Source organism: Calidris pugnax, unplaced genomic scaffold, assembly GCF_001431845.1.
Source record: "Calidris pugnax isolate Ruff unplaced genomic scaffold, ASM143184v1 scaffold13, whole genome shotgun sequence".
Classification (NCBI taxonomy): Eukaryota; Metazoa; Chordata; class Aves; order Charadriiformes; family Scolopacidae; genus Calidris; species Calidris pugnax.
The window spans coordinates 21,289,284-21,351,830 of NW_015090810.1; the positions used below are offsets into that span (position 1 = coordinate 21,289,284).

A 62,547-nucleotide genomic window follows, 5' to 3' on the forward strand; every position below is an offset into this window, starting at 1 on the left:
CCGCGGGGCAGCCCCGGCCTGCGAGCTCCCCGGCCGCCCGCCGCTGCCATGTTGGGACGCCGTCCGAGGAGACGGAAGCCGCTCCACAGCGATGGCGGCAACGGCCAACAGCGGGACCTACTCGCCGGGCCCGCGAGCTCCCCCGCCCGGCGCGGCCCGGCCCGGCCCGCGCGCTGAAGCCTCCAGCCGGGGAAGGAGGCGGGGCCAGGAGGACGGTGGGGCGGAGGCCCGGAAGTGGGGACGGGGCGGAGGGTGGGGGGGCCGTTCCGCCGCCTCGGGGCGGGGAGCAGCGGGGAAACGAAAGTGCGCCTGAGAGCCGGAACCGCGGGAGGGAGTTGGTGTTCTTCGCCCTCCGTCACTTCCGCCGCTGCTGGGTGGGGCCGAGCTCGGGAGCGCTGAGGCGGAGGCGCGGCGGGGCGGCGAGCCTCGGGTGGTGGGCAGGCCCGGCCGGTGTCTCCTGCGATCGACAGCCCCAGCCCGCTACCGGCAGCGGTGCCCGGCAGCGCCTCGGGCGGGCCCTGCGGGTGGCGTGTGCCCGTCGGTCGGAGAGGGCTCGTCCACGGGGCCGGTGCGGCAGAGCAATTAAAAACTTGATTAGAGTTGTTTTTTATATATGCAAATCCCTAATGACTTCTGTCATTGCGCCGTTATAGAAGAATAGGAGGCTAGGATAGGAAGCGTAGCTGCAAAACCGCATGTGAAATAAAATAATTCAATAAATAAGTACAGCCTTCAGCGCCTTCAAGGAACTAGGGAAACATACTTGTCAGGAAACTGTCAGGATCCTTTGATTTGTCATTCACTGTAGGGTGGACCTAACAGCTTTCCCTCCTGTCATAAACAGTAGGGATGTAGTTGGGATACACTTAAGAAATGAGCTTAGAGAAAGAAATTCAATAATAATCACAGTTTATGCATTTGCAGCAGGTGCAGCTTATGCTTCCCATGGGGTTAACTCAGGGAAACGGAATGTGTTCTGCATTTTGCTCAAATGCTCTAGTGGGAGGTGTCCCTGCCCATGGCAGAGGGGTTGGAACTAGATGATCTTTGAGGTCCCTTCCAACCCAAACCATTCTATGATTCTATGATTTGTGTGTTCTCCTTGTACTGGCAGTTAATTCCTTCATGCTGCGTGGTGTTCATGCATTCTGAGTTCATGCGTAGCCTTTCAGTACTTTGAATTGAACCTAACACTTTAAAGACTTTCCTCATTATTTGCTGTCATTTCTGAGAGAGGTCTCTTGCCCAAGAATACATAAACATTGTAAGTGGAAACATTTTTATCTGTAGACTTTAATTTGCGGGTGACATTTTCATTGTTTGACACAACTGCTTGTACAGATTGGGATCTAGAAGACACGCACGGGTTGGAACTCGATGATCTTTAAGGTGTTTCCAACCCAAACCATTCTATGATCCTATGATGCTTGGGAATGGGGTTTTTATGTGTGTGAGAGAATGTATTTGTCATTATGTCCTCCCTGTATCTAGTTTTTTAGCAATAAATTAAGTATTTGCTTTCTTTGTATTGAGGGAGAATATGAAATAAGTTCCAGCACTGGCTGTTTTTCGATAGGAAGTATTTCATATACATGTACTGAAAATTGCTGTCTTCACTAGACTAAGCACACAGCCCCTCTGGTAGGGCTTGTTGCAGCAGGGATACTGGATGCTGCTGCTTACAGATGCTCTGTAGGTATGAAACTACAAATTCCACACAGTCTGTTGAGGGATACTGGATGCTGCTGCTTACGTATGCTCTGTAGGTATGAAACTACAAATTCCAAATTAACTAACAAAAAGCACTGCTTTTTCTTAAAGCGACAAAGGTTTTACCTTTAAAAAGAGCAGCCTGCGGCATCTTGGATTTAGAACTCCATAGACCTTTGATTCGACCCAATTACAAAAAATACCTTAGTGGGACCCCCTGAGGTGTGAAACACAGCAGCATCATCACTTCAACCGCTGAGGTACAAAACCGCATCATCACTGCTTGGAAAACCATCCGAGAGAGACCAAAGAACAGAAATGAACAGTGAATTGTCATTATAACACGCAGGCTAAGGTAGATGTGGAGTAGTGGGCTCCTAAAGTGCTATTTTGCCGTGGTTTATCCCCAGGTGGCACCTAAGCCCCACGCGGCTGCTCGCTCATTCCCCCTGGTGGGATGGGGAGAGACTTGGAACAGCAAAAGTGAGAAAACTCCAAACCCAGGGGTTGAGATAAACACAGTTTAATCAGTAAAGCAAAAGCAAAGGAATTCAGTCACCACTTCCCATGGGCGGGCAGGTGCTCAGCCATCTCCGGGAAAGCAGGGCTCCATCACACATAATAGAATCGTAGAATCACCTAGGTTGGAAGGGACCTTCAGGATCATCTAGTCCAACCATCAACCTGACAAAAAAAACCCCCACCATCATTAAGCCATGCCCGCCAGCACCATGTCAGCCCTCCTTTGAACACCTCCAGGGATGGTGCCTCAACCACTTCCCTGGGCAGCCCATTCCAATGCTGGATAACCCTTTCAGTGTGAAAATTTTTCCTGATATCCAACCTGAACCTCCCCTGGTGCAACTTGAGGCCGTAAATACTTACTTATAAAATAGTTACTTGTGAAGACAAATGCCATTGCTCCAAGCTTCCCCCATGCTTTCTTCTTCTTCTTAGAGCTTTATATCATAGAATCATAGAATGGTTTGGGTTGGAAGGGACCTCAAAGATCATCTAGTTCCAACCCCCTGCCATGGGCAGGGACACCTCCCACCAGACCAGGTTGCTCAAAGCCACATCCAGCCTGGCCTTGAACACTTCCAGGGATGGGGCATCCACAGCTTCCCTGGGCAACCTGTTCCAGTGTCTCACCACCCTCATAGTAAAAAATTTCTTCCTGAGATCTAATCTGAATCTTTTTTCTTCCAATTTAAAACCATTTCCCCTTGTCCTATCATTACCCTTCCTGGCAAAGAGCCCCTCCCCAGCTCTTCTATAGGCTCCCTTCAGATATTGAAAGGCCACTATAAGGTCTCCCCAGAGCCTCCTCTTCTCCAGGCTGAACAACCCCAGCTCCCTCAGCCTGTCTTCATAGGAGAGGTGCTCCATCCCTCTGATCATCTTCGTGACCCTCCGCTGCACCTGTTCCAGCTGGTCCATGTCCTTCCTGTGTTGAGGACTCCAAAGCTGGACACAGTACTCCAGGTGGGGTCTCACAAGCATGATGTCACATGGTGTGGAGCGTCCCTTTGATGAGCTGGGGACACTGTCCTGGCTGTGTCCCCTCCCGGCTGTTTGTGCGCCCCCAGCCAACCCACTGGTGGGGCGGCGCGAGGAGGAGCAGAAAAGGAGCCTTAACTCCACGTAAGCGCTGCTCAGCAGTAACGAAAACATCCATTATCAACACTGTTCTCAGCACAAATCTGAAACAGCCCCATATTAGCAACTATGAAGAAAATTAACGCTAATAATTTTCATTAAAAAAACTGCCGCCACGAGCCTGCGCCGGCTGCCTTTAAATCCCCGCGGGCCTCCTAGACACGCCCCCTCCGCGCCTGATTGGTTGTCGCGGGCTTCCGGTTTCCGGCTGGGCCTGTGTCGCTGAGGTGGGAGATCCCTCCGTGCGGCGCCATCCGCGCCTCTCCCCGGGCTCCCCTCGGGGCTCCTCGCCGCTGCCGCCGCCCCCTCGCCCACCGTTTGCTTTTTTTTTTTAAAATGGGGGTTATGTTTCCTCTTTTCTAGTCTGTGGGAACTTCACCGGATCTGCCACGACTTCTCAAATACGATGGATAGGGGCTTAGCAACTTCATCTGCCGTTTCCCTCAGGGCCTGCAGATGAATCTCATCAGGTGCATGTGGGCTTGTGCACCTTCCGGGTCCTTAGGTGGTCTCAAACTTGGTCTTCTCCTACAGGGAGTGGTGGTTCCTCATTCTCCCAGTCCCTGCCTTGACCTTTGAAAATCGTGCAGTGTCACTAGAGCACTTGCCGGTGAAGACCGAGGGGAAAAAAGTCATTGAGTAGCTCAGCCTTCTCCATATTTCGGGTGACTAGGTCTCCCTTTTTCTTCTGGAGAGGGCCCACATTTTCCCTAGTCTTCCTTTTGTCACCAACAGGAAGCTTTTCTTGTTGCCCTTGGTGTCCCTGGCCAAATTTAATTCTGTTAGGGCTTTAGCTTTCTTAACCTGATCCCTGGCTGCTTTGACAATTTATCTGTATTACTCCCAGCTACGTTGCTTCCACCCTCTGTAGGTTTCCTTTTTGTGTTTGAGGTTACGCAGGAGCTTATTGTTATCCATGCAGGCCTCCTGGCATTTTTGCCTGTCTTCCTCTTTGTTGGGATGCATCGCTCCTGAGCTTGGAGCAGGTGATCCTTGAGTATTAACCAGCTTTCTTGGAAACCGTCTTCCCTCCAGGGCTTTATCCCATGGTAGTCTACCAACCAGATCCCCAAAGAGGCTAAAGTCTGCTGTCCTGAAGTCCAGTGCAGCGAGCTTACTGTGCACCCTCCTCACCACCCTAAGGCTTTTGAACTCCATCGTCTCATGGTTACTGCAGCCAAGGCTGCCCCAGAGCTTCACATTTCCCACCACACCATCCTTGTTGGTTAGAACAAGGTCCAGCATCAGCAGCACGTCACCTCTCCTTGTCTCCTCTATCACTTGGAGAAGGAAGTTGTCATCGATGCATTCGAGGAACCTCCTGGATTGCTTATACCCTGCTTTGTTGTCCCTCCAACAGATACTGGGGTAGTTGAAGTTCCCCATAAGGACCAGGGCTTGTGAATGTGAGGCTGCTCCTATCAGGAGACATATAAATCATACACTTTGGCCTTAGGATACAATATCCAAATATTACTAAGTACGAAGAGTGCAAGTTGGAAGGCAAGTCATTCCATATCTGATTGTTGTAGAGTGTTCTTTGCACCATTTTCCAAAGCTGTATTTGGAAGGAGGACACCAGACTAGATGGATACTTGTAGGATTTAGTCTGTCAGCTGCCCTAAGATTGTCATGGAACATTTGGACGGAAACTGGCAATACCAGAGAACCTTACCGTTCACCTGCCAGGGACAAATGACTGCAGCCAAAAACGCAGTGGTCAGGAACTAAGTTTGGTAGCAATCCACTGCATCTTGTGAGTACCAGAGTTGCTCCTCTCATGGGAAATGAATGAGGACGGAGCAAACCTTAAAAACTTTCTTCCTCTGTGAGACAAAGAAACATAAATGATTCTTGAAGAAGTATATGAAAACATGTATCTAACAAAGACACAACAGGAGAAAACACATTTTTTAATGTGTGGAAAGGTTGCTGGGGTATAAGATTAATGTCTTCATTAATATTTCAATAGAACACTGTTGCCGTTATGCTTGCTTTTCTTAAAGGCTGTGTTTAAAGAAGTCCCTCCAACCACACTCTTAAAAGTTATAAAGACTGGGATCAAATACGTCATTGCCTCCTGTATAACATGTAAGAAATAGGAAAACATACATACTTTGTCACAGAAAAGGTCCTGCTACATGTGTGGGGCATTATGCTTTTCAATTTAAGTTGATATTGCTGCTACAGGTTCTTATGGAGTATCTTTCAGCCTTTTTGTAGCTGAGCATCACTGCTACTTGCTTTTTCTCTGGAAGGCTGCTTCCTCCTTTTACTCTTCCTATCACCTTGGCTTTTGGCACCATTTTCTCACTCTTCCCTTTACCCTGGACTAATGGCTGCTTTCTCCTGAACCATCAAAGAGCGCCTTCATCACCAGCTCTGGTAGCAGTGGCACCACGGAGTCCAAGCCAATAGAGCAGGCTAGACTGGTTGACTGCTTTAGTCATTTAAATGCCTCTGCATGGCATTGCCCCATGCTCTGGATTTTGGGATGGTGGCACAGTAACCACTGCCCTTTCTTTCTCACTGTGGGTATCTTTTGCTGTGCACATAAGCATGAATCACGGAGGTTTTGTTGTAGCACACGCCAAACACAGCTAGGATTTGAGGAGCTTCTAGGGCTAAGCATTTGCATGCTCAGCACCCACAATGAAACACCTGAGGAATTTCTTCTGAGTAATCAGTCAGATGGGAGGGGTTGATCTTTGCTGGTTGCTGGAAGAGATCCTCAGTGATGCTGAATTGCCATTCTCTGATTTCTTGTTTATTCCTTAAGAATTTTGTATATTTCAAGTTGGTGGTTTTCCTCTTAAAAAACCTACGTTTGTCCAAACAGTGCAACCTCTGGCTGTAGTTTTCCCTTCCTTATCTTGCGTGACTTCACTCTGCTGCTTTCCTCATGGCTTTCTTACAACTGATTGCCAGACCCTTGGAAGGGAACAGGACAGTAACTCACTAAACAGTATTAGTCAAGCAGAGCTCATTGCTTTGGTGTCCTTTCTGCACTTTGAGTTTGTTGTATTGACCCTTGCTAGTTAAGATCAGCCAGATAATTAGGACTGGTAACTCCAGATCCTTTTTTCCAGAGAGAATAGCAGGGGACTTTCCTTTCAGCAGTGTTCAGTGTTCTCAGAAGGGCCATCTGATACTGACAGAAAGGCATTCATTATATAGATCATGGTATGAAAAGTGAAACTAAATTCCATGCATCTTGCTTGTTTCAAAATATTTATACACGTTCCATCACCACCTGTCTTTCTTTCTACTTTGGAGTCTTGCCAAACCGGTGAATATTTCAGTGAGGTGAAATTGGAGTAACAGACAATTTCACCTGCCTTTTAAAACTTAAGCTTGGGCAAAGTGTTCTTAAGGCTAAACTGCTGATAAGACACTGCCAACTGAAGTTGTGATCTCATGCATAAGGTGCTAGGGAAAACACCGTAAAGACGACACATCGCAAACACTCCTTGTTATCACAAAGCTGTTGATAAAGATTTCTGGAATGGAGGGACCAGCACACTCAGTAATCCTCTAGACAGACCTGTGATCCTGTCTACTCTGAGCCAATGCTGGAACTGGGAGACCCTTATGAACTGGGGTTCACAAAAGGTCCTCTCTTCAGGAGGGAGCAGACCACAACAGCCCTGGCATCGGTAACGTTTTATGTAATACTTATGGTCAGGCCAGGGACATGGCCAGTCTCAAGCACGAGCAATGATCTAGAGCATTTTCTCTGCTTGGCAATCATTACTGATGCCCGACCTGTGGTAAGTAACTATTCCTCTAATAAATTTTTAATCTCCAAATCTGAAAAACAGACCACAAAAGGGCAGGTAGATGCTCTTCTACCAGATATTGCTGTTGTGCTGTTACAAACTGACATCTGCTAGAAAAATCCTGTAAACAAATCAAGTTCTATAGAAAAAGCCTACAAAATTATTTAAGAGTTTTCTCAGGCTGACTGAGCAGTCTCTCTCAACCTCCTGATACAGGACTGAAGACATCAATACACTTCCCTGAGATATGACATTGGCTACAACAGTCCCTCATCCAGTGAGGAGACTAAGGGCTCTATGAGTGTTCTGTGCTCCTTCCATTCCTTAAAAACTAATGGATACCATCAAAAACTTTCCACAAGCACCCAAAATCTAGAACTCCAATGAAGATACCATAGTCTCTATGGTGGAGATCTTTCCAAGGGAAAAAACCTGCCATGATGAAATCATGTGTTGTTGAGGATTCTTTCACAGCCAAAAATCTGGAGGGAGCAAGCATTGCAAAACCAGGTCAATTCTCTGTTCTATATTACTGCCAAAAGGGGAAGGTTAACTGGAAAGGAGACATTAAGGTTTCCAGTATTAAAACAGAACAGTGCTCTCTGAAAAAGAGTCAAAAGATAATACATTTAGTCTCTGCAGACTCTTTGCAGAGCTGAAAATACTTACATACCAAATAATCTATAGAGTAGACATAGGCAAGTAGTAGTACCCTTGTCTACAAAATCTCCGTTGTTTTGCGTAGAGTCACTTGGCATGAAAGACCATAGACCATAGACTTCCTTTTTGGCCATAGAGCATTGCTGCAGGGAGTTTCCCCTCTTCTGATTGAAAAGGCAATTTCTTCAGCTGTTGCTCTTTTTTTTTTTTTTGAACTATTTTCAGAAATCAGAGGATAAAAGTATATACATGTTTTTTTAATTCTACCACAAAAGGTGGAGAAGGGACGAGGATTCCCATTAAAGGCCAAAGTACACAAAATATTAGAAGTATCACAGAACTAACAGAGAACAACATATCGTTATCCAGGTTGGAACTAAAGACTTGCGTAGACTTGCGCTACTGCACATTGGCAGAGCCAGCGAGAAGGGTCCGAGTAGCCTCATTCATGTGAGCTGAAAGAACACTGCAAAGGTAAAAAAGCCTTGAGTAGCGCATGATGCATTCAAGAAATACTCTGTAAAGAACTACCCAGTTCTTGACAGCGCGTTGAGTTTCTGACAACCAAATTTGAAAAATAACATACTCCAGGGAAAAGAACAAAGCTATACACAGTATTCTACCATGCTTCTGCAGCATCAAGTGGTTTTTATTTTTTTTTTATACCTAGTTATAAAAAAAAACCAAAATCAGATGGAAGAATGGTCATGTAAAGGAAAGACTCCTTTAATACTTAAGGCAGTGTGGGAAATAAGCTAAGTTTTGCTTCAAAAGAACACTGCAAAGGTAAAAAAGCCTTATCACGCTCATGATGCATTCAAGAAATACTCTGTAAAGAACTACCCAGTTCTTGACAGCGCGTTGAGTTTCTGACAACCAAATTTGAAAAATAACATACTCCAGGGAAAAGAACAAAGCTATACACAGTATTCTACCATGCTTCTGCAGCATCAAGTGGTTTTTATTTTTTTTTTATACCTAGTTATAAAAAAAAACCAAAATCAGATGGAAGAATGGTCATGTAAAGGAAAGACTCCTTTAATACTTAAGGCAGTGTGGGAAATAAGCTAAGTTTTGCTTCAGCTAATCGATGTATCATTGTTAGTGTGACAGTACTAACAAAGAAGCCTTAGTAATGATAGAGTCTAATAAATTGTATCCAATTAATCCCCAGAAATGCCCTTGGTCTGTCAAGGGATCCTTGTTTGCAGAGCGTTATCTAGGTGAAGAGAAACAAATTGGAACATGGCCTTCAACACAAAAACCCAAAGGGTAGGGGAGTATCAATAAGGCCAAAGAAATCAGTCTGGTAAATATGCCAAGTAGATGGTAGCAAAGACTCTGAAATAACGTGTAGCTTAATCAACTAATCAAAGGTGTGTTTAGGATAATAATGTCGTAGAATAGGTGTGTGTGTGCCTTATATGGGAAAAAGTGCAAAATAAACCTGTAATAGGCCAAGCGGTCGGGAAGAATGTGAGCTCCAACTTCTCAGCCAATGAGAAGGGAGACGGAAACTCAAGCGGCCGGGATAAAGATGTAAAATACCTGAAAGCTAAAAGATCATCGTGCATCCATTTTTGGTGCACCCGATTCAGCGCTGTTTCATATTAATAAATTATTATTTTAACCTTTGCTTCGGTGGCTTTGTCCTCTTTAAATTCTAAGATGTGAGTCGGTGTTTCTCACAGCAGCAAAAGGTTGGTTGGGAAGATTAATGGCAAAGGGATACCTGTGTGCATAAATCAGTTCTTAAAGTAGCATTCCTTAGAGTTTTTAAAAAGCCATTTATTTCTAAAAAAGTTAAGACAATTTTTATTCCTTTGCAATTTATAGGAAACAGATGTTTTTCCTTTACACAATGCACATTTAACAGCAAGGACAGTCATGGAATTAGTATCTGTTGCTAAGATAATTACCTAGTTCCTCCAGGAAAATCAAATTAATTGTGCTTTTTATGTCATGTTTCTATGCTTGCAGTAAGAATCTATCCTTCAAAGAAACAGATTTAAGAAATTTTATTGAGTATAAAAATACATAAACTTAAGGCATATTAACTAAACTGTACAAAAGATACATTAGCAATAAATGAGGGAACTGTATCCACACAAAAGCAAAAAAAAAATTTACAAATGACTCATGCTACTGAAATGTGCAGGTGCCAGTGGTACTTTCTGATTAAGACTTTACAGTCTGGTAATAAAGAAACAAAACCAAAATAAAGAGCACTAATTATGTTTGAATGTCTATTGTCTAACTTCAGTTATTTCAGTTATTTTTATTCCAGAATACAAATAAAAAAAAAATAACTGACCACTTGACTTGAAATATCACACAGGAGCCATGTTCAAGCAGCACTGAAAAATTATCTCCATTTTAAGATAGGAAGACATATTACCTAGTAAACATTGGCTGATATTCATCTATTGTTATATTACAACATGCAAATCCCCATAGCGTTTTACAGAACCTAGGTCAAAGCCTGGGCTGGTTGTAATGTCAATTCAGTCTAACTGGCATACAGACCCAATAACTTGTTGCCAACATTACAAATGTGGAGTTTTTACTACTCAAGCTACTTTAATTTCAGAATAATACCATAATGCCAGTACATGGAGGAAAGTCATTGTGACCTTGTTTCTTTAACCCAGTATCATTGTGTTAATATTAGTCCTTGGAAGTGACATTTATTTTGCTTGCATTGACTCAGCTGACTAGTCCACATGGCAAAGAACCTGCAGATACTAATGAGCACAGGTCAGTTACAGAAGCAGAGACAAACAGGTATCAGGCAGCCAAGAGAGAGCACAACCCCTAAATAAGCATGTATTTTAAAGGAACCTGATTATTCTGTATGATGCACAGTTTTGCTTTATTAGAAGAATATTGCTTTATGTAACAGAAATACTAGAAAGATCACAAAGAAAAAGAGTTTCTAGAGAGAAGGGACTGAGATTTGATACGGATTAGGCGTAAAAATACAGGAAATAAAAGAGTTTGCAAAGGTATAATGAAAGAGGACAACAGAAGAAAGCATAAATACTACCTACTTGTCGGAAAACTTTTATAGCTGTCAAATTAAACTTCTGGAGGACAACAAAAGAACAAAAAGTTATAAGCTTAAATAACACCATCATTATCATAATATTTGAAACAAAATACTCATACCAGAGCCAGAAGATTCACACACTACATTAAGGACAACTGAGTTTTATCTACGCACTGCAAAAATAGCCTAGAATTAAAGACGATTCAGTTTTTATTTGCAGTCTGTGTTCAGATGGTCAAATTTAAGTTTTGCTGGATATCCTAGGGATTTATGTTTCATTCAAGAATTGTGTGTAATTATAGAATTAAGGAGCAACTTCATTTAGCCATCACCTGCTAAAAGCTTTTGAACAAATTGCAAAAGTTGTTTTTATCATTGTATATTTGAATCAGTGATATTTATCACTGAACTCTCAAAAACACGCAAATACTTCCAATACTTTTCTTAGGAAATACCAACATAAGCTATTCAAGACATAAATGCTGATTTTTATTTTTTTTTAAACACAGAAGTATATACAGAGTAGATAAGACGACACTACTTCTACATAGCACTGAACAAAGAGATGTTACATTTTCTTCGATGTATTTGGACTGGATCTCCCCATACAATAATTTTACTGCTACTTTCCTGAGGAAGAAAAGAATCAAATCGAGTCTGTCCTACTGGTCTAACAAGAATAATGCAGACTCGTTTTAGACCACTTTGATATATCCAACATTAGCCAAATCTACAACTCTTTAGCTATATTGCCAGAATTCATATGTTGTCCTACTTGGAGCTCTCTCTGGTACACATATTCAAGAAGTACAGTGAGGTTTCATCTGGGACTATGAGCAATTAAGGGACAGAACTTTATTTTCAAACTGACTATCATTATTTCTCTAGATTATTTACAAGACTACTGTATAACTTCTACTGACTACTGATCTTTTCAAAGAGGTTTTTTGTTAAAAAAAAATATAAAAATCTTACTTATAGAAGAGGAGTCTCCGGGCAGTTTGGTAGATAACAAAACAAGCAGGAGACTGAAAGACGTTTACAGTTGGCTTGCTACTAAAAGAAAGGCTTGAGGAAGAGTGTGCAGTCATGCATGTGTGCTAAATACATAATATATATTATGAAATGCACAAACAATACTCCAGGAAAGGAAAGCGTAACTCTTTTCTCAGTTAGCAATCTTACAAGTTTGCAAAAATCACTAGTTATTTTTAAGTATTTCATGTTGTCAGCACCCTCTGCTTTTGTGCTGTCACTTGCGGTTTCATCTTTAAGTCCACTCTGACTTGTTATTTTAACAGGTTTAACTGTACTCTTGTCTACTAATGTTCCTAGAAGAGCACAAATGATTTAATTATAGAGAAAAAAAATGAAATGAAGTTGCTCCGAAGTTGTCTTGTTTGTAATCATGCATAATAAATTGCAAGGAAGAAGTGTAAGCAAAGCCTTTTTTAAGAAAATTAAAATATATTGTTTAGTTTTTTAATGTATTTGTATCAATAGAAGAGGTTCATAAGCATTTCCTTACACTTAAAACCAGTTTCAGTGATAAACACAGGAATTACCCATTCTTTTAGAAGGCACCATACCAGAGCTTCAGAAAGGCAAAATTTTCAACGTCACCTTTTTGGTAACTACAGACTTTCAGCCTTCTTTTCATAACTGTCTAGAATTCCGGTCAAGATTGACAATAGGTCTTCAGACATTAATTCTTCATAGTCTCTGTCAATTTTCACATTCTGTTCATCAAGATATTTCTGGAAAAAAGTTATAGCAAGTTTATTAGAACCATCATGGTCTCTGTTGTCCTGGTTCTGCTAAAGCATTTGAAGCAGTCATTGCACAGGTTAAACAATTTCAGTTAAACACTTCTCTGAAAGACATCTACCAGAAGCAGATTAAACCTGACAGGATTCTATTGCTGAAATTTAATAAATTCTGATTATTTATACCAAAGGATTTGTCAATAAATTTATTTTACTAGGATCTGTAGAGTCAGTGCAGCAACCCTACCAATACTTTATTGGAAAGAGTAGTTCTAATTTCCATTTCCAGTGTTTAACTGCAGTTGCAAATGTCTCTAGAAAGATTTAATTTTGAATATCAAATTTTAGTTTACCTCTATAGATACTACATGAGTAGCAATCACTTCTAAAAGACGATTCAAGTTAACACCAGCTTTCCTGCTCTTCTCTGTTGTTGTTTGCATAACAATTTGGTATCTAAAAAATAAAGACACTCAGAAAGTCACATCCATAATTATAAAATTCCTGACATCTAAAACAATCACTTTACCAAGTCTGATATGTCATCATGTCTAGCCATAATTTTTTCTATTAATATTAACTTGAACCACTTTAGATTTCTATATTAATACTCAACTTCAAAGAAAAAAAGGACAATATTATGCTAACCGGTAAGAAACAAAGTACCTTAGAGTCAGACTAGTCTTTCCAGACTTTAGAAAATGTAGTTGTCACATAAGTTTGGAAACAAACTAATTTCCTTACTAAAACCATATATAAAGAAATTACATGGAAAACAGGAATTCTGATACAGTAGAGAAATATTCTAGCAAAATATTAAGTGTCGAGGAGAAACATTTTTCAATTGTGAATTTGTGGAATTAATATACTGAGATGGATACTTGCTCACCAAGGAACTTTACATTAGGATTCACGAAAATGTCTTTATCCTTAAAACACAGAAAAACCAAAATAAACTATAGAAAGAACTTGAAATTATGGGCCTTACTGTCGTTCAAGATCATGTAATTCATTTGTGGCTTCACTGAGACCTTCATTGAGACCACTGGCAAGTAATTGTTTATGCTTCTCTAACAATTCTAGTTCATTTGCAGATTTTTGCTCTTCCTCTTCTGCCTCCTGTAAACATAAGGAAAGAGGAAAAAATAAATAAATTGCATAGGTCAGGAATAATAAGGATTTTTTTTTCTCCTTTATATTACCTGATTACACCCTGATACTTGAATTCAGAATTCACATAAGTAACTCCAAACTCAAAACTAAAACCGCCAAGGACATCCTCCTAATGTTTCAGGTATTTTCTGTATTGTCTTCCACCCAAAACCAACCTAACCTTCCTTTTATTGCTCTAACAGTATTTCAAGGTCTGAACTTTGAAGGAAAAACACATCTCAAAAAGTGTTATTTACATATGTACTCAAAATAGCTTAGAAATGGAACATCATGAACAACTGTTTCTACGTTAAAAATAATAGTCACATTTGAGTAAGAAAACTGCTTTTCCCTTTTGTGTCTGAAAGATGAGTACAAAATGTAAACAATCTCTCTCCAATGGCACTGTTGACACTATACTCAGCATGATTAAATGCACAAAACCAAACTAAATTCCACCATCAGCTAAATATGCAATTTTGGTGAATTACAGAAACTTCATCCTTCAAAAATAATTTTAATACTTACTAATTTAAGTGTTGTGGATAGCATTTTAAAAATTACACAAGGAATTACACAAATATTTCTTATCATAACCACCCAGTTGCAACTGACTATTTTATAAGCTCACTTTAAGAAACAAGCATGTGCAACAGCATAGATCAAAAGCTGGATTTCAGGTGTTTTTGAAAGCAATAAACTAAATTCATTGCCTTCAGCCACCTAAGCAGGTATTAGCAATGAAATAACCCAGTTTTGTGGTTATAGCGTAGAAATTTGGATTTGAAAGAGCAAGTATGTTAAATACTAGCTCAGTTCAAAAAGCATTTTTCTCCTGGGCACCGTAGCCCCACCAAAGCCATGCTGTTGGGAGGTACTGAAGCAGCCACTTAGTTGTTAACTGAGAGGGCTCTGTTTTGTTGCTAAACTAGAAGCGAGGAAAAGGATGGAGATTGCTCTCCCACTGGGGAAGAATAACAAAGAAACAATTTCATATCACTCAAACATTCAATGTGCTTTTAGTCAACTAATGTGTTCCTTAGTTTTTAATGTGATTTACTAAAAACTGTAAGTGCATTTATTATATACAAACTGAATAGACAAGGCAGATACTGTTAACTCTGCTTTTATTCCTGGATGTAGTAGCTTGTGATTTACAGGATCTGCCTAATGAGAAAGTGAAAACTGACTCACTTAAGGTAGCACTCAAATATTTCTGAAAAGAATGAGAGAATCCTGCAACAGGAATGGAAGGAGGCCAGGGCAGAGGTCCAAACAAACAAAAATACAAACCAAAAACTTAGGTATAAATACATGGATTAAGTATAAGGATATCATTAAGGATAACCTATAAGATATTCTACCTTAAGTTTCTGGTGATAAAGATCATCCAACTTTTCAGCTTCTTCTTCCAGTGTTTTCACACTGCTTTTGTTGTCCACTACCATTACATTAACCTAGAATGAAAACATGACCAAGAAAATATAATTCAAAAAGAATTCCAACATATAAATCCATGCCATCGCAAACAACGTATGGTAGTCCAGAAATATTTAAATTGGGCCAGGTTGGGATGGTGTTAACTTTCTTCATAGCAGCCTGTATGGTGCTTTGTCTTGGATAAGTAGCTAAAACCGTGTTGGTAACACACCGATGTTTTGGCTATTGCTGAATAGAGCTTGCACAGCATAAAGGCTTTCCCTCTCTCCTGTGGCCTCTCACTGAGTAGGGCAAGAGGTTGGGAAGCTGACCAGGAAAGCTGACCAAAATTAGCCAAAAGGATATTCCATACCATATAGTGTTACACTTAGCAATAAGAACTGAGGTAGGGGAAGAAGAATGGGGAAATAAAATTCTCCTTTCAATCCATCCAGAGCCCAATATTGCTAAAAATCTTCCTGATGACAACTGGTCAGTGAGAGTAAGCCACACAACAGACTGGAACAGGCAACTTATTAAAACCAAATCTTTCCAATGTTCATGGTCAAATGTATGTCAGCTGCATAATCTTCAATGCAGCAAATACACATAACTTCAACCAACAGAAGGAGACCCTAACTCTCACAATAAAAAAACCCAAACAACAAAATCAACCCAAAAAAACCCTAACCCACCACACCACACTTCAAATGAGACCAGCAGATAACATTCTTAGAGCTAATCTTCATTAATCAACACACCTGTTCCAAAGTTTCTTCTAAAGTCATTTTCCGTTGAGTAGCATTCCTGATTTCTTCATCAGTCTGGTTTATGATCTCCATAAGGGGAGCCTGTAAAACACGTACAAGAAGATCTGGCTAATGCAATTTCAGAGACTGAACCAAGATGTACCACAGTACATCTTCTCCCTCTCCCATTTATATTTAGGCTGCTGTACTCTCCAATACCAAATTTCCTTCCTGTACTATAATGTAGTTAGAGCAATACATTCCACAAGCTTTTCAATGAAGTTTCATGGAGAGGTTAAGAGAGAGCTTTTCAACATTACCAAAGAAACACTTTTTTTTTTTTTTTTTTTTTGAGTAGTAACAGAAAAATTCAGTATTGACTACTTACCTTGATCTGAGTTCTGTATTTGACTAGGCAATTTGGTCCTGCCTCAGGATTAAACTGAATCTCAAAGTCGTGGCCTTTGGAATTCTCAGCACTTACTGGAATTAATTTCAGCTTTCGAGCCAGTTTATGATACTCTGCCAGTTGCATTTCGATCTGATCAGAGGAGAAAAGGGAAAAAATTGTAGAAGAAATACAAGTGAAAATCTTGGCAAAAAGTATTCATATAGTACTTTAAACAGATTTCTGAGTTGCTCTGTACAAACACAATTCCAAGTCATGCCACAGAATGCAAGAGCTGTATGTATTGGCAGTCCAGCAGTTTGCACTGTTTGGATTAAGTGCTGTTTTATGATTCTTTCCGAATTTGCTCTGCAAGGTTTCTCAGTGTGTAGGACTGGGACAGAAGGGTTTCACCTGTGGTTTTCCCTACACATCTACCATATTTTTTCCTGCCTCAATTTTTTGAGGATTATTTGATAGGGAAAGAAAAACATGCTCAGAAATATTACAAATAACTAACACAGTGATCAGTCATCATGTTGATATGCCTTCTTTCATTGGTTTTGACATGAGATGCCATATAGCCACACATCCTAATATCAAACTTTAACTTGAGTATACCCCTAGACAAAGCTTATTAAATGCTCTGTTTTCTGATTGAGTGCCATTTATATGTAAACAACATAAGTGTTTTTTCCAGTTTTATTTGCTTCATACTTGCACAGTATGAGGAATTTAATACCAAGTGCTTGATAAAGTGTAACTCTGCAAAATGCAAAACATATTTGAAACTTTCTTTTTTTAGTTCTCCATCTAGGAAAACTTTTAAAGCCCACTACTTGCAGGCTACATTTTTTCATTCAGTTTGAGGGAGAGAATTGAATTTCGCCCTTAAAATCTATTAGAACTTCCACATAAGGGACCAATCTGGCCCGAAATACATTGAGAGATTGATTCAAAGCACTAGTTTTGCATTACTTCCTTGCTATGAAATGTTAACATTAGCCTGAAATTGCTTGTGTTAGCAAAGCTATTTCAAGCTAATGTTATCAAAGGTCTTGAGGTCTTGATGCTGTGACAGCGAGAGCTGACGGTGGTGCATATTCTAGCTATGTCCCTTATGATGCAGAAAAAAATTTGAAAAGAATACATTTCTATTATGCTTAAAACAGAAAAGGGGGGAAAAGAAAGAAACATTTTTTCAGAGATTGTAAACATAAGCCCTTACGTCTTAACAGGCTAAAGTGACAAGTTCTATGTTGTTGTTAGATTATTTAGGAAGGAAGTTATCAATAGTCCAAGATCCAAGTTTAAGTTTGCATAATGAAAACGGGTATAGTTTTCACATACCGCCTCTTTATTCCTAGCATATTTTAGCTCTTCATTCCACAGCTGGTGTTCTTCTGCTTCCACTTCCTTAGTCAGCTTGTTAATGGTTTGCTGCAACTCATTTCTCTCATGATTTATTCTCTCAATGTCCGCAACTGAATACTTTTGGTTATCAAAGATGTGCTGGAGCCGGGCATTCTCCTGCTTCATTGCTTCTACTTCCATTACTAAGTTCACAAAACATTTGTGAAATGGATGTAAAATACCAGCCTACATTGTTAAACTTATTCTCTGTAAAAATATCTGTATTTCATTACTCTAGTGTACAAACAGTTATCAGCCAAAAAACCTCTTTATTAGCAATCCATTTTGGAAAGTTTATGTGTAGCATCACCATACACTAAATATCTCACCCTGTCCTGAAGCTGAGAATTAGTTCTTTTAAACCTATTTCTAGTTTCACTATCCCATTTGTGACCTTCTTACCTGCTGTCTCAACTTCCTCATTAACACCTTCCGTTTTTTGATCAAGGATGGCTATATGAGATTCCAGATTAGTCAAAAAAGCCTGGAATTTCTGGACATCTGCTTGAATAGACGATTTCAGGTTTCGTAGTGTTACTCTACGATCCTAGTAGATGGGTGGAAAGAACAACCACTGTTATATTAATCTAAAATAATTACCTTATTTTCCAGACAAGACAATAGAATAATTGGACAACTTCAATAGTATAAATGTAAAATTAAAGAACTTTAATAAATGTTTATCCTTTTAATAGCTGAATCAAGTTAAGCATCTTTAAAATAATAACAAAAAAGGCTGAAAAGATGGTTTATACCTTAATTCTTGCATTTCAGCATTTACTCTTTTAATTGCATTAGGCATTGTATTAAGAAAATTCTTGCTACAGGTAATTCATAAGTATAATAGTACACAAAGGGCAGATAAAACTAAGGGCAAGGAAAGCTGGGAATAGAAATAGGACATTTCACACAGCAGGCAGGAGTCTGAATTTGCCAGCTGCATGGCCACTAAACCACTTTTAAATTCATGATGTATTAAAAGCAGAATCCATCTTTCCTAACAATATATTTTTGTGAAAATATTTTGTTACAACTGAATCCCATGCTGTCATCCCCTAAGAAGTTCTTAACACTTTCGTAAAAAGTAATGTTGGAGTTCAGAAAAAAAAAAAAAGTGGCTCAAGTATTTTAATAATATTTCAGCCCATGTGAGGTCTCATTACATGAAAATATCTACACAATATCAAACAAATAGTGACTGAAAACTGCACAGTAAATGCCTTGTACTAAAATGGTATGGGAGTCCGTAATAACCTGGCCTAATAGAGCACTGAAAACAATAATTCATTTGTTGTAATGTATCATCAGCATCTTAGTTTAATAATGACAACAATGGACACTAATAGAAAATTCAACTCTACCATATAAACAAGCATAGACACAATTTACTAACCGGCTCGCTTTCCTTTTCTTTTTCTAGTCTTGCAATTTCTTCATGAAGTCTTTTGTTGTCAGCTGCTAAACCTTCTATCTGGAATTCATCTATATTAAATAAGTCCTCTGTAGGGAAAAAAAAGAAGGGGGAATGATGGGGGGTTACAAATTAATCTCACTGAATATTGTCACCTAATCTAAATATCTGCGCTTTAGCTTCAGCACTGTAAATATTCATTATCTGGACAATTATTTTAAACTGAAAAAAAACCCACCCCAACAAAAAGAACACCAACAAACCCATCTAAAAAAATCTTTATTACAAATGAAATAAACAAAAACCCAAAACAAACAAGAATAGAAATTAGTTTTTCAGTCCTCTTGTCATAAGAGTTCATAATTACTCCTGTGAGGTCAGTTTCCAAACTCTCATACAGCCCACATCACAGGACAGTGGTTGTTAGATAAGTTTCATCTGTTCCACCTTCACAAGGTAGTCTTCTTTGTATACTCCTTTCTCATCCCCATACTTCCTTGCTTCTTGAGACATCTTTTCCCTTACTTCCCTCAGCTTTTGCCAAACAACGGCAGGATTACTTCTATGCACTCATGTCTAGTAACATCTGTAAGTCTGGTAGCCTATGCTTCCTCTCCAGCTGATGGCGCCAGCTGGCAGCAGAAGTGTCCCTTGACTTTTTCATGGGAGGGCACAGAAAGTGACAACTATATTTCCTCCTTGTTCTCATACTCTTTTTGTATTTCTATAGGAAAATAAATGAATGAGTCAAAAAACCCCATTTTCTATCTCCTTGAAGACAAACACAGGTGGATGCTGAATCATATAATATATGATCATATAATATATAATCATATGATATATATATATATATATCTCATAGTTTGGAACTCTGGCAGATTGCTTTCAGAGATTTTAGAAGCTGAACTTTCTTACTCATCAGATGTGCATCCTCTGGTAATGCTTTTCTTTTTTGAATTTTTAACTTTGTCAGACAGAAACAAGAGTCATCTGCTTAGATAAAATTTGCACCTGAAAAACTGTACATTGCTTTTCTGTCACAGAGCCATTGAAAACAATAGGGTTACACAGGGACAGCTAATAGCAAAGCATGACCTGTCTCGTCTGTCCTAGTAACACTGCATAAAAATGAGAATTAAGTCAACTTAACCAAGAGGTACTTGGACATTTCAGGTTCCCTTACCTCAGATCACTTTCACTTGTAAATTGAGCAAAACTGATGGCAGGAGAAAAGAAACCAGTAACACAATTAAATATTTCCTTAAAACATGAAAACTTACTTAATTTTGACCGCACTTCTGCGTCCAGTTCTTCAAAAGTATCAGCCCCTTTCATGAAGTGCTCATAGCATTTCACAGTGTAGTCCAAGAAAAGCTGAAAACAATTTAAATTGTTTTCATTTTGACAACTCAAAGGGCTGTAAAATACCTAGATAGCGTAAATCTACTCAACCAATGAAATTAAACAGGCACTGGTTTGACTGCACTTCTGTAAAAATCAACATTTTTTCCTGCCTTTAAACATGGAACGTCAACAGATTACATCTAAGCAGGAGGCAGCATATAGAATTCATATTAAGGAAGGTCTGGAAATACTTGATACATTTTTTCTGAGATACCTAATAAGGATAGTAGATTCAAAAGAATAACTTCTTAAATATTGTATCATGTGATCCTCTCAGGCTAGTTTATGGAAACTGTAGGTCTGCTTAACAGAACCCTTTGATAAATATCACTACTATACTTCAGATGTGGAGATGTCAGACACCTGATCTAGAATAAAAGTAAGGTTACCCAAAGGAATTTACTGAACACTTTAAATTACAGATCTTTCAGAAGCAATTACACAAGTATTGTAAATTTTGTTTCAACATATATGCGTAAGTATGAGTGTATAAGCACGCATTTAGATTCAAAGCATTTTTACTCGTCAACTGTCAGGTTTGTAACCTTAGTCCAAAATTCTGATTTAATTTGATTTTTGCAATTTTTTATCTAAGTGTTCTGGCACATCATACAACCCCTTTCATAGTGTGAGGTAACACTGCATTAAATTTGAATCATACTAATAATCTATGATAAATTAGAAAATTTATCTATGATAAATAAAGAAAGCAAACATCTGGATTTTTAAGTGCCTCAATTACATTGTCACCCTATTTTGTGACTAGGAAGTTAAACATTATGACCAATTTTTAAATGGTAAACAGAGTAGATATTGGCAGGAGCCACCACATTTATAATTAAGTCACTGTCTTTATACTGTACTGCCATTAACCTTAGAAGACGAAAGAGAAATATATTCTCTTAGTAGGGTCTCAGGTAAACAAACAGCATAATGACTCCCTTTCTCTGCAAAGGAGAACAGAAACAGTAGCAACTCAGAGAATAAGGCATTTCAATTTAATACCCAGTCTTCACCAATAGACTGGCCATGATGCCTGCTCAGGGAACTAGTTGCTCAGGCTTTTTATATAATGCTACTATACTCCCCAGAAAATTTAACTTTATATAACTAAGCAGAATATATAAGTACATTTAAAATTGTTGTGTCATATATTTAAATTGTGTCGTCACAGTGTATGGCAAAATTCAGTTGAACAATTCTGATAATCATTTACTTTTTATGGTACCTTATTATGTACAATTCCATCATCCGTCTCTCCCCAGCTCTGTCCATCATCAAATGACGGTGCATTTTCCCTCATGGCAGCATATAACTGAAAGGCACAGGTGTACATACAAAGAGCAAGTGTTAAGATTCCCATTAGTTTTCATATTAGTTTCACGTTTGTAATAAGGAGCAGAGTAATACTGGATTAAGATTTCAACAAGCAGAGTGTCGTGGTGCTGTTTTGGCATGTGACCAATCACATCAGGGTAATGAACCTGCATTACATAGACTAAAAGCACAGATGAAGAGGCATTAACTGGACATTCAACACTGCCAAATTGCCTTGCTAAGCCAAATGTCTCTTTTCAGCATAAAGGGTGGGATTTTCACGTGTGCTCAGTTTAGCAGTGGCAAACTTCTGTCACAGATTCCAAATTTTGCTCAGACAAGAGAATTACCACTATTAAAAAAAAACACAAACAAAACCACCACAAAACCCCCTCACCTAAACACAACCTCCCCCACTTTATACAACCACCACAGGACACTTAAATTATTGCTATTGAAAATTCCATCCTTAGACTTCGAATTCAGAAGATTGCAGATGTCACAACAAGATCTGCCCTGAAGATACATGATTATACCCATTAACTTTTCACATTTTTATGTATGTTTAAGTCGTCATTTTTCCCCCCCTTCCTCATACAGAAATTTAACAAGTGCACACAGTAAAAAAAAAATAAGATTATCATAACATTAAAAACTCAGTTTAAAAGTTATTTAAAGTAAGGCCAAGGGCTAGCTCCTAGATGGCAGCGAAGAACACCTACCTTTTTCTTTACATGGAATCATAGCAAACAAAGAGATTTTTAGCATTTAAGAGATCTGTATTAAAACTAACATGCCAGTTTGAAGAGTGGAAATATTTGGCTTAAAGAAGGCAAAATCTACCTTGACACAATCAGTTAACCAAACCAAAGCTGTCACAATCTGAGGCCACGTGTGTGGTGCTCCCACTGTGTACATTGAGCTTTTTGACAAAGCAAAGGGGTACCTACAAGGCAAAAGAAAATACAGTTTTAATAGCTGTGGAGAACAGTGATGAAAACAAAACAGCACATTTTTACAGATAGTTCAAGGCATAGAAGGAAGAATAAACTCAATTGTATTTTATACTGTATATCAAGGGAGTTAAGCTGTGTTCTGACAGGACTAGACATGGACAGGACAAGACATGGCTCTTCAGGGCATGCTCTAGTGCCCAAGATTATTGGTTTGTGGGTGGGTGTGATGTGGTGGGGTGTTGTGGTTTTTGTTTTGTTGTTGTGGTGGTTTCCTTTTTTTTTTTTTTTTGAGGTTGGACTCGATCTCAGAGGTTCCTTCCAACCATGGTGATTCTGTGACTATTTTATTCAATTATCATAGTTAATAATTTTGTGATTCATAAAATCATAGAATATCTCAAGTTGGAAGGGACCCATAAGGACCGAGTCCAACTCCCTGCTTCTCACAGGACTACCTAAAACTAAACCATATGACTAAGAGCATCATCCAGATACCCCTTGAACTCTGAGGGGTTTGATGCCATGACCACTTCCCTGGGGAGCCTGTTCCAGTGACTGACCACCCTGTCAGTGAAGAACCTTTTCCTAATGTCGAGTCAGAACTTCCCCCGATGCAGCTTCATTCCATCTCCTCACGTCCTATTGATGGTCATGAGAGAGAGATCAGCACCTCCCACTCTGCTGCCCACTTTGAGGAAGCTGTAGACTGCGATGAAGTCACCCCTCAGCCTTCTCTTCTTTAAGCTGAACAAGCATAGTATGACCTGAACAATGACTTTTAGAAAGGCAAGTTTCAATACAAGTGACCTCAACTGCTCCTCCTAAGCCTTGCCCTCGAGACCTTTCACCATACAGATCACCTTCCCCTGGACACACTTGAATAGTTCAATGTCCTCCTTATACTGAGGCGCTCAAAACAGCACACAGTACTCAAGGCAGGGCCACACCAGTGCGGTGTAGAGTGGGACAATCACCTCCCTCAGCAAAATAGCTATTGAAATAATGAAGAAATGGACTTTTTTTTTTTCATATCCAAAGATTAGGAACAATTAAGGCCTCATACAAGAAACTGTAGACTATTCTTTCATATATTCCTTCGACTCTTCTTAATCAGCTTAGTATGTCATCTTTGTAGCATCCAGATCTGTCTTTCTCCTTCTGAAGGTACTACGGGAGGAGACATGGGCACTGCAAGTACCAAGGAAAAAGGAGCGGGGTGCCCTTTGAGTATAAGGTGATTCATGAGACAAAGACCTCAAAGGAAAGGCAACAAACACAAAGGAAGGAGTAATAGTCCAATAGATGATGTTTAGACTTCCAAACGGAGTGTGCAAGCCTGAAGGATTTCCTAATGTACGAAAACAAACTGATACACAGGAGTCCTCTTCTTAGAGGGCAAGATTCTTGCTTCCTGGGACAAGTGCATTTTGAAAACAGAAAAGTAACTGACAATCAGCTTAATGTCATGCAATTACAGAAAAGCATTTCAGAACAGCTGCATATCAAAGTATTAATATTACCTATAAATACAGAACACACAAAGGCTACACTGCTAATTACAGACATTCTCTCAAGATATTCTACAGATCAAGGAACACAGAAATGTAGATTTTATTCCATCTTTAGACCTACAGCTGCCTGAAGTTATTTTAAAAATATAGGACAAGAAGCCACTGAAACTGACAGTTCTAAATAAGCATTCATGAGCCTTCCAGCCTGAGCATTTTTAAGTCCATTTTCTAACTCTCAAAAGGCTTAAAGTGATTTCTTAAAGTCAGTCTTTTTATCCAGGATTACACTCTTGGTGCAGCAGTGTATAGCCTCTTGAAAGCAACTTCATTTTCAAGATTTCAGCTAGGGCAGCAGTTTCAAATGTTATAGGGTAGAACAAAATTTTATTAGAATACTGAGGAGTGAACAGAAGAGACTTACACCTACATCTAAGGAGCTCTAGCACTTTGACACCATCATGGACTCCAATCCACAGAAGTATAATGCGCTTCGCTTCTTATCATTCTAAATGAGACTGAAAAGTTACTGTTGTCAAGAGGCAAAGGGTTTTCTTTTTTGGAAAGTGCTGGTGCATTAATGATTCCAAACACTAACTGAGCAAGATTAGAAATAAAACTCCCAGCTACTTAGTAGTTTTTTTTACCTCAGTGGTCACTTTTGTTATTTTCACCTGCTGTTTTGAGAGCAGAATGACGGAAGTTACAGGAAAAATTATTTTTAACTAAATGAACTGATCCAACATTCTGAAACTGTTTTTAGTTCTTGGATTTTAGCAAAATGAACCAGAAGAGTTGGTAAAAAAAAAATCTGTGTCTATCTTTCAAAGTTTTACACAAATAAAGACAATTAATTAAACTTTACATTACAAAGCAGGCACTATAGGCTCATGGAAGCAAGTTAAAATATAAAATGTATAGCAGAGTCTGAGCACCAGAGAGTAAGCTTAGAGCTAAACAGAAGTGAAACAAAAGAATCACTGCATTGTCATTTCAGAATACCACAGGAATAAAGAAGTCTATCCATTCTTCCCAGCTATCATGCAGAATTCTTAGCTTTTAAATTTCTAGCTGTACCATATCTATTTAGCAGAACAGACTAAAAATAATGATCTTACCCAAGTTCTTTGAAAATTCTGGGAATTTCCTCTTCAAATTTTGAGTCGGGCAGTTCGTAAGAAGGGCAGAGAAATCCATAGGTAAAAGTGAAGATTTTTAAAAAGTCCTTTACTGATGGAGACTGTAGTGATTTCATGGAAACATTATGGGCATAAGCATTCTGAACAAGAAACTGAGAAAAAGAAACATGGCATAATAGTTACTAAATAAAATCTAAAGTTGAAACAATGAAAAATATTTTTATCTGTTATGCCTAATAACAAACATTTAGAATAAGTTAATAAGTTACCTCACAAAGCTGCTTGATACATTGTTGGATGAATGCCTTGTCATGAAGTGGCCTGGGATCCTTGATCTTTTCTGTCCCAAACACACCATACTGACTGTTCCGTGAACCTCCAGCCCCACTAGCTCTAAGAACAAAAAATAAGTACAGTTCTTGGGACAAACATTAAGAGAGTTCTTCTTTATATGTGTTAAGTCAGTACAATTGCTATTTTAATGTTTCTTTTGTATTTGTTACGCAAACGGATGCCTGAAGGTTTCTCTTTCTTTAGCATGATTGGAAATCCAACAAAAACCTGTGAGCTATGAGGGAATACTGCATCCTAGATGAATATATTCTTCAGTTTATTGAAAGAAATAGTTTTATAGAAGAGAAAAACACCCCAAAGATGAAGAGACAAAATGAGGTAGTTGACTGACAATAAAGACTAAAATGTTTAAGGAATATTCAAAATGAACAGATTCCTGCAACAGTGGGGTCCTATAAAAGAAGATGCCTGCAAGACATCAGAACGCACAAAGCCATGTACTAAGCTGAAATATTATAGAATTTGGAAAGGTTTGCACCTTAGAAGAAACTAAGGCAGAGTGTACTGGAGATATCATTCTTCCTTAAACAGGCAAATATACTGGGGACCTCTTACAGTCTGCAGTGCATATCATTCCCAAGAGGAAGAATAGCTCTCAAAGCAATTCCTACTCCATGGTATTATAGTTTAGTGACCAAAAATGAAGGCAGGCAGACCTGAAGGTCTGCTGGCTTCAGGTCCATTATTTCCTATAATGAAAATCTGTCAGAAGAAAAAAATTACAAAACAATGTGGGACTCTTACTATTTTAATTTACAGCGCAGCGATCTAAAGCTATTAATACCTCTTTCCAAAAAAGCTGACTTTTCTTTCTGAAGTTCCAGGTGTAGGTTTGCTCATGCTCAGCTTCCCAAATGTACCTCTGTCTTTCCTGAGGGATAGGGAGAAGGATTAAAGCAATTATTTCTACCATTTTATCTCTTGCTTATGTAAGAAAACTATAAGCACATGCATATAAGCCTAAGCATCTTCAGCATAGCAGCATCTTAGAAAAGTCAACTGATTTTAATGCCTTTTGTGTCCATTCTCAAAACTACTTCTGCAAGAAGATTTATAAGTATGCATTTTATACACACACGCACCCAGCCACCTCCTAAGAAATATACAAGAAAAAGTGTTACAATTTGAAATGTGTCATGGATACACAAATAGATTAAAGAAAGATTTTTGCAGAACTGGAACACTTTTGCAAATATCCTTGGCTGCCCGGAGTTTTCTTCTTGCTGCTCCTATCTTTTTTTTCAGTTGCTACTCAAACACTCAAACACACCACACTAAATCTCTTCAGAGTTACTGTCGTATACTCATTCTTAGCAAGATGATCAGCAATACTTACGTCTGGGGTGTCTGAAGACCCATCTTGTTGTTGTCCTGCACTCTCAGTGCCATCATAGATTGCCGGCCGCTGCTTCCGGCAATACTTGAGCTTCGTCTCATTGTGACTAAACTGTAAATCACAATCGGTTAGTACTGGAAAATTCAGGATATAAGAGTATTTTCTTTTTTTAAACACCATAATGACTTTTTAAAGGGTCAGAATAAGGAAGAGGAAGTGTACTTTGGACCAAAAGCTGTCTCTTTTTTAGAGTTTCTCTCTAAAAAAAAAAAAAGAAGTGGTGTATGCCAGACTCCAGAACTACATAGCAACAGCCACAGCCTTTCAAATTAAGTATTTTATTGATGGAAGTGCCAGTACTTCTTCCAAACCTACTATTTTGCCTTTATTTATATCTGATAATTTCTAATCTATAGGTTCCGAAAGTAAAACGGCTTAAGAAGTTTTTCAGTCCAATCAGCTGGGAGGAAGGCCACGCTAACATGGCTACTGTTTCTAGAACTTCAGCCATCCATCTATTCCTTATTCATTAATTCTGAGACTGCTTATTGATTTTACAAATGATCGCACAGTATCATAGCACAACAACTGGAAAGCTTATTCTGAGATAACATTATGGCTATCTTCAGACTACACACACAAAATATTAATCAAACTGGAGGTATTGAACTGTCCTTGCAGTGGTATAAAAGGGGATTTTGAGGTAAATAGAATTAACTATGCAAAAACCACCAACTTTCGTTCTCTACAGAGTATCCATTTTATTTGTGGGGTGGATTCAAATGACTGAATTCAAACTAAATGAAAAACCTTCGTTACAAATATTACCAAAACACATTATCAATATAAATTGTTTCACAATTACACTTCTAATTCCAGTTCTTGCAAATCATGACAGAAGTTTAGCTTAGACCCACTTCATAGAATTATCTAGCTTAGAAAGGACTTTTAAGATTATCGAGTCCAACCATCAACCTAACGCTGCCAAAACCACCAGTAAATCATGTCCCTCAGCACCACATCTACTTGTCTTTTAAATACCTCTAGGGATAGCAACACCACCACTTCCCTGGGCAGTCTGTTCCACTGCTTGATAACCCTTTCTGTGAAGAAATTTTTTCCTAATATCCAATCTAGATGATCTCCAGAGGTCCCTTCCAGTACCATATCAGTCTGTAAATCTGTAAACTTGCAGTTTCCTCTTGTCCTATTGCTTATTACTTGGGAAAAGAGGCCAACCCTGACCTCTCTACAACCTTTCAGGGAGTTGTAGAGAGTGATGAGCTCTCCCCTCAGACTCCTTTTCTCCAGGCTGAACAACCCCAGTTTCCTCAGCTGCTCCCCTTAAGACTTATTCTCCAGAACCCTCGCCAGCTTTGTGCCCTTCTCTGGACACGTTCCAATACCTCAATGTCTTTCTTGTAGTGAGGGGCCCAAAAATGGACACCAGCACTCGAGGTGTGAGCCTCACCAGCGCTAAGTACAGGGGGACTATCACTTCCTTGGTGCTGTTGGCCACGCTGTTACGGATACAGGCCAGGATTCAGAGCAGTTCTTCCATGATCTCATTTTCTCTGGAGAAAGAAGACATATTCAGTCTTTCAATATCTGAAGGGTGCCTATAGAAGAGCTGGGGAGGGACTCTTTGCCAGGAAGGGTAATGATAGGACAAGGGGAAACGGTTTTAAATTGGAAGAAAAAAGATTCAGATTAGATCTCAGGAAAAAATTTTTTACTATGAGGGTGGTGAGACACTGGAACAGGTTGCCTAGAGAAGTTGTGGATGCCCCATCCCTGGAAGTGTTCAAGGCCAGGCTGGATGTGGCCTTGAGCAACCTGGTCTGGTGGGAGGTGTCCCTGCCCATGGCAGGGGGGTTGGAACTACGTGATCTTTGAGGTCCCTTCCAACCCAAACCATTCTATGATTCTATGATTCTTCTATCTCTTTACCAAGAATCTACTCCAGGCGAAACAAATTATTGTCGTAAACGCACCAAATGACTAGTTTACAGAGCAGAACCAGCTGGACCCCACACGCCACCGTAAGCCAGGCTTTCCCCCGGTGCGCAGCCAAGGGCTGTCCCAGGGGCCGGCGGGGCAGTACCTGCCGGCCGCCACCCGCCCCACAGGCGCCGACCCCGGGGTTGCCGCCGACACCAACACCCCCCTCCTCTCCTCCCTCAGCGGGGAGGGCCCGCGCCCCCAAAAGACCCGTCCCCACAGCCACAGCCGTTACCGTTAACGACAACGACGCCCGTCTCTGAATTTCAAATCCGCCCGCCCGACTGACGTCACGCGGCGCGCCACGTAAGGCAGAAGGCGACGCGGAAAATGTGTCGTCGCTTCCGCTCTCCCGGCCGCTCACCTCCTGAGCCCCCGGGTTCTCCCGGAAGTTCTTAAGCGCAAAGGTCGTGTCCGTACAACAATATGGCGGTGCCCACGTAGGGTGCAGAGTCGGCGGTAAGTGCGTGAGGTGCTGCTGTGCTATACCGAGCCCCGAGGTTTCTCCCCGGCCGCGATGAGAGGCGGAGGGCGGCCCCTTCTCTACCCACCCCGTTACGGCTTCGAGCCGCCGCGCAGCTCTTCCCCTCCGTCTCGATGGGGCTTGTGTCCGCCGTGGCGGTGAGGAGGGGGCTGCTTTTCCCGCAGGCCGCTCTTGCCGCCGATGGGTGGTGGGATGTGTCAGGGGAGTGGGTTCTGGGGACACAACCGGGCTTCCAGGGCCTGTGTACCTGCGGGGTGCCACCGGGGCCTGGCCGCTGGTCCTGCAGCTGCCCCTCTGCTTGTGCTGCTCCTGAGGGCTGCCCTTCTGAGGGTTTATACAATCGCTGTGTCACAGTGCTGTTTTCTAACTTGTTAGAAGAGTCCTCTTAGATTAAGCTTGTACGGTGTAAAATTATTAAAACTTATTTAAAATTGTCTTGATATTAAAAGGTGAAATAGGGATGCAGCAGAAGTCATGGAGGGGGGAAGCCAGCTGAAGACAGAAGTCTCTGTAGTGTGTCCTGTGCGGGCATGGCAATGTCCGTCAGAAGATAGGTGCTATTTAATAAATGGTGATAAGTCTGACAAATGAGCTTTTAAAAAAAAATTCCCACAGGAGGAGTTTGCTCCAGGAAGTGTGCATAATTGCCAGCTACGGTTTCAGGGAGTTGATTTTTCTTCCTGAAAAGGGGAGCTATGATGTCTGTGGTACATCGGCTGACAGCGGGATGGCTTGTGGATCATCTCTCTTTCATCAACCAGTGTGGTTATGAGGTCTGTGACTCCTTTGCATACTCTGGTGGTGTCAGTCTCAGTACTTCTGTCAATTCCATTGGAGATTGTCGCGCTACTTCTACCTTTGCTGCCACCTCCTCGTCAAGAGATGGTACTACTCCTGGTATTGGAGATACGATAGAAACAGAAGGTGAAACAGCAAGAAAGAGATATGTGTTTCGGGAGGAGTTCTTTGATATTTCTAAACCTCATATAGCTGCAGCTCCTGAGAAACAGCTATGGCAGGGATGCCCTGAGGTGAGTCTCACAGAAGTGACAGCCAACAACAACAGAGGGGAACACCGTGAAGGAACCAAGAGTGCCATCGGAGATTCTGTTGCCAGTGCTAGGAAGGTATGTTCTCCATAATAGTAAATTATGGTAATCCCCTGGTAAATAATATACCATAGAATAGTTCAGGTTGGAAGGGACCTTAAAGATCATCAAGTTCCAACATCCCCCTCTACCATGGGCAGGGGTACCACTCACTGGACCAACCAACTCACAGGTTGCTCAAAGCCCAATCCAACCTGGCTTTGAACATTTCCAGGGATGGGGCATCCACAGCATCTCTGGACAACCTGTTCCAGCGTCTCACCACCCTCACAGTAGAGAATTTCTTCCAGATATCTAACCTAAGTCTCCCCTCTTCTGTTTTGAAGCCATTACCCCTTGTCCTGTCACTACATGCCCATGTAAAAAGTCCTCCAGCTTTCTTGTAGGCCCCCTTCAGATACTGGAAGGCTACTATAAGGTCTCCCTAGAGCTTTCTCTTCTCCAGATTAAACAACCTCAATTCTCTCAGCATGTTAGCCACTAACATTGGCTTGCACATTTCAGTTTCCTGAGGTTATGTAGGCAAGCAGGAACTTTTCCACAAGGATTCCAAGATGCATGGAAAATGTAAGCGCTTATGAGGCTGTGCTTCTGTCCCTTGTGTCAGTAACGTGCATCCTGTGACTCAAAAGCAGTGGGTTGCTCACAAAGTACTGATTTTGTTTATGATCAGGCACTTGAGCTGAAACTGTGGTAGCTGTCAAGATTGTGGAAATTAACGAGGGAAGCACAGTATGAATTTGCTTTCAATACATAGGTTGTTCAGTACTCCTCATTATGAACCAAAATGAAAGTCACAAGTCTAAACCAACAATTGTAATAGTGAATGCCTAGGTAATTATCTCCTATTATTGGTAAACTGCGCTTGGCAGCTGAAAAAATGCCTTCTAGCATGGACTCAAAGGAGGCATGAACATGAACTGTGGCATGTGCTAGGTATTTTCAGATCCTAGTGCCATGAGTAACATAACATAACTCTAAGCCTATATACCTTGAGAATGCCTAGAGCAGCCTAGGTATTTTGAGATTGTCTTTTTGCTTATGGGACTTATTGTTGTGATAGAAAAAGACAGAGGTGGAAAGTTTCTTCTGCTTTAAAAAGAGTTATTTTGTAATTCAGGTATATTTGATTACTTATTTTTTCCTTTTGTCATGCAGTAATATGGTGTGTGTCCCCCCCCGTCCTCCCCATTTGCTCATTCTGCAGAAACGTAAAAGGAAATGTGTATTCAACCAAGGTGAACTGGATGCTTTAGAATACCATTCAAAGGCAAGTAAATAATACCTGACTTTGGGCTGTGCATGGAGTGCAAGACATGGTTGCAGACAAGTTCTATTCTTGTAGCTTGTACCACTAATGGGAAGGTCATCTCTCCAGCTCTTACATGAGCGAGTGCATAGAGAGAGCATCTTCTGTGTAGATCTGTGCAAAACAAACTAGATGTCAAACTGCAGCTGAGACACTTTGAAGAGCTGGAAGCTGCATTCACAGAACATCTTGTACTGCTATGGTTAACTGAGCGTTATATAGTGATGAGCTGAATGTTAATTGAACAGGAAATGACTGATGTGAAATAAACAGCGTAGCCTTTTCTGAAAATCAACTCATCTTTAGCATATTGGGACATTATGCTGATACTCAAAGCTTCTCTGAGAAAGGTGCTCCAAGATGTATCACTTCTGCTAATGAGAGTGGATTGTCCCCTCTAACATTTTACGTTGTCATACTAAAGCATGATGAATTAATTGGAATTCATGTCTCTATTTACGCTTATGTCAGTGATGTACTGGTGAAGTTACAACTGAATTACATTATTAATAAATCCTAGAAATGTGATCTGTGGTTTATGTTTGATGTATTCTTACTGATTTCCTAAATAGCGATGTGAACCTGAATGAGGACGTACGCTTGCTTTCCTTTGATGAAGGTCTATTGTGCTTTTTTGTTTAATTCTGTTCCTATTGGACTCTATTTAAATGACTAAATTTTTCTTCTTTTACATGGCAACAATTTTGTAGTAAACATGTACAGGTTGCTATGACAGCATGTAAAGGTCCTGTAATTGTTGTGAATAGGCCATGCATGTGCAGAATCACCTTAAAGGAGAGAACTTTGGAGTTCAGCATCCAACATGGGCTTATGAGTATGAAAACCTTTAACCTAAAATAAAGTCATTCAACAGTAAGAGTAAGGGAAGAAATGAAGAGAAGATGTTTGATGTCTGGAGACCTATGTAACTTCAAATGATTTTTAGTGAATATGCAAAAAGACAGTTTTGAAAAATCTGTGATTCCAGTTAGCCTCTGATACCGTTCACAGATTAGAATGTATGGGTTTTTAATGTATTTGTAGTGTTAAAAGTTGGCTAGTCAATTCAGATTATTTTGGTACTTATATATTTAGAATAATTTTCAAAAACAACCCCAACAACCCCATATTTGTGTCTGCCAGTGAAAGTAGGCATTGAATCCATTTGTCAGTTTCAGTTGGAGTCAACATATGCAACAGTACAAAATACGCTAAATTCCTTCAGCAGCCACTTGTTAAAACTACTGTTTAAATTGCTTGATAGTCAAGAGGCTTTCTCCACCTGCTAATTAACACATGGGTGTGAGAAGAAAAGCTATCTTCAGTAATTCATCTGTACAACTTGTAGCATTGCTAAAAACATAGTTATTAATTCTGTTAAAGCAGCATCAACTTTTACTATGAAAACCTAGGTACTGAAAAATTGTGACTCTGTCCCCTCAGGTATCTTTATGGTGGTGCTATTAAAGAAAACATGAAAAAGATATAAATTCTGTGTCGTCCCCCCCCATTTATTTGGAAATTGTAATGAAGAATATTTTGTAAAAACATCTTGTAAAGTTGAGGATTCCATAATCGGGAGCTTTAGAAATCATAAGAAGTATTTGAAACCTTAGATAAAGCCACTGTAACTGGCAATATCAATATTCTATATGAACAGAAACACCTCATTGGTAATTAAAGCTCATAAAGCTTCAATGATTTGGGAATAAACTAGGTCTCCAAACTTTGCTAAGAGAAGGTGCCAAAGTGAATGAGAGTATATATAGATCCAAGTATCTTGTCTTTCTGGACTCGTTGTTAGATTGTTTGAGAGGCATGTCACTTATTAGAATTTGATTTTGCAATTTTTCTAACTTAATTTGATTAACTTACTGTACTTCCATGTTACTCTTAAAATGCATGAAGTATTGTTTTTTGAATTCAATTAAAATGTGGAAAAATACTGATTTTTAGATCCCAGTATACATCCCAATTAAAAATATGTTTATGGGCACAGTAACCCAAAAATAGATTGAAGTTTTAATTTATACTTCAAATTACTGCTGTGAATTTTTTTGTTTGGAACAATAATATTCCACCTCTATTGTCTGTGAAGTGTTTTATTCACTAGTCTCTCCCTCTTTCTTTATCCCAGCTTCTAATTATTGCCACTGTACCAAAAAAAACCAACAAAAGTTAGGATGGCCTCATTAGCATGCCCTTGTAGTTTTCGAGTCAATGATTTTGGTATTTGGGAAGGATCCTTTTCCCACTCTGCAAGGTGAAAATGTTTTGATTTCTGTCTCATTGCTTGATCAAGTAGACGCTTGAAAGATTGTTTCTTTTTCTCCTGATTCCTTATGTCCATACAGGTCAGGAAGCTCATTTGGGAAGGCACTTTGTGTTTAGTCCAAGAAGGACTCAAAAGTGGTTTTCTTTACCGCGCTACTGCAGAACTCAGTTGCAGGGAGAATGTTGTTCCTGGACCTGTTGGCTGTGGGTTGGCTGAATTATGTGAAATGGCAAAGCAGCTTCCAGCTGTGAATGAAAGCGACCATCAAGTTGTACATCTGCTAGATGATGAAATCTCCATTCCAGAGCAGGACCTGCTTTCATGTGTTACGGAAAACAGCTCAAGCAGTGCAAAGATAGTTGTGTTAATGGGGCAGAAGTACTTGGTGCCACCAAAAAGCAGTTTCCTTTTATCTGATATTTCATGTTTACAGCCCCTGCTGAACTGTAAGTATCTCTAGGCATTAGAATTTAGCACTTCTGTCCTGCCTCAGAAGAGCAATTAACATCAAGATAACTTCATCTGCTCGATGAACAGATTTTAATATACAATATCACGCTGATAAAAATGCCACTTTGAAAGCTTGCAGCAACATTTCCTAACTTTGTGCAAATAGGTTTTCAGAGGAATTTTGAATGGTTAGGAACTCATGTCATGAATCTCAGCCACAGCATTTTACATGATGCCCAAAATACGGTAATTTGTGGGCATGTTCTGAGCCACTGTGAGAATGGAAGTCACAAAAATGCAGTAAATTGGTATTAGCTATGCTGCTTAGTCCCTGTTTTGCAGAATGAGGCTGTATAATAGATAAGTCTGTGCTGCTGGAGCAGCATTCCTTCTGTCTTGACTTTTAGCTAGATTAGACCAGGGGAGAGAGATGAGATTATGTACCTTAAAGCAAGGATATCCCTTACAGATTCATCCTGTTCGGTGGCAGAGTCTGTTTAGATAGGCATGAGCTGCTTGTGAAACCAACCCCAGTGTCCCTCAGAGAAGCTGCTGCACCCAGCTGGAGGTGAACGCCACTTTGGCAAGACCACGAGTAGCAAACATGAGTTGACTTCTCAGCGGCTACACCTCATAGCTGAGAGTATTGGGAAATATAAAATTGAAGAGTCCTGTTCTTTCATATATATTCTATCCTCCAACTAAAGTAAATCCTGCTTTTCCCATGAAAACTCTTTCAGTTCTCTTTCTCTTGTCCCTTAATTTCCATTTCACGCTCTGGGTCTAGCTCTCTCTCTCTTCACCTCCAGTATTGCAAAACACAGTTTTGCAGGGCTGGTTTGGAGCTCTGTGTGTCCTAGTTGGCCTGATGGAAGATCAAACAGGACAGGAATCTTGTGTTCAGGGCTGCAGCCTTTCTTTCAGCTGGCTGCCTCATTACGGAGCTGCTGGTAGGAAGCTCAAACAAATTTTCATCTTTGAGACTTGCATTCTGCTATCAGGTTTTTTTTTTTTTTTTAAAAGTCCCCAAGGTGTTCAAAATTTCTTAGGGGGATCTGGCACAGATCACATAAATGTCTTTTCCTTAGGTTAATCAGCCTAAAAATATCTGAAGTATATAATTATCTGGATTAAAACAAGCATGCTAGAAGTCTTTTACCTTCTTATTTGGAAAAAACAGAAGAAAATTGTGGGTTTGCTGCATAATTGGCTCTTTAAGTGTTGTCTGAATGTGAGTAGCTAAGCCTTCATAAGTTTTAACTAGTAGACTTATTTTAAAACTAATTTAAAACTAATTTACAGGCTTTTTTTTGTAATTTCACTTCCCAGACAAGAAAAAATATGATGTAATTGTGATTGACCCACCATGGGAGAACAAGTCCGTTAAAAGAAGTAACAGGTAAATCTTATTTTAAAATCAAACAAACATTTTTGTTTTAGCTTACATTTTATTATAAATTAATGTTTTGATATACTCATGCAATCCAAGACCAACATAACTGTGAGACTGTATCTTAAACTAGCAAATATTCTGGCATGTGTCTACCTTCAAGTCTATGAAATGTCTCAGGGATTTCACTGAAATGGCTTGGATACTTTGCCTGCAAAATATTTGCAAGAGTAGATCTTAAATTACCAAACTGCTGAGAGAATGTTAGTCCTTGAGACTTAACAGGAAAGCCTGGAGTCAACTGTTTTGTAAGGCCCAGATCATGCAGATATTAATTTGAAATGAATAGGTTTACTTTAGTGGGCATAAGTAGATAAATGTGTATTTCCAGGACTGAGGTCCAATTTAGAAGTTTTAGTTTTTTAAATTTTTTTTTTTTTAAATTTGAGTTGTAGTTTGAGCTTCAGTCTGGTGGGTAGAAGAGAGGAAGTGATGATGCAGCAGTAAAATCCTCAAGTGCAATAGGAACTTTCAGAGTACTGTAGTTTATGAAGTCATTAATTTAAAATTTTATGGGCTTCCTTCTCCACTGAGTAACATCAAGCTTATGCCAGTAGAGCTCTCTTGATTACCATAGAATTGTATCCATGTGAAAGAAGGGCGGGCAGGAATTATATCCTTACAACTTTCTAGAATAATGTCTGCTGTAGCTTTGAAGCTTGTTAAGAAGACATAATTTGAAGATGCAGGGACTGATTAGTAGGCTTTACTTTGAAAGCCCTACAGAAACCTCTAGAAATCCATAGTTAAACTCATTCAAGTGTTTTTCTTAACGATGTAAGTTACTCAAAGGAAAACTGGTTATTCACAGGCATGAATTAGGCATCAAGACCCTCTCTCCCTTACAAAATAAAGGGAAAAGGTGGAAGAGCTATTGCTGCTGTTACTTACCTTGTTGACGGCTAATCTTTGTTAAGCATTTCACATCTTGTGAATCTTGTTTTCTCTGTGCAGTCTAATCCAGGAGGTATTTTGGATTTTATCCTTTTTACTTGTTTCTCACTGTTGCACTGTATAGGGAACTCAGGCACCTGGACACCTACTGGGTGGAGTGCCCATGTTTTTGATGTTGCAAGGTGTAGGTTCCAAAAATTGCAACTCACTAATAGCGTAGAATAGCATTGTGAGAAAAATGGTAGAACAGCATCTGTATTCATCAATGTAACATAAAGTTAGCTCAAAAATGTGCGAAACTCTTCTGAGTAACCTAGAGAACTTTTGCCATGAATGGTAATTTAAAAACAATGAATAACTTCTGCAAATAATTGGAGAACTGATTACTCTTTTATGACCTTTTAACTTGTCAGTCAAGCTAGTGTTTCCCTTGCACTTTTAAATGACTCACTTGTCATTTTCATTCAGAAGAGAGATTGGTTATTATGAAAAGTGAATAATGTTACATTGACTGAAGAGCTACTTTGCACTAAATGGCTTTGTTCTGGCGTAAAGATGAGAGTATTGAATTACATATGATAGTTCTTAAATTAAACACGAGCTTTTAAATTAAATGTGGGCTTTTAGACTTCTTCAGAATCACAACTCATAATACTTTATTTGGGGGAATAGTAGAAATATGCAGTTAAAGGTTCTGCTCGGTAAAACTTAAGTACATACACTAATGATTTTATATGAGAATCTATCAGATATGGCCACTGGGTGTCAGTCTTGGTACATTTTTATGATTTGTCAGGAGATAATTCTTGAAATGTCTTGGCTGTGTAGTTTCTTTATCTGTTTGTGTTGCTTTGCAATTTTTGTATTTGGTATACACTAACTTGGTTTCTCACTGTACTGGCGTATAGGTACAGCTACTTGTCTTCATGGCAAATCAAGCAGATTCCTGTACCAGCACTCGCTGCTCCAAATTGCCTTGTAGTCACGTGGGTGACTAATAGACAGAAACACTTACGGTTTGTTAAGGATGAACTGTATCCTCATTGGTCTGTGAAGACACTTGCCGAGTGGCATTGGGTAAAAGTAAGTTCTCAATTTGTTTTGTTGCTTTCTTGGGGACTCAGAGGGCTTGCACTATGACACTTTATATTCTTATAATTCGTCTATTTATTATCACATCAAAGAAAATGTCTCAAGAAATTGTGAATGAAAATCTTCCACTGTGTATTTTTAACTCTTTATGTTAGATTACTAGAGCTGGAGAATTTGTATTGCCTTTGGATTCTTTACACAAAAAGCCCTATGAAGTTCTTGTATTGGGGAGAGTACAAGGAGATGTAGAAGAAGCCTTAAGGTATGCTGGGGATATTTATGGTAAATGTCTTTTTGAGGCAGCTAGGATTCTCTTTCTATGTATCACTTGTTCATTATATAATACAATGTCCCAAAATCTTATCTTGGTGTCATCTTTTGGCTGATTTTGGACCTAAAAATAGCTTTACTAGCTTTGGGATGAGGTAGTGCTTTAGTGAGATTGAAGGGTGGAAACCCTTGCCTGTTCCGTGTTTCTGTCTCTGTTGGTGAACTGGCTCAGATAAAGCCTTGTGGATGGGACTTCATTTGCTGACAGGTTCTCTTGGACCATGAGCCCTTGGCACAGGCTGGTGCCGTTTTAAGGATGCTGATCTTTTTCTACACATGAAAACATACAGGCCTATGTTGTTTATTCTCAATGGCTTCGTATGGCTATTGTTAACCACATTTTCTATAGTCTCGGTGATTTCATAAACAGTCCTTTTATGTATGATGGCTAAGCAACACTTAACTTCCCTTCAACTTACCTGGAGTTTGGCTGTGTGTTACCTCCTATCTGGTGTAGCTCTGTGAGACCTGCAGCATCACATTTGGTGGTATTCATTCTCATATGCCTTTTCTTGTTCTGATTTATGCGACAGGAAATCTGAAGATGTCCTTCCAATTCCAGAACATAAGTTAATTGTCAGCATACCTTGCAGTCTTCATTCACATAAACCCCCTCTTACTGGTACGTTTTGTTTTGTTGTGTAATGTTTCTGTAGGGCATTGGACTTGGATGATTGAAATGCTGTACCTAGAATGAGAGACCTTTATATATGAAGTGCCTAAATTTCTCATATGCCAAGCAATTTTGCTCAAGAGGACTTGTGGTTCCTCGACGTTTCTAGAAACGTCAGGCACCTAAGTTTTTGTGTCTAAAAATGGATATGAAAAGTAGAACTTGAAGCATTGTGTGAATGTTTTGGGTAGACACGTACACAAAAGTCGCATTTTTTTTAAAATTTGTGTTTTAAATGCTGCAGGAACAGTTTGCAGATACTGTATATATGGAGTTATGCCAAATGACCTAAAGTTCCTGGGGAGGGGGGGGAAACCTTTGGGAGTATATAAAATAGGATATATGTGGCAACAAAGGGCACGGACTTTGCCAAGTGATGAAGCCAAGACATTTAATGTTTCATTTTTACAACATATATAGTTTCTCTCTTTTGATCACGTGCCGTGCTCTCTACACAGACAGGTTGTGGGGGCCTGTCCATGACCTGTTATGAGCAATAGAATTGGCCACATAAAAGTGTTCATGCCCAGGCCAATTAGTCATTATTATTTGTTTTGTTATATTGTTATCTATTTGCTAGCTTTCTATCTATTTTGCTGCCTTCACATTATCATAGAAGGACATTGTTTACTGTTCTCAAGGCTTCCTTCCCATCACTGCAAGAACACCTGCCGAGCTCTTGCTCAGCAGTGTGTCTCCACGATTCCTCACTCCCCACAGATATGTTCTACTTTGATAATAAAAGCTGAAACCTCTTTCTTTATTATGTCATCCTGAAAGAAATGTTTTTATTTCTTCATGACCTGCTTATATGTTTGCACTACAGTTGCATCTTTAAGTCCAAAATCTTAATTATTTTAAAATTATTAACAACAGGTAACAAATAGGGCATGCCCTGCTTGTTTCTGAGGTGCTGTGTTTGATTTACTGAAATTGATGCAGTAACTCCAACCAGCCAGTTGGTGTGGGTATGAATTCAACTTTTGAGAGTTTTTGTCCAAAGGATTTGAAGATTTCTGTGTGATACCCTACCTTTTGCACATTGTTCTGGGGCAAGCTTACTTTGCCTAATTCCATCAGTAGAAATTCATACTTCCTCCATCATTATAGCACCTGAGTGCCTTACAATGCTATGTAAGAATTAAATACCTCTCACAAAAGCAGTTTCATCCTCCTCCAAGGGGAAAACTCGTGATGAATCTGCAGGCATTCCTGGTGCACATGGAGCTATGTACTCACATCGGAAAAGGCAGGTAGAGAAAACGCATAATGCTGTTGGAGAGACATCACAGTTTGCTTCATGCTTTCCTTTTTCTCTTCTGAAATTTCAGTTAGGAAGAAATTTCTTCAGAAAAGTTTCGGTTAGGAAGCTGATCTGGACAGTTGTTACATGTTCAGGGATGCTTTAAAATTTGTATTTAGTAAATTAATGTACGTGTATATATGCTTTTTCAAAAACTAGAGAAGATGCATGCTTTGGTTAGCTAAAATAAGTTTAAAATAATCGAAATTTCAGTTAGGAAGAAATTTCTTCTGAAAAGTTTCGGTTAGGAAGCTGATCTGAACAGTTGTTACACATTCAGGGATGCTTTAAAATTTGTATTTTGGGCTTGTATTTATTAAATTAATGTACGTGTATATATGCCTTTTCAAAAACTAGAGAAGGCACATACTTTGGTTAGCTAAAATAAGTTTAAAATAATAGGCAATTCTAGGAGGATCTTTTTGCAGTTCTGAAGCCACATCTTTAAGAATTAGGGTTACGGCAGGAAGTGTACGTGTTTGTTTAAGCTAATGAACGGTGGGATAATGATTTGTGAGGCAGCCACCTAGGGCCTCTAATCTTTTTGCAATTTTGAAGCCCACATCTTTAAGAATTAGGGTTACAGCAGGAAGTATATGTGTTTGTTTAAGCTAATGAACGGTGGGATAATGATTTGTGAGGCAGCCACCTAGGGCCTCTTTAGAAAACCAGTAGTTAGCAGCACACTCAGACACAAACAAGAAACTTGTGAGCTATCCAAGGGTGCGAAACAGCAGCTTGTATGTATTACAGAGAGTTCTAGTGCCAGAATTGGAACATTGCTTTTGTAGGGCAGAATCTAGGCACCATTATGGGGAAATCTTTATAAGTCATGATCCTGAATGGGTTTTGAAAGAAATTGCCTCTGCTAATTTATATATTTCTTGAGTCTTTACTTGAATGCTGACGTTTGATACTGTTGTGCAGCCCTTATGTTTCTATTTGAAAAACTAATTTGCTGTTGAGCGACATCAGCGACTTAGAAGGTTTTTACAAAATTCCGTGTGTATCCTACAGTTTCAGCAGCTCCATTCAGAAGGTGGTTATGGCGTGAAAAGGTGGGCCGAAAGCTAATTGCAGATGCTTTGACTTCAGTGTTGTAAAAGGGTATGGCTTTTGTGATCGGACAGTATTCTCAAGCGGCCAGTAGAGAGAGCAGCCGAGCTGCATCCTAGGGTGGTTCAAAAGAAATTAGAACAGAAGCAGAGATTTGGCAATGGGGGAGAAGGACACTTGATGAGTCACACACATTCTTTATGCTTTGTTTAAGTAGTAACAAAGCCAAAAATATTAGTATTTACTGATGCTGTCTGGCACTTTTTATTTCTCGTTACTTTTGTAAAGGCTGTATGTTGGTACATATGTAGCCACTTAATGACTGATTATAACAGTTTATCTCTCTGGGGGAAGAGAAAGATGTAAATTAAAGTAAGCCATCAAATAGAGATATTTGGGTTCCTACAGTGCGTTTAACCATGAAATTGCAACTGTAGGGGTTTTTGGTGATGCATGTGCTGTGTTCAATGCTTAGAGCTTTAATATGTCATTGTAAATGTACTTAAAATTTCATTTTAACACATTTGCATAAAGAAGCTTATTACTCCTGGTTCTGGTTCAAATAACAGCAGGTTTTCTTCCTAATTCAATTCAGTGTTGCTCTTAGAAGACATAGAAGGTACTCTGTTACACAGACGGTGTGAGGTAATGGAGAACTTCAGACATCTTTTTTCCTTTTCCTGTTTTATAGATTCTTCTTGTTATAGACATTTCTTCTTCAATTTTTAAGTATGTACATCTATGGCTAGAAAATAATACAGAGTATGCCTAAAAACATTGGAATTGATTCTTGGCTGTGTTCTAGACACTTTGTATATTTCCAGTAGAAGAGTGCAATGGTAAGTCTTTGGAACTCCCTTCCCCTGTAGCAACCCTGGCTTGTTAGGCTGTGTTATAAAAGTGATCTTGGAAGTAAAAAGAAGTAAATGCCTTTTGTGCACCTTGTGAAGCCTTAGTTTTAGACTAATTGATAGGTCCGTCAACATCAAGGTTGAACGTTAAGCTCAGATGCAGATATGTAAAGCCATCTTTGTGCTGAGTTTCATATCTTTTTCTGGTCCTACTCTGTTCAAGGATTAGGCAAACTGGGCAATAATTGCAAACATTACAAACTCTTTTGAAGGGTTACTATGAAATGAGTTCAGTCCTATGCTTGGTGTATTGTATGGCTCACAGATCAAACAGCAAAAAGCCAACAAAGTAATTTTCACTTTAGAGCTTGCTTTTTAGGTAACAGAAGCTCAAAAGATAAGGGGAAGCTGTTGCTTGTTTCAAAAGTGATTCCTCGTTTTGCTTATGTAAACATTTTTAGCAGGGTGCATCTTCAATGCATGTTTGGGGTTAAGAGTAAGCAGGTGTGGCAGGTATCCTGCCTGACCACTGGATCGCGCTTGAGAAGGAAGTGGGTTTTCCAGAAGATCAGTGTTATATCTACCAGCCGACTTTGTGCTGACATTGTGTGTCCTAGGGCACTACATGTATAGGTGTCTGTGTTGTTCTCATGGTATTTATTACACCTGCAAGTGATAAAGAATAATCTCTTTATCGTGTATGTAAGTTGTTTATTGTCAGTGGTATCTGTCAGCAGATGGAAGTAAATGTTGGTGGTTTTTTTTTTTTGTTGTTGATGGGTTTTTTTAAAAAATCTATTCCTGTTGTAGAAAAACTTAATATTTGATCTTTCTACTGATGAAGGTCCTCTAACCTGTTGTCAGAGGAAGAATGTCCAGAGTTTTCTTAAGGGCTGCAACTCAGATGTAGCTTCTTTGTTAGGCTTTTATATCACCAGAAGGCTATAAATTACAAATTGAACACTGACTTTTCCTATTTTGAGGAAACCAGTGTAATGAGATTTTATGCCAACAAAATACAGCCACATTATTGCCCTCTTGATATGGTAATTTTCATTGCAGTGGAAGTTGCTGCCTGATGTGATTATGTAAATACATACAACCTAGCAATGAAAAATCATACTATAATGTGATCTTGAATTACATATAATGTCTCTTTTAAAAAAAAAAAACCTCTGACAAAAAAGACATCCCCCTCGGCCCTGCTCTGGCAGCAGGAGGAGAGATTCCTGGGACTTCCTGTTTAAATTCTTTAACCAAATCAATTGAAAGATTGGCACAACCCTCCTGCCTCTGCTGAACTGATCTGTTTTTTGGCTACATCTATTTTCCTTTTTGGGAAACCAATCTTTGAGGTTGGTTGAATCTCTTAAGTCTGCTTTTCAAATTTGTTCTCTTAGGCATGGATGTATTTGGTGCTTAGTAAACTGCTTTTGATTACTGGGCTTTGTGCTGTGATGATATTTTTAATCTATACATTTTGAGAACAAATGTCAACATTACTAATGTGCTTTTAATGAAATTTTGTCACCTAAGTAATTGATTCCTCTACTAAGAAGCCTGTATAAAGCACGATATAGTTCCCCTTCGGTTTTATGTGGAAGGTGGAAAAAAGTCATATAAAGCCTGATTCTGCGGTAGGCTTTGCATAATCTCATGCTCATTAGGGTCAAAAAGATACCCTACAGATGTGGGGATCTGCTCACAGAGAGCTTATTGAAAGCTTTGGACCTTTGCTTTCAGTTGTCTCTTCCTTCTGTGGAGAAAGTGCAACCTCCTGCAACATGGATTTTCTTAGATGATCAAGAGAATACATTTTTGGAAGACTTTATTGAAAGTCATAAAATCATAGAATGGTTTGGGTTGGAGGGGACCTTTAAAGGTCTTGTAGTCCAACCCCCCCTGCAATAAGCAGGGACATCTTCAACTCCATCAGGTTACTCAGAGCCCCGTCCAGCCAGACCTTGAACGTCTCCAGGGGTGGAGCATTTACCACATCTCATGGCAGCCTGTCCCAGTGTTTCACCACTCTCATTGTAAAAAAATCTTCTTCCTTATGTTGTCTTAATCTACCCTCTACAGTTTAAAACCATTGCCCCTTCTCCTGTTGCAACAGGCCTTGATAAAATGTCCCTCCCTATCTACCCTGGAGGCCCCTTTTAAGTACTGAAAGGCTGCAATAAGGTCTCCCCAGAACCTTCTCTTCTCCAGGCTGAACAACCCCAACTCTCTCAGCCTGTCGTCATAGGAGAGGTGCTCCATCCCTCTGTATTAGCAGCAAATTGTGCACAAGAAATCCTTAGCTCAGTAAAGTATGGAAAAAGAACAATAAATTTTACCACTCTTTTTTTTTTAATATGGTGGGTTTGGAAAATGGTATAATACCAGCTACTCATAAGTGGTGTCTAATTAGATGAACTCCCGTGACACCCAATAGCAATGTTCAGCACAGCAAGTTTTCTGTCAGAATATACATTTTTCCTCTAAACCTCCCAAACTCTTCTCTGCAAATGTTAGACTTGTTTAAACATTTTAGCTCGCCTCTGAAAGAAGCAGGTTTTTAGAATAAGATTCCTGCTGGTAGCAGGATTTTTTAGATTAAAAGCTGCCTTGATAATAACCCATCTGAGACATTTATTTGACATTTGTTAAAGATTGGTGGAAGGAGAATAGATTTATATGCCATGCCAAAAATACAAGAAAGTCTGGAAACACCTATTACAAAATACTTATGAAAAAGTTTTGAATGGATTGACAAGCTCAGCTGGGATCTCACAGGGAGTCTCTGATGGGCAAACTTGATGCAAAAAGTCAGAACTTGGATTGCACCAAAAAAACCCCCCAAATAAAACCATTCCCTCTCATACTTTGATGTATGCTGATTGGATTTATTTTTGCTTTCTGCAATGATCCTGTCTGAAGAGACTGAGTCAAATAGCATAATGTTGGATTTATGAGTTGTGTTTTTAAACTACAGAAATTCAGAAACCACTGGGATATCTGGACAAAAATGACCAAGATATCCTTTGGAAAAGGAAATGATTTCACAGTTGGTGTTTTTTGTCCTCAGTCACAAAAATAAAAACTTAACATGTAATTTTTAGTTAGATATATGTTTTTCAGTCTTTCTGCCTCTTTTGTGTTGGGTGCTCCTTAAGCGTTGACCTTTTTTATGTATGTTTTTATACATAGTATCTTTGTAGCTGTTTTCTGAAATGTAGTTAAGAATTTGTTTGACCCGACCACAAACTAAATGGCTCTCTGACAAGTAATATGCTTAACAGTAAACTGTTTGCAATAATACTTTACAGGCGAAATGCAAGATCTTTTTCTGTCGCTCCAAGAATGCCAGTAATAATTGGTGACACAATTGATGTTAACGACAGGCATCTATTTATTTGGATTTAAGCTGTAAAAAAATGCCCAACTGTAGAAGAAATTTAAGATTTATGTTACTGAATGAAATACTATGGTTGTGGTTATTTCTTCAGTTGCCAAGTTGGTTTTGGGGAAGAAGTTCTCCCTGCATTTTTATAGCCCTTTTTAGCTCTATGTCTATTTAACTGGTGTTTCTTATTTTGCATTTTAATGGTTGTCGTAGAAAAAAAAATATGCTTTTATCCCCTTAAAGATGTGGAGGAAACAAATATGATCTTAATTAAGGAAAGAATTTATTTATTTTTAGAAATGTTGACCCTGTGTTATAGGGAGTAAGTGAGTCTTTAAGAGGTGTTTGGTTGATATTAGTGAAAAATTCAGAACTCATTTATGTAGAGGCTGAAATAAATCCTCATTCCCTTTCTGTAAATGAAAACCAATAAATCAAGGCTATTGAAGGCCTTGACAGTATTGTTCAGAATCTCAAGGGCACTTATTTAAAATGACTTTCTCACTATAAATAGTCCAGGTGTTTGATGAAACCCTTGAAATTAATTTGCTGCCTCTCCCTTTTTTAATGAAACATTTCGTTTTTCATCTACTAGCAGCACAGGGGAGATTTTATTTGTTTACTATTGTTATTTGTACCTTTGTCACTGTTGTGATCTTTTTATTTTTTTTTTTCCCTCTTGCACAGCGGTTCTGGCAGAGTTTATCAAGCCAGATGTGGAATGCTTGGAGTTGTTTGCTCGCAACCTACAGCCTGGCTGGACCAGCTGGGGAAATGAAGTTTTGAAGTTTCAGCACGTTGATTATTTCACTCTTCTGCAGAATGAAAACTGAGTTGGGCCTTGTAGCTTAATTCTGAAATTCCACATCTTCCCAGCAAGTTCTTGAACTTGCCTTTATTACTGATTTACCCAGAAGATAACAGAATTCTCAAAGCGACAGAGTATCTGTTTAATGGTATCTCCATTTGTACAAGCTCGTCCTTTGTTTTGATGATACTGAGATATGTAAAAGTCCATCCTTGAGGGTGTTTTCCAAACCTCAAGAAAAGAAAAATATTTTAAAGTATTCTTACTGCAGCTATCAAATCTGAGCATTGTAAGTGTTACAGTGTTGCCTTTGTAATGTACTATTTTTAAAGAATGATATGTTACTTTTAAAGAGTGGCAATGGGAGGAAGCAGTTCTGAGTTACATATGCTTCCTTAAAGAAGGCTGTTTCTTGCAAAACAGTGGATTTTGAACTAAAATACTTATGGAGCCAGTGTATCTTCCTGCAAGTTTGTATCTGTCTATCTACCTCAGAGGAAATGAAAGGAGTGGTGCTTGTGTTAACTGGCAAATGAACTGTTGACTGACCACATTCTATGTCAAATTACACTTTTGAAAAAGTCAGCATATACTTCCTGTGTATGGCATTCATTCTTTGAATACATTGTAAATGATCGGTCTCAACATCTTATAAATTCTGCATATGCAGCTGTTAGATTTAACTGAAATTTTAACAGAATGTAAATATTTTAAAAATTCTCTTTCCTTATGTTCATGGAACATTGAAAAGCTGTGCCAGTGAGCTGTATTTTTCAGCTAGCATAAAAATAATAATTTTTTTTTTAAAGAATGGTACACTTTGCGTGTCTTTTGCTGCCCTTAGATTTGCTTTGAAAAATAAAAGGAGGAGACTTAATGAAGCCCCTGCCATGTACTTGCAGTAGTAGAGGCAGAGCTGCTGGACAAGCTGATTTTCCCGAGGGCAAGCTCCTGAGTTCTGACTGACTGTTTATAATGGGGAACAAAATGCATTGCATACCTTCGTTACATTCACTTCCTTTGTGGCAGTCTGATGAGCTGTGAAGGTTTTTAAATTAAGCTTTAAACATTAGCAGATTATTTTTTGATACTTTTGTAATAAAAATTAAAATAAAAACTCATCAGTGTACAGTTTGCAGACCCAGTTTCTATATCACCATTTAATGTCATATTTTGCCTATTGGAGCAGTAGAGTTAACAGAACAAGGAAAATGCTTTTTGTCTTTTTTTTTTTTTTTTTTTCCTTCCCTTGTTAAACATATACTCAAAATAAGTAAATAATGTAACACTGCAAGTAGTTACCAGGAAAAACACTTCTTGCTGCATGATTTCATTTAGCCTGTATTTTAAACTATCCGTACAACAAGCAGCCTTACCCAGGAGGGGTAAGATACCTTACTTTAACTACAGGGGATAAGAAGGTTCTTTATTTACTTTCGGTTTTACAAGATGTTCTCTACCTCAAGCTTCTGAGTTCCCAGGCAGAATTCCCCTCCCAAGATGGTCTCGTCCAGAACTAAATGAGTGTATGAGACTTAAGTATGGAATAAATCAAAACCGCTGAACGTACCTTGTTTTCCCTTTGTACTCTGTAACAGCACAAGAAATGATGATATTGTCTGTTCTACATCCGCTGCTATGAATGGCTCTAGATTATCTTTTAATTGCAAATAAAGGAAAGGGACAAACAGTCTTGGAGACCAGGAAACCACCTTTTTCCTCCTTTGAGCTAAGCAGCAGATCCCTTCTAAGGGAATGACTACCTTCAAGCTGTTTAAGAATTGATGCCTATTTAATTTATCATCTTTTCTGTGGAGTCCCTTTGCAAGTTGCAGCCTTCCTCTGTTTTCTGAGCTGCCGTACTCAGAACCTGACCAGCTAATTCCAGCAACTGGGAATCCAGCCTCCTGATTGTGGTTTGTATGTAGATGGCATGTGCAGGCAGGCTGTAACCTCCTCAGGCTGGAAATCAAAAATTGGAGATTGGAGTCTTAAATAATACCTGATCCTGTCATAAATAGTTATAAAATTGTAACTTCTACAGCTGCTTCCTCTGTTGCTTTTCCAGCCCTCTGGCTGTGAAGAAAACCTTGTGAATATGATAGAAATGGTGTTCTCCACCTGCAGCCAACCTGAAACTGTTGAGTTTTCTTAGGGGGAGGTTCAATATATCCCAGTTTGTGGCTATTTCAGAAATCTCAGGGTGGCATTAGCAGTTGATAGTTTCAGGGTCATTTTAAAAATGTAATTATTCACCTGTTATGCTTAATTCATAGTTTAAATAACCTCTTACGCTCTTCTAGCTGTCCCCAATCAGCCATCAGATCTTTCAGTGTCAGTCAGATGATTCCTCTGAGGCAGAATCCAAAGTGTACTGAAAAATCAGTGGAGAGTGAAGCCAGCTAAATAAAAGGACAATTTAAGATCCAATTTCCTTTTAAAAAAGAATAATATTATCTGTATCAATTGCTCTATGTTACTTTTGGTAATATGGTGATGGAAAGATGCCCTCTGTTGTGTCAAATCCTCTATAAAAAAAGAAACCTGCTCTGAAGAGTTTACAAACTTGGTAAGAAGTGACAGAACAAGGGAGAAGATAAGGATGGAGGAATGCAGGATAATAATGAGACATTCAGGCAAATGTGGTAAGTAGCAGCCTCGGCATTATGCACATCTTTGGTGCTTCTAAGAAATGATAGGTTCTTATCCCCAATTTTTAAAGAGATTTTCTGTTTTTCTATTTTGGTATGTTAAACTTCACACATTCCAAGGAAAAATAAGTGAAGTGCGTATTTTACTACCAGCATTGACAAAAGAGAAGTTTTTTTCAGTTCTAAATTCCTTCTCTGGCGGTTTGGTGAAGTGAAAAGTGTGCTCAATAATTTTCAGAAAGTGCTTTATTTGGTACATCTGCTGTTATTTTAGCAGGACAATGATAAAAACGTTCTTTCACTAGGTGTTCTCCACAACTTAAGGCCTTTTAAAATTATGTCTTATTGCAAAAAGATCTCCGTTCATAAAGCAATAAGAAGTAATGTTAAGCTATTCCTATATGTAGAGTACATCAAGTGTCATAATCAAACTTAGTTTTATGAAGCTTCAGGTTTGAGTATGATTTTGAAATGTCAAATTAGCATATGACCTTTACTTGTATTTTTAAACTTTTATAAAGTAAAAAGAATTATACCAGTCAGATATGTTTTTGGAATAGCGATTGCTAGGTGTGAACTCCTGTGGTAACAGGGAAGTTTCTTTTGCAAGATTAAACATTATTTAAGAAGTGAAGTAAGCGAGCAGCTCTTACCTCTGTATAGGATTCAGCTCAGGTAGGTGTCAGCAGCAGTAGAGTTGACTTTGAACATCGATTTCTAAACTCTATAGACAATGATAAAATAACAGGAGGAAAATGCTACTATGCCCCGAGAATTTTGTTCATTAACCTCATCATCCCACTGTGGCGTCTTGGGTGCTCCGAGCTAAATGGTGATCACCTGAGAAGAGAAGAGGTACAATCCTGTTTGTGGCCTGGTGGTCAGAAGTGGGAGGCCATGGCAACAGAGGCGGCTGAAGTACCATGTTGCCACATTCTTGGAGCTGAGGATTTGGAATTGTGGCAATAGAAAAACTGAGTGTTGTCACAGGGACATAAAAATGTGCGAGCCATGTGAAAGAAAGCTGTGATTTCCCCATTAATCCTTGTGTTGCCTAATTTGTAGGAATAAGGATAGAAAAGAATCAGCAGTAAATGAGATAAACAGAACAACGGTACTGTAGCAGGATTCTTTTCCACAGCTGGGATTTTATTTATCAGTTTCCTCATGCTACCTGTTTGGTAACAAAAGAGCAAAGCGGAGCCTCATTGGATGACCAAATGGAAATGGCAGCCCTGCCTGTGAATATGGGTGACTTTTTTCAGGGCAGCTAGGGAGATAGTATTCATGGTTAGGTACTAATAATAAAATGCTACAAAGGCTAATATTTGAGTAAGAGATTTTTCCTTCTGACATTCAAGATGCAGTGGCATGTCTTCTTTTTTCCCCTGTCAGTAAGAAAATTGTCTTAAAACAAAATAGCAGTAATGCTTATTGCTAGTTGGAATATTGGGCACCCTTATTCAGTTTTCCTTTTCTGTTGTAAAAACCAAACATCTGCTGAGGGAGAGGGAGGTCAGACGTTTTGTCTCTTCCATTGCCTCTGTTTGCACCAAACTAAACCTTGTGGAGCTGACAGTCCCATAAGCACCTGGTGGGATATTTCTCACCTTGGCCTGTGTTAGACCTCCTCTTTTTTCCATTCTGTTTCCTCCCTCAAACAGCACCTCTTTAACAGTTAATGTGTAAGGCAATAAGGGACTGTAAAAAGGAAATGACAAAGTGGAAAGTGATGCCCAAAATGCAGTGGAACGATGAGAGGAGAATCACACGCTTTCATAGTCCCGTCCACAGCTAGTGCCACTGCAGTGCTCATGGCTCCCTAATGAGAATGTCCCATGAGACTAGCTCATACAGAGGTTCGGAATTTCCAATCTGTAAAGAGCCATCTCTCAGCTTTTTTGGAGATGGTAACATTTTTCAACATGGCAGGGTGAGTGCAGTTCCTCTGGCCAGCATCGTTAGCCAAGCGGACATTGCACACTGCCAGTTACAGGTCAATTGCAGAAACTACTAAACTCTGATTTTCATTTCTGACCTTTTTTGGCCTATTGTGTTTTCCTTTTTAGAAAATATTTTACTTAAAGGAAAATCCAGGTAAACAATTGTATTATTCATGCAAATTATAAGATGAAGGTCAAAAAGAGAAAAATGTTATCATTTCCTCCTCTCCCTAAAGGAGGCAGAAATTATTATATAGAAGTTAGAAATGGAAAGAATAGCTAATAATGTAATAGGCTAAAAATATCAGCAACGTGTCATGATTTTACAGGATCATTAACCAAAGTTTGTAGCTAAATTTTACCGTTTTATTTAATAGTATTGTCTCATAACAGTTATATGTTATTAATTCAGGAGACAGCTTATTGAAGATATTTTTATGACACTGTTACTGCCCTCAAACTGTTCAATGTGTTGTTTTAACTATGTGACCTTTGTATCTTTCATTACTCTGTGCACTCCAAAAGTTAGGCTGAGTTCAGAAAGGAAGTATGTGTCCTTTTCTGAGGTTCATGGTTCATCTATTGCTTCATATAACTTCAAAGAGACAGTTCTGACATAAAAAGTATGTTTTCCCACATCAAAGTGACCCAGTCAAAACTTCCATCTAAAATTTTATGAGGCCTACAGCCTAACTCATTAAAAAAAAAAAAAAAAAGAGGGTTTAGATTACAAAGAGCTATTTCTGATCAACTAGCAGGCAAGCAAAGTTACAAGGATTTCTAAATTTCTAATAAGGTCAAGGAAGTGCTGAACATAAGACGAATCTAAATATTATTACAATTTGCACTGCGTGATGCAACTCGCACATGTATATTATTTCTTCAGTCCTGTGATCTTCAAGGTTAATTGTGATAACCCTCAAAGTAAAAAATGCCACAGGAATCAACAATGTTAATATTCCTCCTAACATTATAGGAGGAAACCTTCTGGTTTTATAGTGCTGAAAAGCCTCATTTACAGAGGCTGGGAACTGTCTTACACAACAATTTCATTTTGTTGATATAATCATGACTTTGTATAACCATTTACATAATAGCATTATAGGTCTGTAAGAGAAACAGGATTATATTATTCCGTAACAAAGTTACTGAGGTTTTGGTATTATACTAAGACTCTGCTGTTACATATGATTTTCATGAGAATACTGTTTAAAGGAAATGATTTACCATTATCACACTGCTTTTTTTGAGGTCTTAAGTAGACCTCCAAAGCCTAGGCCTTTTGCTATCTGCTGGTGATAGTTGGCAATTTCACTCCAAATCACTATTGTGAACAAACACTTTTTTAAAATGAGCAGCTTGTCTATTCTTGCCCACTGCATACACATATGAGAAGGTGAAGCCAAATAAAATTTAATATCTGGCTTTGTCACACGTGTTTCTTTACAGGAGGATTTGATTATTGAACAGAGCGGTGTGTGCAAAAGAAGAAGATATCCCACAAATTTGGAGAGGAATGGTGGGCAGTGAATAGTGATCAGATGGTGGGATTGGTCCTCTCCATGGGGGATGTGCTTCCTTGCAGTTGGTCCCTCTGTAGTGGTCAGCACTCTGCTTGGAAAGGTTGCATCAATAACAGGGGATTCACTTAAAATAAAGAGGTCGCCTCTGAGTTTTTAAAGTTCATTCATAAATAATTGCTGGAAATCTAAATAGCTCTCTGAGTTTTCTAGATCTGATCATAATGCAAAGCCTCTTTGCATGACAGTAATAGCAAAAGTGAAAATAAATCCAAATTGGTAGAGTTAAGACTCCCTTCGCAGCCCAGAGACATGAGATGATATGTTTTGTCTTCATAATTTTTTGACTGTCTAGCCATTTCTGAAATGCTTACCCAGTGTAGATATAATAGTTTTCATTTTAAATCTTGGTAGTAGATATTTAGTCTGAGACCAGCTGCGACACTTAAGTATTTCCTGCTTTGATGAACCAGATGATGAAATAATCTAATTAGTCTGCTCATGAGAAGCAGTCAGAAGTATGATAGCTTTCCTATTTAAGAATCAATAAAATGGCAAGACGGTGAAATCTGTCAGGGCATCTGTAACATGAATGTTTTATTATGAAGAAATGGAAGCTTCATACAGATCTGATTACAGAGGATTACTTATCTTCCTTTGCAATAGCCAGGGATTAGCAAGTAGTCCTTACTCTTTTGCATAATCTATGCATTTTTGTGTTTGTGAGAGAAGGGAGTATGTGAGTAAGGTTTACAGATACAAGTATTTAGTTTTTCTTTCTCCCAGTGGGTGCTGTAGGTGACAATTTCTTTTTTTGCAAGACCTTTATTCTTCCTTACTTTTCTGCATAGCAGTTTTTGGAATGATGGTCCTCAGATGGTTTGAAGTTGGGAAGTTTTACTGAAATTGATGAAATTGCACTAGTTTACACGAGCAAAACTGGAGCCCTTTGACTGACAGCTCCTGGTGTCCACTTTCCCCATCACTGATGATCCCTTCTGTGAATTTCTCATCTTATTCAGACTGTAGAAAACAACAATCAGCTCCCTATAAGGCAGGCATAGTATTTTCTAAACCATCTGTGACTATTTTTTGACTCATGTTTTTCCATGTGACCCCAGCCTTTTTACTCTCTGCAATAGCTCCTTCCATGTCTTGCAGGGAAATCAAACCAAATCATAATTGCAGGCTGCATGTGTTTGTACTTAATCCTTTGCTTTGAAGGAACGGAGCTACTGCTAGCAGTTAAGGGTTTTTGCAGTTCACCTTATAATCTGCATTTGTATCCCACCTCTTGTAGAAATGAACTACAGCTGCCTTTGCTATCTTACATTTTTAATATCATTTATATCTTTTATTGACCCTTAAAAACATCACAGACTGCAGTTTTAGAAATACTGAGCTAAATATCTGACAGTTCTCACTTCTAGGTCACTCGGTGTGTTGGAGCTATGCTCTCTCTTTTGTGGTAGCACTTTCACCTGCAGACATTGCCTTTTATCTGCTTGTCCTAGTATAGCTTCTTCATGTTGAGACATAAATCTGTTTAGATTGAAAAAGACTAAATATTTCAGGAGGCTTTCTAAAAGCAGCCAAAGCATTTATCTACTTCGGTTACAAATATTTCAGCTCTATCCAACAGAGCTCTATGTCTGGGGAGAGCTTAATATCATATACAACTCTCCCACTGGATGGGGATCTTCAGTATATCCTTTGTGAGCAGAAAGTCTCTTCTCTGACATTTACAGTTGCTGTTGCCATTTCTTGCCTTCTAATGTTTCTAGGCAGTGAGTCTATCAGGAGGGCCTGAGCCATCTCAGGCTGAGGCTCACTTGTCTCCTCTGGGAAGCTGTTTTGCAGTTTTGAATACCTCAGCTATTCATAAAAAGGCAGTGTGACTTTGCTAGCCCTGAAGAGTACATCTGTCTGACTGACTCACCACAGAGATGCTGAAAACAAATATACTTGCCAGTCCCAATAGCAGGGCTTGGTTGGTTGGCTATTTCATGCAGTTGGAAGGACAAAAGGAAGCCTTCTCAGGAAGGGCTTTGGACAGACGGGTCAGGATAGCAGAGGCACCCAGCCAGGACAGCAGCTCAACAAGAGCAGGAGCTGGACTTCTGCATCATCTGGTTCATTAGAGGAGGAAGCACTTAACTGTCATGGGTGGTGTCAGACTGAATCTTTAGCACCCAGAAGAGGAAAGAGAATTGTTGTGTATGACCAACAAGGAGTCTAGGAAGAGATGACTGGTTCCATGCAATGAAGCTGCTTTAATAAGGACCTCCAAGAGAAAAGTAAGAAATCTACTCAAAGTCTGAATTCCAAAATAAAGGGTCAGTATATAGAATAGGATTCCCAGTGAAAAATGATAATGCATGCCAAGCTTGTGTTAAAAAAAAGAAGTGTCCAGTAATAACCTTTAAAATATTTAATGAACCTTTCACTTATTTCTTGAAAATTTTACCTGTGATAAAGATTCTGCTTAGCCTGTGTGGTCTGATCTCATTTCTGAGCTATTTTCTCCTCCCAGTTTATATTCTTGCATCATCAGGATATAGCACATATATCAGCTCATATATCAACATATCATCCCTGCATGATGCGAAGTGCTTAACCATGTTCAATGGAAAAGATGGGAACGGCAACTCCAGCCTTCAGCTGTTGTTTTTAAAGAGCCACCTTTTACATGCTCATTACTGAGTCAGAGGCTCAGAATCATGTACGCTAAGTCACTTTTCTGGTTTACTTAGTGCATCTTTGGGAGCATGATTGTAAGTGAAGAATGAAAATAGAGGGTCCAGAAACAAGATGAGAAAAAGTAGAAGTGATCGTTTCAAAACACTGCAATGAAGGATAATGTCTAAAATAATGTAATTTAAAGGGACGGCATTCTATTAGATGACGTTGTGGTACGTTGTGGCAGTCACAGCAATTGGTCTTATGTCATGCTAGACCTAGATTTGCTTGAGATTTATTTGTGCTTTCATATGATTTTGAATGTCACAAAGCATGGTCATCTGACTCTTGAAAATCCATCTGAGACAAGAATATTGTATTTCTTTAGGTCTAAACAATATAAATGCTTAGCAGGTACAGTTGGTACTTTCTCAGCCAATTAATAGAAGAGAATAATAATTATTTTGCTTGATAACTTTGTTTTGCTGAACAGGTAATATAACCAGTCTAAGCTTATATTTGCAGTGTGTATAGGTTTTTGAATGCGCTCAGTATGTGGGAGAGGTTTTGTTTTGCCAGACAACCCAGACGGATGGACAGTCTATTACTGCTCAGTTCTAATCTGACTATTGCTTACAACAATCACAGAAAGATCATAGCAGAGAAAACGGTCCACAGTTGAATGAAAGAAGACGTGCTGGTTACCGAATGAGCTGAAAGCAGATTCAGATGCCACTCCCAGTTCTTTTACTATGTGCTCGAGACGAGTATCCACGGCCTCCTGTCTTACCTAGCACGTTCTTCTAAAAACCCTCTGTTGTGGCAAAGCTGGCTGTCAATTGAAAAGAAGCAAATACTGAAAACCACTGATGGTGGCACTAGAGGCCTATGCCTCTATTCTCCTCTCCAGAAAGCTAATAAAGAACATCAAAAATAGATATTATCAGGCCATCAAGAATTAACAACATGCAGCAGATGGTAACACCTACCCTTTGCTGTATAACTAATTTTAGCCCAGACTATTTACCAGCAAGTTGTGGCAAAGGTTAAGGAATCCAGCGCTGAGGAGTGGGAAGCGAGTAGAGGCAGGATGGAGCGGAGAGGTTCTCTCTCACTTCTGGCTCTGGTTTACGTTGTCAATTAAATCATCAGCTTTGCACACCACGGTTACTCTCAGTGAAAGGTGAGTCTTTCAAACCCAAACTATCAACTGGTAGTTAGAAATTGCAGCCCTTGAAGTCTTTGACATACCCAAGAAACTGGAGCTATATTTTGTGGCTGAAATTGAACAATCTCACTGAAGGTGTTATCAGGGGAAATGCAATTACCTTACACAGTGTATGTGTGGGGTGTGCACGTGTGCTTACGGATGTAAATATGTGTTTTCACTCATCACCTGCTGTCTTTACCTGGTATTTTCTCTCTGCTTTATTCGTTTTTCTTTCCTGACACTAGCAGGATTTAGGACAGTAAATGCGCATTGATGCATGTTGGATCTGCCACTCTTGTGATGGATCATCCAGACTGAGAACATGTCTCCACCGCAGGCTTAACTCAGGCTCCCACTCACATTTTAGTACAAATCTCTCTGTCAGCAGCACACTTAAACTTTTCACCTGGACTTATCTGAGCTCTGAACAGATGTCTGCTGGCCCGTCAAGGGGCACAGGCCAAAGCCAAGGTGCTGCTGAAAGGCGGTCTCTGAATATGCAACTCAGCAATGTAGCCGTGCCGTGCCCAGTCCAGCTCAGGAATGGCTGCAAAGTGCTGGGAGAGAAGGACACCACCGGTGGGGTTGGCAGGCCCTGCATCAGATGGGTTTGAGACCAGGTGCTCTGTTCTTTCAACCAGAGGAGAAGCTGGTGCTTCTGCAGCAGTTGTTGACCCCAGAAGCTGCAGCACCTCTGCAGGTGTCAATAGGGGTTTAAAAGCCTTTCCTCTGCATTCCCCCAAACTGCTCTTCACCGAGTTCAGACCACCACACCTCCCTACACACTTAGCTCATGGGTGTGCATGCTCACATCCTACTGTGCAAGACTATCATCTTGATGCTAACCAAGGGACTGATTGGATTCTCTGTCCCAACCTGCACCCTTTTATGGGCCTTTTCTTGCTCAATCCCTGCTAGGTCTTTTGGCCACGGGGTTAAATTTGCCCATGAGTCCATACTGAGAAGATACAGGGAAGTCTGCAGACTGGAAGAGAGCTGAGAACTTCTGAAGGAGCCTGTAAGCAATGGGAGGATTTTCCTCCAAGCTCTAGAAGGCAAAACCTGCCTTTGCTCCTCCTGTGAGAGGGTCATGTATAGCTTTAATTTCCTTTTTGTTTAATTGCCATGTCACACACTGTGTTTCCTAATGGGGGAGTTCATACACAAGATGTTTAAAGTGTTTCTCTGCTGTGGATGCTTTGTGTGAACAGCCCTTCAGTGAGACACAAACTGCTCCACGTTGCGCAAGTGAATAAAAATGGCCTGAATCCCTGGTTCCGATATACTGACTAACTACTGTGGGTTTTCTGTATTTTGTGCCTGGTTTGAAGTGCCTGGAAGTTATTGGTTTTTATATTTATTATTTAACAGACTTCTCCTGGGAAGACAGCTCTGGACTCTTTAGTTGGTTCAGCTGCGTTTTTCAAGAACAAAAAGCTCACAAACCTGTTCATTTTGAAAGTTACGTTAATCAAAAAAGGACTGTTGATTTTTTTAAGGTTCAGTTTTCACATTTACAGTTGGAAAGATCATTCATAAGGAATCATTTGAGGAGTTTCACCTTTTCCTTTATAGACCTGCTGCAAATTTCACAGGTACGTGCATTAAATTTTTGTGCATATTTCAGCATGAGTATTCTTAGAGGGACGCAAACAGCCTTTTGTGAGTAGTCAAAATCTGAAATGCTTGTTGTATTACTTAGATAAAGCACAATTTGTTATCCCTGAATGAATCTAGTAGCACTTGTGATTACAAAGTATGCAGGAAGCCCCAGCGACACCAGTAATTCTTGCGTGAGTAAGTGCTAACCCATATGAGCATTTAAGGACAGACAATTCTTAAAGAAACATAACTTTGTGTATCCCAGCATCTGGGAACTGGGGTTGTTTAACCTGGAGAAAAGGAGGCTGAGGGGAGATATTATTGCTCTCTACAGCTACCCAAAGGGAGGTTGTAGAGAGGTGGGGGTCTATCTCTTCTCCCAAGTAACAAGCGAAAGGACAAGAGGAAATGGCCTCAAGTTCTGCCAGGGGAGATTTAGATCGAATATTAGGAAAAATTTCTTCACCAACAGGGTAGTCAAGCACTGGAACAGGCTGCCCAGGGAAGTGGTTGGGTCACCATCCTTGGAGGTATTTAAAAGACATATAGAAGTGATGCTTAGGGACATGGTTTAGTGGTGGACTTCACAATGCCAGGTTAGTGGTTGGACTTGATGATCTTAATTGTCTTTTCCAACCAAAGTGGTTCTATGATTCTGTGAGTTCCAGGGCTTTAGCTTGTATTTGCATAGCACCAAGTAAAATCAGTTGCTGGGCAAATACTGCTGTTACAGCTGAGTTTTTTTATCTTTTTTTATCTTTTTTTAAAAAATATTTTTAAATTTTTTTTTGTTACTTAGTTAACACGAATAGTCGAGAAAACAAAAAAAGATAAAATTCAATGTTTCTTATTCCCACGCCCCTTTTATTATGATCTCAAGAAGTTAATAACTTCTAATAAATTCCATAAAAACCCAGAGAACATCTGGTATTTGACTTCTTAGCAAACATGGAAAACAAAAAGAACCATTTTTACCTTTATCCAGCTGACTGCACTATCCTTGGGCAATGAGCAATGAGCCAGGGTCTGATCTGCTTCCTCAGCTGCCTCAAACTGCAACAGGCCTTAAAAAGAGACTTTCTAGCACTAATAGTGTTGAAATTAAACTTTCAGAGGATTCATTCAAGTTGAAAGTTTGAATATGTTGACGCACAAGAGGCAAATGCCCTTTCTCTAAAGGACTTTATTCTGCAGCATGCTCAGGAACTAGCAACAGCCTTGAGTTAATTGAATGCAGTACACGAGAGAAGTATAACGTAGCATCCAGACGCAATACAATATATTCAAGTATTTGTCCATATGTAAGTAGTTAATTGACTGTGTTGCTAAGAAGCACAATTCAAGGTTATTTTATTATCTTTAGCACAAAGCTGCACAACTACAAAATCATACAGGTTGCAAAATACATTTATGGGCAAGGTAGGTTTAACTACGATGTTGCAAATGACAATGAATTTTTTTGCATGTTTCATCTTACTGTACCCTCCACAGCTCAGGGACGGCATCTGCTGCTCAGTGAAATCCTCATTCTATTTAGTTTTTCTACTGGGAGGAATGAGAGTAAATGAAATTGTGTGTAGTTTCCAAGGGCATCCATTCATGCTAAAAACAGTTCACATTTAGAGTTCTGATTCTTGACCAGTTCCAAACATTCACGTACTATGATTTAAGGCTCTCAAAAATAGAGAGATGTTAGAAAAAACACACAAAAAATCCTGTACAGAGGTTAGTTTCTTTCTCCTCCCTTTCTAAATCTTTTAAACACCTTTTCTTTGTGACCATGAAGTCTAGAAACTTATATAAAAGCCGAGATTCTCCTGGAAAACATTACTCAAAGGGCTGGGGAAGTGCTGAAATTTCAAGACATTTAATTAAATCACGTGAGCTAGATTCTCTTTTTATTGCTACCCAAGCATCCATCTGGACTGTGCAAGGCTGGTGTGAAGATGGATGTGAAAGTAACACTCCATCTTACACTTTCTTTTTAAGGTCCAAATACATGACACCATATAGGTCTTGCTGAGCTAGAAGATTTTGCATTTTTGGACTGGGTTTCTGATTTTTTTTTTTTTTTCTGTCAGTCATCAGTGCAGTGGCAGCCAATATGGCACTGGATGAGGAGCAACCCAGGGGAGTGGGCAGAGGGCAGAGAGGACCACAGGGTGTGTGGATGCTCCACCAGCCTGTGTCTGCTGGCCTTGAGAGCCACCAATGCAGGTGAGTGGCTGTACCCAGTCCCTCCCATCCAGTGCCGAGCAAAGCCCATCTGCTCAGAGATGCTCCTGTAACACTTGGGGTGCAAGGGTGAGGAGGGGCTGAAAGGGTCAAAGGGAAGGTTGTTCTACTACTCATTAAAAGCGTACAGCATTTCTTTACCCCTTTCTAATGTACAAGCACACTGGACTTGGAAAAGTACAATTTGTGTGTGTGTGTGTAGCTGGGGGAAATGACAACATAAAATTTATAACTGTGGCTATAACTTAAAATGACGAGGTAGCCGCAAGTGCTGTTATACAGTATTTGGCACCTTAGTTCCTTCTATTTCAGGGAGACAAAAATGTTTGTGAAAGATCTCAAAAAGCTGTTATTTTTAACAAGTGACAGGCTGATCCTAGACCATAATGGCTATCAGCTTTTAAGCAAATGAAATAGCACTATGTTCTTGGGATGAGTGTTAGATAGGAAAAACTTTCCTGGAATGAGTATTTGAGGGCTAAAAATGGGATTTCATTGGGGAAGTAAAATTATTATAAATTATGAGTAGCTTTGGGAAAGCAATTTCCATGCAGAAGTGTTACCTTATCTATCTTACCTATGCATCAGATGATGTTTGTCTGTAGCTAAGAGGATGAAAGCACGCCCTTTACATCCTCAGTTACAGTGTCTGTATCAGCTAATGTCCCCTGAGAATGCCACTGTCATGGTTTCCTCTAATATATTGAAAAAGAAAATGCATTGCATATTATTGTATATGTTCTTGGACTTTTTCTTGGAATTTGACAAAAAGTTCTAAGAGTTTTCACATTATTGTTGAGACCCTAAAGCACTGTACAGATGCTAAGAAATACATCATACCTAATAAGAGAGGAAATTGAGGACTTGAAACAGAATGATAAAGGAAGAAAAACATTGATGCCTGCACGATATTATGACTGTTATGTTCCATTACAGAAATTAAAATAACTTCAGCTTGGATTTATTATTGAAGAAAAGTAGATGTGGGACTAAAACCCAGAAAAAAAGCAAAACTGAAACACTGCAAATAAAAAGCCTTTGGCAGAGAGAAGGCACCGATCAAGACACAAATTGAGTTTTTAAAGTATTTCTAATTAAAATGTCTCCTTTAATATGAACAATAATACAAAAGAAGTATATTTGAAATTCAAAGCAGGTTTATTACGTACAGCAGAGCTTGTAGATGCTAGTTAAGGAGTTATGATTTATAATATCCAAAATTAACTCACCTGTGAAGATGTCTATCTGTTAATAATTTTGCTAATACATCTGCCATTTTGGTACCTAAGCACCATCATACCTTTTTACCTGGGGTTAAAAAAAACAACAACCAAGAACCTGTGGAGAGTTCAGATTTTTTAAGGATGTTCTAGCCCAAACTATTTTGACACAGCCACCTGCAGTAATTGCCCAGCTTGGCTATTCATTAACCCATTATTGAATTTTGTTTCCATGACAACTTCCTATATTATAGTATCTTATAAACTCAGTAGAATTCAGCCATCAACTTAAAACACCTAAATGCTTCTCTGAGTTGCATCTCTTGTTTCCTTGGCAACTTCCTCTCAAGTCACCTTAGGTTATTTCAAGGCACCCAAGACAAATTCCATCGCATTGATCTTTTTAATGAATTTACACTGACCTGCAGTATACACATTGTACCAAACTTAAAATATTAGATGACAGAATCTTTATTGATTTCATTCAAATGCTCCTTCTCAGCTGAAATCCAATTACTTTGCCCCAGTGCGTACATTTTCCCCATTAAGGCTGCAAAAACAATGCTGTAAGGCGCTATCTATACGTATGCAGACCAATCTGAAGATTAAAAACAACTTTGCATACTAAATGCAATATTTCTGACAGAAACAAGGACACGTTTTTTGCTGCTCCAGAGTAATGTATGGTTATTAAGACAAATTCTAATGAGAAAAGGTGAATGCAGAAGACACCACAAGAAGCACTGACACTTGCATTCTTTCTGGTACATTGCAAATGCAGCAAAGAAAAAACCTAAAATCTAGGAAAAACATCCCAGATGCTACCCCCCCTCCTTCCCCCCCTC

At 39.2% G+C, this 62,547-nt stretch overlaps 2 protein-coding genes across 5 annotated transcripts; one reads left to right on the forward strand and one right to left on the reverse strand.

Moving 5' to 3' along the window:
* Nucleotides 1-9,811: 9,811 nt before the first annotated feature.
* Nucleotides 9,812-29,509, reverse strand: NDC80 (NDC80 kinetochore complex component). Of its 3 annotated transcripts, none has more exons than XM_014938636.1 (17): nucleotides 29,406-29,509; nucleotides 27,170-27,280; nucleotides 26,618-26,704; nucleotides 25,749-25,872; nucleotides 25,459-25,631; nucleotides 22,720-22,822; nucleotides 21,788-21,874; nucleotides 20,436-20,529; nucleotides 19,138-19,244; nucleotides 18,147-18,291; nucleotides 17,682-17,887; nucleotides 16,332-16,484; nucleotides 15,956-16,045; nucleotides 15,140-15,232; nucleotides 13,612-13,742; nucleotides 12,977-13,079; nucleotides 9,812-12,614 (listed from the first exon to the last, which is right to left on the reverse strand). In XM_014938636.1, the coding sequence occupies exons 2-17, from the start codon at nucleotides 27,268-27,270 to the stop codon at nucleotides 12,492-12,494; spliced, it is 1,920 nt and encodes a 639-aa protein (XP_014794122.1). In that variant the 5' UTR covers nucleotides 27,271-27,280; nucleotides 29,406-29,509; the 3' UTR covers nucleotides 9,812-12,491. The 3 variants fall into 3 exon arrangements, with proteins under 3 accessions (XP_014794122.1, XP_014794125.1, XP_014794124.1); XM_014938639.1 differs by lacking the exon at nucleotides 29,406-29,509 and adding an exon at nucleotides 28,641-28,689; XM_014938638.1 differs by lacking the exon at nucleotides 29,406-29,509 and adding an exon at nucleotides 28,576-28,644.
* A 15-nt stretch (nucleotides 29,510-29,524) lies between these two features.
* METTL4 (methyltransferase like 4) lies at nucleotides 29,525-48,211 on the forward strand. Of its 2 annotated transcripts, XM_014938640.1 has the most exons (9): nucleotides 29,525-29,629; nucleotides 30,270-30,781; nucleotides 31,971-32,033; nucleotides 34,427-34,793; nucleotides 36,127-36,196; nucleotides 38,050-38,224; nucleotides 38,389-38,495; nucleotides 39,097-39,185; nucleotides 46,522-48,211. In XM_014938640.1, the coding sequence occupies exons 2-9, from the start codon at nucleotides 30,350-30,352 to the stop codon at nucleotides 46,665-46,667; spliced, it is 1,449 nt and encodes a 482-aa protein (XP_014794126.1). In that variant the 5' UTR covers nucleotides 29,525-29,629; nucleotides 30,270-30,349; the 3' UTR covers nucleotides 46,668-48,211. The 2 variants fall into 2 exon arrangements, with proteins under 2 accessions (XP_014794126.1, XP_014794127.1); XM_014938641.1 differs by lacking the exons at nucleotides 38,389-38,495; nucleotides 39,097-39,185 and having other exon boundaries at nucleotides 46,522-46,757.
* The last annotated feature ends 14,336 nt before the right edge of the window (nucleotides 48,212-62,547 follow it).

Excerpts from the sequence above, each read along its gene's own strand:
- NDC80 (XM_014938636.1), bottom strand. The coding sequence starts at position 27,270 with ATGAGACGAAGCTCAAGTATTGCCGGAAGCAGCGGCCGGCAATCTATG. Across the intron at positions 16,485-17,681 it reads ATGCTAGGAATAAAGAGGCG|ATCGAAATGCAACTGGCAGA; the intron begins GTATGTGAAAAC and ends TCCTCTGATCAG. Across the intron at positions 15,233-15,955 it reads TAGAAGAAACTTTGGAACAG|GTTAATGTAATGGTAGTGGA; the intron begins GTGTGTTGATTA and ends TTTTCATTCTAG.
- METTL4 (XM_014938640.1), top strand. The coding sequence starts at position 30,350 with ATGATGTCTGTGGTACATCGGCTGACAGCGGGATGGCTTGTGGATCAT. Across the intron at positions 36,197-38,049 it reads TCCGTTAAAAGAAGTAACAG|GTACAGCTACTTGTCTTCAT; the intron begins GTAAATCTTATT and ends ACTGGCGTATAG. Across the intron at positions 39,186-46,521 it reads ACATAAACCCCCTCTTACTG|CGGTTCTGGCAGAGTTTATC; the intron begins GTACGTTTTGTT and ends CCTCTTGCACAG.